This window comes from Myotis daubentonii, chromosome 18 (assembly GCF_963259705.1).
Source record: "Myotis daubentonii chromosome 18, mMyoDau2.1, whole genome shotgun sequence".
Lineage (NCBI taxonomy): Eukaryota > Metazoa > Chordata > Mammalia > Chiroptera > Vespertilionidae > Myotis > Myotis daubentonii.
The window spans coordinates 4,549,041-4,620,442 of NC_081857.1; the positions used below are offsets into that span (position 1 = coordinate 4,549,041).

Genomic DNA, 71,402 nt, shown 5'->3' on the forward strand with positions numbered 1-71,402 from the left:
ATGCTCAATACGTACATTAATTCTCTTGGCAAGAATCTTGCCCTTAACTTGCTTGTCCACAACAATGCCCACTGCATGCTGGGTGACATTGTAGACTCTTCTAGTGTTGCCATGGTAACATTTGTGGGCATTCCTTTATGAACAGTGCCCATTCCCTTGATGTCCACAATATCACCTTTCTTGTAGATTGGCATGCATGTGGCCAAAGGAACAACTCCCTGTTTTCTAAAAGGCCTAGCGAACATATAGCGGGTGCCTCTCCTCTTTCCCTTTGCGTTAGTCATTTTGGCGAATCAGCCTGTGGAACCACGGTCGCCGGGAACCTCGCACAGGGCCTACTTGGAAGATGGTGGTTCCGGCCAAAAGGCTCCTGCCCGCCATTTTAAAGGGCTGGCTGCAAATTTACTATCGGGAATGGAATGCGAATGTGTGCATGTACAGTACTTGGCTTAGTCCTCAGGGTGGAAAAGTCAACAGAGTAAACAGCAGAGGACAAAACACAGTGAAAACCACCCAGAGCCCATAAACAGGAGATTCTCACTGACAGGTGCTGCTATTGGTGGGAGTGATACTCGGGGCAACAGAGCTTCCTCTGTTTTTGACAATTACTCGAACAGAGTGATGTTTCAGGGAAAATCACTTCTATTTACGTTAGCTCTCACAGATGCAGGCACACGTGCCTCTTGGCACTGGCTCTGCTATATGCTGGGACGTGGCCCACCCCTTACCGCACCTGCTCCATAAGCCCCTGTTTAGCCTCTTATTAATCCCACAACCTGCACCGCCCCGGTACAGCCCTCACCTGCCCTGGTGTTTTTCTCACGTGCAGTAGAATATGTACTCTGGGGGGATTTGCTGAGATGGATTATGTGTGTGGTGTCTTGTCTGGCTGCCCCTGCTAGGATGGTGACGCTTTTACAGAACCTCGCCTGCCTGAGTTCCTCTCACTATTCTTCTCTCAGCCAATAAATATTCTAAAAAATTCTTTTTATTTTTCAATTACAATTGGCATTCGAAATTATATTAGCTTCAGGTATACAACATAGTGATTCGACATTTATATAACGTACAAGGGCATCACCTCGATAAGTCTACCCCCCACCTGACACTTACGTAGCTTTCACAACATTACTCTGCTCCCTATGCTGTACTTCACATCCCGGGAATGTTCATCACCGGCGTTTTGTACTCCTTAACCTCTTCCCCCTTTTCACCCATCTGGCAATCATCAAAATAGTCTCTGTCTCTATGAGTTTATTTCTGTTTTGTTTATTTTATTTTTTAGATTCCACATGTAAGTGAAATCGTATGGTATTTGTCTTTCTCTGACTGACACTTTGTTTAGTATACTAACCTCTAGGTCCATCCGTGCTGTCAGCAATGGCAAGATTTCATTCTTCTTTATGGCTGAGTAATATTCCACAGTGTATATGCCCCACTTTTCCTTTATCCAGTGGTCTATCCATGGACACTCAGGCAGCTTCCATATCTTGGCTGTTGTAATAATGCCGCAATGACCATAGGGGCACGTATGTCTTTTCAAATTAGCATTCTGGAGTTCTTCGCATAAACAGCCAGGGTGGGATTGCTGTGTCACGTGGCCTGTTTTAAGTGCTTCCTTCACAGAGAACTTTATAAACAGGACCTGTGTTCAGCATCACTGTGTACGTGAGTCTCCTGAGACCATAACTATCACTTCATCACCCGGCAGCTGGGCACCCGGCAGCGAAGGGGCCCGTTGTGCAGTCTCAGTCATGCCCCCCGTGAGGCCCTGTATGCCCACCTGTTTCCGTGCTTCATGGACGCAGGACGGAGGGTGTGTTTTGTCTGTTCCCTTCGTTCAAGCAGCCGGACACGGTTAAGGGATGGCCCTGTCATCATAGTGATGAGATAAGCAGTCTGAAGTGTGACACCTGAGCTCCCTGGGGACACCTGTGCTGGTGTGGCAGGTGAGGGGGGAGGGTGGGATCAGGACAGAACCAAAGAGGAGTGTGTGTGTGTGCATGTATGTGTATGTGTGTGCGCGTGTGTGTGTGTGTGTGTGTGTGTGTGTGTGTGTGTGTGATATCAGGAAGGAAAGAAGTGCATTTACTGGCTTGGAGCCTGAGGTGTCTTTTTCTGGGCATAACAAAGAAACAAAGCACATTAGTCAGTGAACTTGTCCTAACATATTCAAGATCCATGGAGGTGTTCCTGCTAATAGGCATTCTCTGTGACCTTGAGATCAGGGAGAAGGAGGGAGTGACGGCTTATTTACTTCAGAATGGGAATCCTAAGAAAGCCAGCCTATGCATGCATAACAAATGAGGTTAAGAGCCTACACGGGGGTGGGGGTGGAGGTGGGGGGGAGGTTGGGGGGAGTGGGGCGGGTGGGGGGTGGGGGCGTTTTTTGGGCAGAAGAGAGAGAGCACCTGAATCTTTCCACCTCCTCTGTTGCCATGCCAGCAGGTCAGGGGCAGAGCCAGAGGCTGGCAGCTCAGACAAGGAGCCTTTTTCTTCAGTGACCCAGGGGGAGAGTCCACAGGGCACAGCTCTGCAGGGCGCTCCCTGGGGACCCAGTCCCGGCCTCCTGTGTCCTAAGCAGAGCTCACCAGCTCCCTGCTGGGCTGCTCTCCCTGAGGCGTTCCCTTGCACTCACTGCTGTGCTGTGTTCCTTTGCTGCGGCTGGTTCCCTTGCACTCACTGCTGTATTTGTTTGCTGGGGCTGCCGCCACAAAGTGCCACAAACAGGCCCTTAAACAACAGGAAGTTCATGTCTCGTGGTCCTGGAGTTGGCTGCTAGAAGAGGACCCTCATTTAACCATGCTGGCCCCTCCTCTTAGACACCCAGTCTCCAGAACTATGAGCCACATTCCTGTTGAGTGTAAGCTCCCCAGTCAGTGTGACTCTGTTACAGCAGCCAGAATGGACTAAGGCAGTGGTCGGCAAACTGTGGTTCGGCAAACCACCACTCGTGAGCCACATGCGGCTCTTTGGCCCCTTGAGTGTGGCTCTTCCACAAAATATCAGCTCTTCCACAAAATACCAACTTCTGCGCCTGGGCCACGAAGTTTCAATTGCCCTGTATGTGCGCGCCTGCATGTGGTATTTTGTGGAAGAGCCACACTCGAGGGGCCAAAGAGCCACATGTGGCTCACGAGCCGCGGTTTGCCGATCACGAGACTAAGGCATATGCTACCTGCCTACCTGAACTTCCGGTCCACCTCCAGCTGGCACACCTCCCCTGGTGTCACCCATGGTCATGCCGAGCCGTGGAAGTTCACATCAGAGTCCGAACCTGGGAATGTGTGTGAGCTTCTGTCCCGAGAATCCCAGAGGCAGAAATGCTTATCCATGGATGTGGGGAATTGCCATGAATGTGGTCAGTTTCACGGAGCCTGGATCTGGGTTGACTGCAGCCCCTTCAGGTCAGTTCCTTCTGAGTAGCAATGGCTGCCTCACCCCCCAGGAGCTGCTCAGAGGCCCTGATGGACAAGATTCTGACCCTCTGACTCCACAGCAAGCAGAGTCGGGGAGATGCAGGGACGCGACGGAGCCCAGCCATGGACAGTATCTGCTGACCTGCCACGCGGTCGGCGTGCCCACCTTAAGGGTTGCTTTGAGTTGAAGACTGAAGCTACAGCAACTATGCAAACATATTATTTGGGAGGAGTTCACATTATCAATCATTATCTATCACTGATTCCTTAGAACAAAATAGGTTATTATGCTTGTTGATCAGTCAGCCGTTAAAGATAGAATAAATAAAAAACATGAGGGTCCTGAGGGTGTGAGGTGCATAATGGTCCTGCTAATTCTGTAAGGAAATCGGAACAATGGCCTTTATGCCCGGATAGCAGGGGCCTGGGAGTTAGGTGTCATGGTCCATGGAATGGATGTATTGGGTGCAAGCAAGAAGCCCATGAAACAGCTCTCAAAGGGCTGGGTTTAGGAAGGCCGTGGGCAGCCGAAGGCGAGGGAACCAGCTCCCTTATGGGAAATGTCATCACAGAGGGGGCTCCGCGTGCTGGCTGCTGGAGGGGTGGCCACCACCAGCACCCCGGCTGTGGAGCTGCCAGCAGAGCTTTCGGAGTGACTGTTCCCCTGGAAGCCGTTCCGTGGCTCCCCTACCTGGTGCCACTGGAGCTCCTCGGCCGGACCTGTGGCTTTCGTGATGGGCACTGGGTGACGCGTGTGGCCTCCGTGCCCAGGGCGTGGCTTTGTGCCTGAGCAGCACTCGTCTGGAAGCTGCTGTGCTACCAGGGCTCTTCCCCCTTCTGCTTGTCTAGCCCATTCGTCCTTTCAGACCTAATTTGGACAAAACATGTGTCAGTGAAAGCTTTCCTGACCCTCCCTGGGATCCCAGGGGCCCCTGCCTCCTCCTGCCAATCCCAGCGTCGACCCTTATTACTTCACCTTCGGCGTAAGTTAGGCGTCTCTCCATTATTCCGTGACGTCTTTGCAGGAAAGGACTGTGCATTAGTCATCTCTGTGCCTAGAGCCCAGGACAATGAATAAATGATTAGATGGAGTGGTGGGAAGATTTGCCAGCGGAATTCCAAAATGTTTTGCAGAATCTCACGTTATCATCCATGACTTGGCTGGACTGAGACATGGGCAGTGGGTGCAGAGTGGATGTGAGGAGCTTGTGTCAACATTGTCATTGTCCCTGAAATGACGACAGTTGAGTTGAAGACCTCTTGACTTGCTCTAAATGCATTTTATGAAGTCGTCGGGCACAGAGCCCTCCTTGTATCAGAAAAGTGGCCGCTCAGGTATCAGTCATACTTTCCAACCCCTGCCCCTGTGGCCTCGGGTCTCCCACTGACTGGTTCACGCCGCTGGAAGGTGAGGGGAAGTGAGGTGTGTCTCTCGGCAGAAGAGGGTAGGAGACAGGTTGGCCTTCTCCATCCTCCCTGTTGGAGGTTGACAAGGAGCTGCAAGGTGGATGGAGGCGAACCTCTGTTGGGATGAAACCACTGGCGATTTTTGGCTTGTGGTCCAGCAGCCAGGGTTCGCTGAGCTGCCACTGTGTGTGTGTTCAGCAAAGCCCAGCCATGCCCAGCCTGGCCCAGGGCAACGTCTGTTCAGAGGAGGGAGTGCCTTTTGCTTCTCACAAAGCCACCGCGCTGGATAGCTTTGGGCGGCATCACCTCCAAGAGGGGATGTCTGGCCAAGTTGCACAAAGCTGCTGTGGAGGTGAGTGGCGCCCCTGCGGGGTGGACCCTGGGTGAGGAGGCTCAGCAGCACGGACAATCAGGCTCTGCTCTTTGGATGTAGCGCCCATAGGTGCAAGCGACTGGGCAGATTGGGGCTCAAGAAGGGAATTGGATCATCAGATAAGTCGCTGATTGCAAAACAGCACAGATGTCGCTGTCAGTGTGAGAAAGAGAGGTCCCCCACCTTGTTTAAGCGCCAAATCTCTGGATAAGACACATGACAGGCAGGAAACGAGTCTGGTCACAGTCCAAAAGCTAGCTTTTCCAGTCCGATGTCATTCCTCCAGAAAAAGTGAAATTCCCTAGGGATTTAAGGAATACTAGACAGAGAATTCAACTGGCCTTTTGCAAACTTATTTTGCTTGCACCTTTTAAGCCCCGCCCCCCCCCCCCCCCCCACACACACACACAAATCTTTAACTGGTGCTTTCCCCCTTTACCCATGAGTATGGCCCGCTGGCGAGGTGGCCAAACACTTTTTCTATGGTCCTTCGTTTAAGTGTGAGCCAATACATTGAATGAAATGGATGCTTTAGAAAACCCTGTAACTTAGAGGAAGACTGTGAAGAGAATGAGGAGAGAAGGAAGAACAGAGAAGGAGGCTGAGGCTATGATTCCATGATCTGCTCCCCCAAGGTTACCTCGAATGCCCTGCTTGTAGATGAGTGGAGTCCTCACTTGACTGACCCAGGGGCTGAGCTCCCCATCACTGGAAGCATCCAAGCAGGCTGGGGCCCCTTTCCCCGAGTTCCCGCTACTTCGAGTGGGGAGTTGGAGGAGATGATTGGTGAGGCCTCTCCAGACCTAGGACTCAGGGACACCATGCCGTGGCCCACAGTGCGCCTGTGATGTCCGGATGGTTTGCTGAACTCTGGGAAGAAGCCCTGCAGGGGCTGGTGGGTGCGATGTGGCACGGCGGGTGGAGGAGGAGGCCTGTTTCATATGGAATCTGCTGCTCCAGAGGCACAAACCGTTCTTTGGATCGAAGCAGGCATTATACCTCCTGGGCGTCCCGCCCCAGGCTGTCGGCTCCTGAGCGCTGTTGCTGCTGTGCCACTGTCAGACTCCCGTTACCAAAAAGCTCCGCGTCATTCATGTGTGGTTTGCGGGGAGAGAGAACACCAGGCAGGAAATCGGTGAGCATCTGGGGCCTTCGCTGCGGTTTGCGTTACTATTGTTATTATTTGCAGGTGCAGAGATCAAGCTCAGAAACTCCTGTAGAAACTTACAAATCACATGGTCCATCTACGCCCTGGCTCCCCTGAGGATTCTGCAGGTGGAAACTGCTTGTCATAGGCACCTGCTTCTTTGTATCACAGGTGACAGTTACCTGGGGACACATGTGAGCGCCTGAGCGAGGATTAATGTACTAGTTTCAAACGCACATGCAGGGGATAGTGTTTGAAGCAAGTGCCCCCTAAAGAAGTCCTGGGGCTCAGGATGAAGACTTCAAGGACGGGCCAGTCATCTGAGTCCCCATTCGAGCCAAGATATTAATACTTTGTATGACCCGAGCTGGGTCACACTGCCACTGGTTTTTCTATTTTGCAGAATGGACATTGCTTTCTCTTTGATGTAACCTGAGAGAAAATTATACTGTATAATCGGTTCACAATTAATATCCAAGGCTGTTTTTCATGTAATGAAACCCATTAAGTATCAGTTTGACTTCAGTTCTTAATTAGAGATTAAGCTATTTTTAGAACCAGAGCTAAGTGATGGTTTTTAAATCGCTAAGAACTCTGGCTGATGCCTGCAGAGACCTGCACTTGGTCCGTGTAGCTTGGTGCTGGGAGCTTGCCTCTGGCTTAGTGAGGGCCTTGGGTAAGTTAGGTTTGTTTTGCCTAGTTGCTTGCTTCATGCTTGTTTTTACCTCCTCCGGCCTCCAAGACCTTATTTTATAGTGAGCGTGTCAGGCTCGGTGACGTCCAAGGTCCTTTTCAGCTTTAACAGACTCTAAATCCAGAGGAGACGGTGCAAACAGCAGATGCAGTAGAACGGACTGCAGTTGCCAGCTTGTCCGTCACTATGTGACTCTCTATGGCCATGAGTTTCGGGTTGGTCCCGGGCTGCCATCTTTTGATATGAATATCAGAGAAAAGCAACTCATTACAATATAATTTTTTGGCCATTTGTTTATCGAGCAGATTAGCTATGGATTAGCAGGCAGGGTGCTTCAAGGGTCGAGATCCAGGATCAGCATCTACTAAAGCAAGTGTTGTCTCCCAGGTTATACTAGTAAGTGCTTCCTGGGAACAGCAAGCCAGTGTCACTGTCCTTGCTTCACAGCTCTGTCCGGAGTAGCCTCAGTTGTCAACTTACTTTTGAAAAATGTTAAAAACAAACAAACATGAGTTACCCTGAAAATTATTTCTTTGCAACAGAGAAGACAGCAACGAGTAGCGTGTTCGCCAGTAATCATTACTACGCGTCACAATCACATATAATTACTGTTTGGCAATACAGCAGAGAAGGAGGGAATAAATCCATGAAAAGTTGCCCTAAAGGCAGCGAAGTCTGTCGCTCGCCTTCAGTGCATTTGCTAAAATGTCGGACTCCTTCCCAGAGATAGTGCATTAGTCTGTTTCTCAAGATCCACATGAAATGACACTTCCCAACAAGACAGGCTCTCTTTTCTGTCTTCAATGAAACAGGCTCTCATTGAGGGCTGACTCTGAGCCACGCTCTGCGCTCGCATCTGCAAGTACCAAACACATCCCTGGTCCTCCCGCTTCTGAAGCCTGCCCAGGTGTTGTTGACACCGATACTTGGCATTGTTTATGCTCGAGGCATGCAAAATGCTCTCCCTTCATCAGGATGCACTTGTTTGCCTACTTTATTGCAAGCCCAACACTATCCTTTGTGCTCAATAAACACTTGGAGGATGAACGTATAGGCAGTAATCACTCCCAGTTGTACATCACTAATCAATGAGAAGAAATAGTTACCTCTAAAATCATAATGTAATTGAATGAGGAAGATACAATTTGAATGATCAAAATCCAGTTACGTAAAGCCTTTAGGAATGGTATTGGTGCATTTGCCTTTATTACTAATGCAAGTAAGTCATTTTTATCTTTTTAAAAACATGCTTAGGTTAATTCAGGCAAAATCGCAACGTGGGCTCACAAACCGACCCTCCAGCCTAGGGCGCCCTGGCCCCGTGAATCAGACATTCCCCGGACAGCTGAGGATCAGAGAGACACCAAAAACAACCTTGTAAATTCTCAGCCTTGTCTGCGCACAGGGACAACTCTATAAATAACCCTCACACACAGAATAAAATGCCGCGAGGCCTGGGCAAAAGTCAGGGGATTACCTCAACTGACTTTCTGTGCGGAACTGGGCAGCTGGGAGGTTGAGAGGGGCCCCACCAGGTGGAAATGCCCCTAAGCTTTGACATAGGAGGAGTCCTGGCTAGGACTTGCGACGTCTCCCAATGGCAGGTTCCCGTCCATCGTGCACTGGACACGGACAAGTGCGTAACAGAGAAACGGGGTCTGCATAGTGTGTGCGGGAGGGTCGGAGAGGACTCGTCATCAAGGTAGAAGCAAATAGCTGCGTCAGCTCTGGAGAGAGTTTGCCTAAGGAAAGCACGTTGTCCGACTTGCAAGCTGGAGGTACCTGCCACGATGGTATGGCTGCGGGAGTGCCGACATTGTCTTGCTCTGATGTCACCTGCTGGAGACTTGGGGGCCAGGCGACAGTTCCAGAGGCAGGGGCTGCATGTTGGAAGGGAAGCCTGGAGCGTAGGGAGCACGAATCTTTTGTAACGTGCAGGAGGCTGTCCTGATCCTTGTTCTACAAATGAACATACTGGAAACGAGAGTCGGGACTTGTAGAAACATGAGCATCTCATGGAGAAATGTCTCCCAACACGTGGTTTTTATAGTCTGGTGACAAAGACAAGCATGAATGAGTGGACGGATGGATGGATGGATGGATGGAGGTAGCAGTGGGTGACGTGGGAGAATAAACTCAAAGCCTGGCCATGAAGGGGAGCCATGTTCAGCAGGTGTGTGAGGGCAGGCTTTCCGGAGGCCACCTCTGCGCCTGAACCCACTGAAGGACAGAGTCACGTTACCATCCACCCCAAAGGCACCCTGGGATGAAAGAACCACGAGGTTAAGGCCAAGTGCAGGCTGAGATGTGTGGTCAGCTCAGAAACAGCCAGTGCCCGGGGAGTCAGCAGAGGCTGGTGGCGGGAGTAGAGGCAGAGCCAGGGCCATGGCGGGCCTGGTGTGCCTGGGAAGGGTTTCTCATGTTAAATTTGACCGGCTGCACCCGCAAATGAAAACATGAATAGGCAAACGAATGAGTGGTTTCCCCCCATTTCCCTGGATTGAATGATGAAAAGACTCTGTGGGGAGTGGCTGAGAAATCCCGATCCTAAACCACAGCCTGTCCCGGAGGGACCAGAGCCCCAGGAAGACAGAGCGGCAGCCGCGAAGGTGAGAGACAGAGACCAGGCGCCGGGGCCCAGGCAGGCAGAGAGCTGGCCGAGGCCCTGGCGCTGGTTACAGGCTCAGCAGGAGGCCGTGTCCCCAGGAGTGTCCCACAGCGGATGCCGTGAAGCGCTGCTCCCCGCTCTTCCCATCACACAGGCCGCTCTTCCAGCCCTCCCTGCGCCTCCCAGGATCCTCCATCCTCTTCCCTTCCATCTTCTTCCATTTCATTTCTTTCCCATATTTCTTGTCTCCATCGCTCCTTTTCCTGATTCCCATTTCTCACATCTCTCATCTTGCTGCCCCTCCACCCCGCCTTCCGCACGTGAAAGCCCCTTCTCTGCTCACCTTTGGGGCTCCCCACCCATGGTGAGGCCTAGTCAGGCACTGGGAGGGGCAAGAGTCCCCTCTCCCCCCGACCCCTCCGTGCAGGTGGAATAAATGCCCTCCCCTCTGGGGGGATAGGGGGAGGCAGAGCCTGGTGCCCCAGGGATGATGGAGAAGGGAGGAGCCGTGCTGTCCCCCGTCCCCACGCGAGAGCCCACCAGCATTTGCACGTGGTGTTGGCACAGGGCCGGTGCTTTGCAAATGTTTGTGAGGTTAACGAGCACACCCACCATCACGGTTGCCTTGGAGTGTGTGGCGTGAACTTTTCATCTCAGCGAGGCAGCATCTCAAAGCTGGTTCTTTTATGGGCTCAAGGACAAAAGTTGTTTTGTTTTGCTTTGTTTTTCTCATAGGCAGTGGTTGCCATGGCAGCATAGAAATGAGTTTCTGTGTTTTTACCACCAAACCACAGACTCTGAGATAGACAAGATACAAGCAGCGTTATGTCAGATGACATTCTAGATAAAAACAGCAAAGTGAAACCCTGGGAGATCCTGGGCGAGAGGCCGGACACCGGCCAAGCTGCTGCAGGAGTGCCGTTGTCCTCTGCCCTCCGGGCTGGGCTCACACACCTTCCACGTGCCCTCTCCTCCACGGGTGTCCCCGCCTGTCCTTCACCTGTCCCTGGGACTGGCACATCCCAGTCAGATGGTTCCTTCCAGGTGCCGGGGGCCGTCTGGGTGCCGGTGCTCAGGCCTGCTGCACGCCCCCTGGGGCCAGCGTCTGGTGGTGTGCCAGGATCGGCAGGTCCGGCTGCAGGCCTGCGCTGGGCCCTTGTGGGCTAGGATGGCCCGGCTGCCCATAAAGGTGGGCGTGGGAGGGTGTCCGAGGGCTGTGTTCTAGGGGGACACTGCGTCTTGAATGAGGTTGTTTGCCGGGAGGACGTGCAACGGCACGAAGACCAGTAAGACCCCACCTTGTTCGGGAGTGTCAAGTGGTTCAGTATGGGGGACAGGGAGGGTGCGGGGGCAGGTGACAGGGGAGGAGGGAGAGGGGTGGGGAAGGGTGAACCCAGCGGGAGACGAGGCTGTCGGATTAATCAGCTGGGAAATCATTCTGCAAGTGTCCACAGAGGGTTATGTAACGGATTGTTCTGGAAGGGTTTGCCTTTCTTATTTGGTTACAGCGAGTTTTTGAAGAATGAGTCATCATCTCTCTTGGCGCATGCCCACATATATGTGTGTGTGCATATATAACTGTGTATACACACATACACATGTGGACACATGTGTCTCTAAACCTGCCCACAGTTCTACCCCCTGAGCATAGTAAGAAGTCAGTAGATAGTTGTTATTATTTCAGAAAAATAGGTGGATTCCAACAAAAAGACTTTACATTGTTAAAGTTCGTTAGGGTTTTTTTTTTTTTTTTTCATTTAAAAAGTGAGCGTATTTTTTTGTCTATAGAAAGTTAGAAAAAGCAGAAAGTTAAAAGCAGAACAGAAATACACACATTCGCATCTTCCTCGTAGTTACTGTCCATGTTTGATTCCTCTCCAGCCTTTTCTCCGCACGCCAGCCCACCTGTCTGTCCGTGAGCCCCGTGCGACTCTGAGTCATGATCACGGAGAGCAGGACACGGCGCTCGGCCCCCTCACGCAGAGGTCGGGACGGTCGCTCACCATGTCTATTGATTCTGTTTGGTGTCTGGCCGGTGCTGAGTGCTGGGCAGAGCAGTGAGCACAGGCACGCCAAGGGGTGTCACCTGGAAACAAGGGGTGTTATGGCGCCAGGACAGACCCACCGAACCTTCTGGGCAAACACTGCCCTCCTCTGCGTGGCCTCCGGGCTCTCTGTGCTCTGCTGCCCCAATAACAGCGCTCGTGGTTAAGACAATCTGGACATCTTCAGGGCTGGCTTCCTTCTCCTCATTTCTGGCTCCTCACTGACTTCTTTAGCTCCCCCTCCTCTGGCAGCCCCGCTCCCCGCTGCACCTGCCCCTGCCCGGTGGCCAGGTCCTTCCTGCAGCCGCAGGGATGGGCAGACAAGGCCCAGGGACAGGCCTTCTGGGCTGCACGCACTATGCGCCCTCCTGGTCTCAGAAAAGCAGTCAGCACCTGCCTTCCCCACCTGAGCCGCCTAGTCCCTCACCTGCCATGGGAAGCACGAGGCGAGCCGAGCGCAGTGGAGTTACCTCCGCGGCTGGAGACCCAGCGCTCACCGGGATGGCCCTACCCTCCCTCGGTCAGGCCAAGTGGGACTCCCATCTCCCTCGGCCACACAGCACCTCAACTGCACCTTTGGAAAGACATCGGTTTGAATGAAGGAACTCTCATTCCTGTAAAGCCCGAGCTAAAGTGGATGAAACATTAGCTGAGCTAAATCCCCTCAGACAGTTATTGGTTATCAATCACAGGATTAATCACGTCTCAGTAGCACACGCAGATTCCACGCATCACGAGCCACTGCTGGTCTGTGCTGGTGGGAAAGCCCAGTGCATCCGGCAGCCGGGTGTCCCCACGGGGGCTCTGCGCAGCCTGAGTGGGTTGAGGGAAAATAGGACACAAGCACACTTCACTCGCCTCCCTCTTTGCACCTGACACACCCCGAGAAGTCAAGGCTATTCTCACAGTCACGGCGCGCGGTGAACTCTGAACCCACTCACGCAGGCACATCTCTGTCGCCTGTCCCGGTCTCTGAAGCTAGGAAATGTCTTGACTCTGGTTAAACATTACAGAACACACGTTCCTTTGAAAGGGCAACCCGTGCTGCAGCGCGGAGTATGGGAGAGAGGACCTTGGACGTGGAGCCCAGAATATGAGTGTGAGTCATTTTTAGTGGTTTGACCTTGAGTAAGTTCTGCTTCTCTGGTTTTTAATTGCATTCAAAACTGTGCTTCATGGTAGCCGCCATAGACAACATTCTCTAGCTGCCTTTCCTACCGGCCCAGGCAACACGAGCTCACTCTCCTCCCGGGGTCTCTCTGTGCTTTGTACAGACGTGCCTTATGGAGATGGGGGGTGCCATTTTCCTCTCCCTCACGGGCAGTGAGCCATCCGTTCAGTGATTTCTGCGGGACTTGGGCCCAGACTCCTGTGGTGGCCCAGGGTCTGGCTCGCAGCCTCTTGTCTAGCCCCTCAGGGGCTGCTGGAGGCTCCGTCCGTTTGTCAGTTTCCTGGACTCACAGCGCCTGCGACTCTCAGGTGTGGCCTCCATTTGCCTGGCGCTGTGTTACTGCTCAGGGGTGCGCAATCCATGAACCTCAGGAAGAAGCCCTCAGCAGCTTAGCTCTGGGGCTAGGAGGGAAGGTGGGGGGGGGCTTTAGCTTCTCACTCCATATCGATTTTCAACATTAGGAATATGAGTGGTTTTCAGGTTGACGTGTCCTAGTGTTTTCACATTAGAAAAGTACTGCAGGTAATACCCTCCATCTCCTTCGGCATTTCCCTGGGCCCCGGCCGCGTCAGGTGCAGCTGAAGCCACAGCTGGTCCTGCTGCTTATGCCCTTGCAGATAACAGAGGTGAGGCTCTGCTCACTTCCATGTTGCACGTTCGTCTTTCTGTCCATTATTCACCGTATTCTCACAACAATCCTGACATATTAATTATTGTTAACCCTTTTTAACGAATAGAGAAACTGAGACCAGGGAGATTCAATAAACTGCCCAAGATGTGGACGCAGCGGACAAGTCAAGGCTAAACCTCAAGAGGTGTGGCTGGAGCCCTTTGCAGAGGGTGAAATCATGGAGCGGCCCCCAAGCAGAGTTGTCTGTACCCCGTCCTCGGCAGAGAGCTGGGCTTCCGGAAAAGCTGTGCCCTGCAGACAGGGGCTTCCGATGCCTCGTCGCTGCCCCTGCTGTGTCCTTCATGAGTCCCTGGGCGTGGGAGAGGGAAACTGGATTTGGACTCACAGCTCCTGGCTCGAATCTGGCCATGCACTGAACGAGCTGCATGACCTCAAGGAAAGTCACTTAACTTCCCAAAGGTCGGGACCCTGCCCAGGTGGGGATGAGGCACCGAAGCGTGTGAGCCTCTGGGGAGAGTGGGCTGTAAATAAGCACGCTCCGTGAATGCTGCGTATGTCATCGGCTCACAGGCTTCTGAAGGCTACGGGGCAGGGGCCCAAGAAGGAAGAAACTCCTGGAGGGAAGGGTAAAATCAGTCGCAGGAAGGTAAAGAGACGGTGCACTCTGAGACGCCTCCGTCTGGTCATGGTCCCGGTGTCTTTAATATCTATGTATTGTTCCCGCTTGGCCAATGTGTCTGTCCCGGCATGTCACCCGGCTGTGGCAATAATTCAGTCTGTGCTGCTACCGAGAAAAGAGATTGCACTCGCTGGGGGCTTTGCCCGAGGCTTCCCAGTGGGATAAAGTGGGTTATAAATGCCTCGGTCCTTAGACGCTGAAAGAGAACCCTAAAAATAGCGAGCTATCAGTTCAGTGAAATTGTTTTCATTAAAGAATGTTGTTGCCAATGGATTAGGGACCCAAAATTCTTCCGCATGTTGACGGCAAGTATGGATTAGCTGGAATGTGAACTTCAGCGATGCGTTTGGTAGTGTCTCCAAAGACCTCCGCTAGCCCATGCCACAACGACACTGTAGACATGTCTGCACGTGAAAGACTATGGACCATAATCCCCTTCCCCCTTCCCCCACCCCTGCCCCTCTGGCAACCGTCAGTTTACTCTCTGATTCTATGAGTCTGTGTTTGTTTTGTTTGTACATTTGTTTGTTTGGGTTTTGTTTTGTTTGTTTTTTAGATTCTACATATAAGTGAGATCATATGGTATTTGTCTTTGTCTGTCTTATTTCATTTGGCATAATACCCTCTAGGTCCACCTATGTTGCAAATGGCAAGATTTCATTCCTTTTCTTACGAGTAATATTCCAGTGTGTGTGTGTGTGTGTGTGTGTGTGTGTGTGTGTGACATCTTGTTTATCTATTCATCTATCAGTGAATACCTAGGTTACTTCTATATCTTGGCTGTTGTAAATAGTGCTGCAATAAACATGGGGGTGCATATGTCTTTTCACATTAGTGATTTTGTTTGCTTTGGGTAAGTGCTCAGAAGTGGAATTGCTGGGCCGTATCGAAGCTCTATCTTTAACTTTTTAAGGACCCTCCATACTGTGTTCCACCGCGCTGACCAGTCTGCATGCCCACCAGCAGTGCACGAGGGGCCTGCTCACACCCTCGCAGCACTGTTTGTGGGTTAGTTGATGGTAGCCATTCTGGCAGGTGTGAGGTGATACCTCATTGTGGTTTTGTTTTTTAAAATGTGTTTTTATTGATTTCAGAGAGGAAGAGAGAGATAGAAACATCACGATGAGAGAGACTCATCTATTGACTGCCTCCTGCACACACTGGGGACTGAGCCCACAACCCAGGCATGTGTCCTTGACTGGAATTGAACCTGGGACCTTTCAGTCCATAGGCCGACGCTCTATCCACAGAGCCAAACCAGCTAGGGCTCATTGTAGTTATAATTTTAACTGATAGTTAGTGACAGTGAGTACTTTTCATATGTCTATTGGCCATCTGCGTGTCCTCCTGGGAGAAGGAACGCTGACTGAGCCCTCAGCGCACGCTCAGCTGGGAATATTCACAGAAGGACGTTTCTTGTCTGTGATTGCTGGGGGCTCGGTGGTTACAGGCTCTAAGTCACAGCTGGCCAACTTGCTCACTGACTGGAGAGCCCTAGAAAAATCATCTTCTCTTCTGGGGGTCTGTTCCCCATCGAACACCCCTGGGAACCGTCCCCGCCCATGCCAGGGACCACTGTGCTGTGAGAGGGGGCAGCACGGGGAGTCACTGGGCGGTCCTCCAGGGCCACCCTGAAACGACTGGTTTCCGAAACGCAGCGCGCAGAGCTGGGCCTGGTGCCCCGAGAAGCTGAACAGAAGTGTGCTCCCGTGAGGCCCTGAGGGGTCCTTCTCGGCCTGGCAAAGGGGCAGTTTGTCAGGCTGTTCACTGAGGTCTCTGCCCAGCCAGCCCTGCTCTCCTTCCCCCATGAGGGCTGTGCCCAGGGGAGCCCTTCCTCTCCTTCTCTTGTGCCTGTACCGTGTCTCTAGGAAGTGCCCCTTCCTTCTAGCCCAAGGCCAGAAACAAGGAAAATACACGTTTCCCTATAGATGTTGCCATTTCTAGTGGATGCACCACCCAGGTCCCTGTGGACTTGGTACCCGTTACCAGAAGCAGATTAAACCTCGAGATAGAGGGAAATGAGAGAAAACCACTTACTCCTTGCATTTCTTCTATTTTCTTACTGTCTATTACTAGAGGGTATCAGTGCTGACCTTGATGTTTAAATGGAATGCAACTCTGGTGAGATGCTGAGGTCCCCAGAGAAAAGCAATAGAGCCGGATAAGGGGAACAAGAAAGAAGGACAAATGTTTCCTCTGAAATTCTGTTTTGTAGGGACCAGAGTGGATTTGCATGCCTTGCTTCACGGAGCAGTTTGTCCTTGGAAGCTGTGGATGATGAAACGCTTGGGAAACGGACTGGCAGCTCACTGGCCAGAAACGTGGCGGGCCCTTCATGCGGCCTGCATTTGTCCTGGCTCCGGCACTTTGAACAAATCTACGTGGTATTTGTTGGGAATCTCAATAATATCAAGATTCCTTTAACAGTGAGACTCACCGTGTCAGCACCCCTGCATTTTTCACCCCCAGAAGCAGTCGTGCACAGTGGGAGAAGGGAACCTGGAACAGAGTAAGGTAGGACCCCGTGTGTGGGAGGATCAGGGTACTTCCCTGGAGATGGGGGCCCCATGTGTGGGAAGATCAGGGTACTTCCCTGGAGGTGGGGGCCCCGTGTGTGGGAAGATCAGGGTACTTCCCTGGAGATGGGGGCCCCGTGTGTGGGAAGATCAGGGTACTTCCCTGGAGGTGGGGGCCCCGTGTGTGGGAAGATCAGGGTACTTCCCTGGAGATGGGGCCCCGTGTGCGGGAAGATCAGGGTACTTGTGTGGAGATTGGGTTCTGCCATCACATCCTCCACGCATGCCCCGCTTTCCCTTTCCTCACACGCATCGCTCCTGTACTGGTAGATTAGAACCGACATCCCCATGAACGATAAAGTCCTTGAGGGAAGGGACCCGGTCTGAATCTGTCTTTCTCATCCCTGCATCCCCACGCCTAGCACGGTCCTCACACAGCGGACACAGCGATTAACTGGGTGACGAGCCCAGGGTCGAACACAGTGGATGCTCCTTAGCCAGCGCCGTTGTGCTCTCTAACTGCCCACAGTCCCTGCAGGCCTGGACCTGACCGTGGCTCTGGGAAATATGGGTTCCTGCGAGCCTTTGACACAGCACTGTTGCCCACCGATCCACCCCTAACCTTGTTTTCTGCTGGCTCCCGTTTCAAGACACCTGACTTAATCCTACTATTGACTCATTAACACTGACCTGATGACATGTGTGCATGAACTTACCGCACACACGCATGTAGTCTGCGCGGTACATCAGTATTCTCATGCTTAGGGATATGAGGTAGCTCATCTGCTGTTTAAGATGCTGGGGCCTCTTTCAACAGTGAAATCACCAACAAAAATTCTCAGAAATACAAAAATCTCAGCACTAAAGAGGCTGTAAAAGGGGCACATTACAGTATGAAATCTGAAACAAGGGTGTTGCCTTATTTGACCGTAGCTGGAATGTGTGTGTTGGTGACTCCGTTTCTTTTTTTGCTCCAAATGTGTGCATGAGTGACTATAGAAGCAGTAGGAGTGTGGACGTTTGGGTTACAAATAAATTTTGACAAATAGGTGAACTGGAAAATATAGACTTCGGCAATAATAAAGATTTACTGTACTTGGCAAACCTTCAGACCCATGCCTCCTGGCCATGGTGCTCGATGAGTCAAACATCTCATCATTCATTCACCCATTCCTGCTGGACGGTGCGCTGAGCCTAGGTCTGCAGCTCACAGGCTCTGAGGTCAGCCTGCCTGCCTTCCATCCCATGCCAGCCATTTACCACGTTGGGCTATTTACTTGACTTCTCTGAGCCTCCGTTTTCTTATCTGATAAATGGGGCCATTAATAGAACCTCCTCAAAGAATTGCTGAGAAGACTAAGAAACTCTTAGAGGATTTAACGTACAATATGGTGACGACAGTTGAGAACACTATTGTATCATCGTATTGTATCATTGAAATTTGCTAAGAGTGGAACTTAAATGTTCTTACTAAAAAAAACAAGGGGGGTGATGGATGTAATGAACTCAATGGGGGAATCCTTTCATGGTGCATATGCGCACCAAATTGTTCCACTGTGTACTTAGCATGTCGCAGGATGGCAGTTATACCTCAGTAAAGCCGGAAAAATAAAAGAACAAAGGAAAGGGAGATGCTTAGCAGAGCACCTGGGACACAATGAGCCCAGCGTGTGTATCTGCGACTTCAAGGGCATCTCTGCGTTGGAGGCCATGCCACAGAGCTCGACTTCTCATAGACTTTGTGTTCTTTCTGGTTCTCCTGGCCTCTGAATTTTGTGTTCTTCTTGGGCTCAAAACATAGATAAGAGGCGTTTTGTTTATTTTGTGTGCAAGATTTCTGTATCCGCCTTTGCCAAGAGTTGAAATGTCTCTGTTCCCAGGGTCTGCCCCCAGCAGAAGCTGCTGGAGTCATAGCTTCTCCTGTCATCCTACTCCCGTCTGAGCTGGGCCTTGGGCCAATGTCTTGGGGCTGAAATGGCAGAGCTAATCCTCCTAAGAGACCTAGAACCTGGAGGACCTCACGCCCTCCTGCCCTGGGCGATCCCTACCTTCCACAGGGGGGGGGGGGGTGGGGACGTGCGGCTGGGCCCGGGGCCGAGAGCATGGACCTAAGCAAGTGGTGGTCCACCAGAGATCCTCAGACACAATCTGGCTAAGGTCTCCGCGTGCTGGACAGGTCACCGCTAAGGCCCTGCCTCTGTTTTTCAAACAGGTTTTCCGGCTCGATCCCATGAGACCGACGTCTGGAATTAAATGGCCACAGCGACAGGTCAGACCAGCTTTTGCCTCATAGTACTTTATAGGATAAAGAAGCACAAAACGAAACAGCAAACAGTGGATGCTATGGAGGGAAAGGGAAGTGAGTGGGGGAACCGGACCCTTCAGTCTGCAGGCCGACGCTCTATCCATTGAGCCAAACCGACTAGGGCCCATCTAATGCATTTTTAATTAGAAACCACCTTTCCAGGTTGTGCGAAAAGTGGACAAGAAAAGTAAAAGCTCTTTGCTGTGAGACACATTACATTGGAACGTGCCTTGAGTCTGAGTTTTCCTATTTGTAAAATAAGGCCGACGAGCTTACCTCTGGGGCCGCGTCTGCTCTAGGATTTCACAAACAAGTCGATGACTCTGCGGTTGATTGGATGTCAGGAACTCCACTAGACAGGCTGGCGGCTGGCAGCCATCCTCTGGGCTGCGCGCCGTCTCCTGTGGCTCTCAGACCTCCCCCCTCGTCCATTCATAACACCCAGCCCATATCACCACTTAGTGATTAAATGCCTCCATTTCCTTCGGGTCCCCTCAAACCTCGTTTCTTTCAATCTTCTCCTCTTTACGGAGAAAGAAAGAATTCTTCTCTCTCCCTTGAAGGGTATTTGGAAACGCGATTTAGCACTCAACACAGGGTTGCATCAAAGTAACTTAGGTATGTTATTCATTTCCAGCAGATTATGAAATCTCAAAGCCAGCAACCGTGGACTTTTCATCCTCGAACCCCAAGGGCTCCAGAATTGAGCTTTATACCAAGAGTCGCTTTTAAAGGTGAATTCCATTGATTTTCTCTTGGTCACTGCAGGGCCCAGGCGAGGCAGGTGAAGCAGAGATCCCCAACCTGTGCGCCACTCTGCCATCAGCCAGCTTACCTCCCCTCAAAGGGGCCAGAGATGCTGGGGGGGGCCCTCCCCCCCACTCTGCCCACCTCTGCCCAGAGGCCTCCCGCTCTGCACTCTGGGCAGAAACAGAGTGGCTGACCCGGTGGGAACCACGCCTGCCTGCCTGCCACTGTCCAGCATGAAATCAGATAGTGGTGCATTCCTTACTGAGCGTTCCTGCTAAACCTGTTCTCTCACTGCAGGAACCCTCTCACCTGGGGAGGAAGAAGCTCAGAGAATGGATGTTGGCTGCTCAAAACCGCCTCCCTCAGGCCTGGCCTTCCCTTGGTGGCAGCAGGGCTCCGCCTCTGGAGAGAGGGCTCGCCCTGAGCGCGCAGCCCTGGCCTCGGTGCGCTTGCCTGTAGGGGAAGGGGGCTTCTCTAGGCTTCAGCCAGAGACCCCGCAAAGCAGCCACAAAATGCCTCTCGCCCAGCCCAGGCTGCTCTGAGCTCTCTCGGGGCCCGGAGGCCTCTGTATTTTCCGTCTGTGTTGTCCACCCGCGGCAAGACTATGGGGGATGGAGCAAGTGGGGGAGGTGGCGAAGGTGAAGGTGAACAGGATCAGTGGGGGATTCTGCGAGGTGGATGGTTATCTCACAGAGATGCCTCTGGGTTAATGATAAATTATCTCCCCAATACTCCCGTGTGAGCGCACAGAAGTGATGCCCTTCCCGGTAAAGCAATCAAGCCACGAGGTGTGGCTGTGGAGTTGGCGTCACTGTTTCCAGCTGGCAGGTCACCGAAGCTGCAGAGAAAATGCCCGCCGTAATGGCAGGTGGGTTTTCCAGGTGTACAAGGTGGCGTCCTCTCCATAGAGCACAAGCAAACCTTAAGAATCCTTCGTGCTGGCCGGCGTGGCTCAGTGGTTGAGCATCACGCTATGAACCAGGAGGTCGTCATTCCATTCCTGGTCAGGGCACAACCCCTAGTAGAGGGTAGCAGGTAGGGATCGTGCAGGAGGCAGCTGATCAATGATTCTCTCATCATTGATCTATCTCTCTCTCCTTCCCTCTCTGAAGTCTATCTATCTATCTATCTATCTATCTATCTATCTATCTATCTATCTATCATGTCTGTCTTCATGGCAAGAGATGAATTCCAAGGAGCTGCACTCCCAGAACCACTGGGATTCAGGACTTAATATGAACGTGGTTCGGTTTAAAAAATACACCTGTGTAAAAGCTAAGTCCCCAGGAGGACGGTGTGAGTTCCCAAAGGCACGGCCCAGGCTAGAGCTCGGATGTCCCAGCAACCTGACCTGCATCTCCGCCACAGGACCACCACCAGACTCCGGTGCTGGGCTCTGTCCGCGGCTCCGCCCTGCTCCTCCCCTGCCCTCCTCCCACCCCTCCGCTGCCTCTGTTTTCCAGAAGCTGGAAGCCTGAAGGCTGTGCTTCTCAGAATCCCTGCCAGGGTGGTTGTGGGTAAGGCTGCAACCAGGAGAGGCGAGTGCAGAACCTGGAGAGCAGAGGAGAGGGGAGCCCAGCGCTTGCAGCAGCAGGAGGAGGTTGTGTGGACTCGGGAGAAGGGAGATGCCACGCTGTGGACAGCCCCCAGGTGACCTTGGAATCGTGCCCCTCCGGATGCAGCAGCCACGAATGTCGGTGATGTTGCTGCAGCGCCCTAGCTTTCCCTGAGCTTTGCTCCCCCAGACCAGCCTCTAATTTCCTGCATCGAGTCCCTTCCCACTAGATGTACACGGGCTGGTGTCTGACCCCTGACCGCCCTGATGGGCCTCACCCTGCAGGTTGCTCCTAAGTTACCAATCACACACGTCGCTTGCAGGGCGGGGAGTGAGTGCGCGAGGCAGGGGGCCTACCTGGAGCTTCTTCAGAAGACCACCTGCTCCCCAAAGAGCAGGGCTTCTCCCACCAGGTCCGACTCCTCCGCCGAGACACGCGGCTCCGTGCTTGAGTGATCTTAACACAGAAAGTGAAGGAAGTGGGTCAGCGTGCTAGTCATCCATGCAGGCACGGGAACACTAGAGCACATACATGTGCCTTTGCAGTGGTCAGAGTCTCGGGCGCCATGGCCCTTTGGCAATCCGGGAAACCTTCAGACTCCTCCTTAGAAAGATGTCTTTAAATGCACAAACCAAAATATAATTTACCGCAAAGGAAAGCAATTTAAACACCGTTCTCAAAATAACAAAATTCTAATTGTGATCTGAGTGAATATGTATGTATATATAGTCTATTAACTTAAAAGTAACAAGATCGGGCTGTACAATACCTCTAAAAAATACCATAATTTCAAAGTAGCGATGAGCCTGCACACGATTTTGATAAAACTCCAGCAACTGCAAAGCAGTGGGGGTCCTAGGGTGACCTGTGGCTTGTTTCCTATGATTGTAACAGAACAAAATGGTCATCTCAGTTAGGAGGTAGCAAAAGTAATGATGTCATCTTCTTCCACCCAAGGTCATGGAGCCAAGGTTAAGACTCCTCCTGCAGATGTGTGGGACCCATCTCACACTTGTGCCCTTGAGAGGAATCTGGAGGCTGAGATAAGCTTCAGAACCCAGGACACTAACAGAGAGACACGTTTGCAATCCGCTATCTACACGGATGTGCCATTTCCCGAGAGAGAAAAGCACCCCAGCAGAGTAAATGCAATTTCTACTGTTTCTCTAAGGCCAGGAAAGGTCAAAAGATTGAACAGAAGCCATGTTTCCGCTCACACTGCCGGTGAGCAGACATGGGCGGGACCGCCCCCTTCACGGGAGGGGAGGAGAGTGGCTCTGGGCGCGCTCCCTGCCAGGGCGGGAGGAGGTGAGCCCCACCCTGTCAGGGCCCCCATGGGGAAGGTCTTCTAGAACGTGGAGGGAGGAGTAAAACATAATAAAACGGTCCTTGGTCCTTTCTGAAAGCGATGCCACATCTGATGCAAACCAAGCTTGACCTTCCACCCCCGGGAAGTGCGCGCACCGTGGGACCCTTCAAATAAACGAGCGAAAATCCACTTTCTCTCATGGGGTCTGAATAATATGCGGTGAAATCGCAGTTCCTTTGAACAACGGGAAATTGCTTGACTATTTAAACATGCATTTGTTCTTGGGAAACAAAATGTTCAGCTCTAGTGGTTGCCACAGCAACTGCCTGGGCTAAAAATACAAAACCCGCCATCAGAAGAAAGTGTGTACCAGGCGGGAAGGGAGAGGGCAAAGGGGGCGCTCATGAAGGAGGGTCATTGGCGGAAACCAGCCTGCAAAGGCCAGCAGCGAGGAGGCTGGTCCGGTGGCCATGCTCCCAGGTGGACAGCTACTCCCCTCCCAAAGCCCGCTTCTCTCTCCTCGCCCCCTCCACCGCCCCCTTAAGACATCACAACCGCCCTGCCTGTGGACCTGTGGGCTGAGGATCAACTTCAGAGGTGGAGCTTGGAGGGTAGAGTCCTGCTGAGCCACCACCAGAGCCAGCCCTCCCCTCATGGCTGTGCCTGCGGTCTGGCCTGGCCCCCAGGGGTTTTCCTCCTAAACAGACTGAAGGAGGGGGTCGCCCTCCTGCCTCGCTGGGCCGACTTCTTCACTGTCTCACACAGGTACCCACCCCTCCTCCCTCCAGGGTGCCTCACGCTGCCCCTCCATGTGGAAACATGCGCCTCCCGCAGTGTCTCCTTCCTCCCCTGGGGCCGGATGGCTGGAAGGGACCTCCCTCCGGCCGCTCCTGCTGCCACCCTCGCTCACACGGTCTCCTTCCTCCGAATGCTGTTTCCGGGAGAGCTGGCACCGCTCGCTATGTTGTGTGCATTCATTTCGTCTGGATCGCGGCTCTGGGAGCCAGGATCCCATAGAGCAGTGGTTCTCAACCTGTGGGTTGCTACCCCTTTGGCGGTCGAACAACCCTTTTACAGGGGTCGCCTAAGACCATCTTACATATCAGATATTTACATTACGATTCATCACAGTAGCAACATTACAGTTATGAAGTAGCAACGAAAATAATTTTATGGTTGGGGGTCACAACATGAGCAACTGTATTTAAAGGGCCAGGAGGTTGAGAACCACTGCCATAGAGCTATCTGTTCCCAGTGGCACCCAGCACGATGCCCAGGCACGGTTGTTGGTAAAATCTGCTCTGCGTGTGGGCCAGGCTGACTGAGGGCAATGTGGGCCTCATACCATCGCACGTTCCTGGTTCATACCATCCCAGGAATGACTCTAAGGGACTTGGCACAAGAACTCCAAGCCAATCGCAAATGCCCATCAGGTGTACACCCATCACTGACCGCACACCACTCCCGTCTTTGTCTAGGGCGCAACATAGTGGAAAGAATGGGAATTTAATCATAAAATCACGTTCCAGGTAGAGGAGGTTTCGGCATCATTCTCGGTGGCGGCAGAAAGACTGAGGATCAGGAAACAGAAGAGCGAGCCCCAGGCCCCAGCCTCCCCGGACTCGCCCGCCGTGAATGTGAGTGCTTTATCCGGGGAGAGAGGCTGTGCAGAGAGGGAGCATGGCTATACTGAGAGTTATCACTTCAGGGGTAAGTGCTAGATTGCAAAGGAGGGACCCACGGCTGCCCAGGACGGTGCCTGTGACAAAGTGACCTCCCCAGGGACAGGGGACACACTCCTGGACATCTATTTCCTCGTTTGGGTAAAGGGGCTCTATTGTGTCCTCTTCATATGGATCGGATCAGGTGACGGAAATGTCACGGTGCTTTAAGAAAGGAGCCTGCTGAGCAAACTGCAGGTGAGACCAGGCCTTAACTCCCTCCAGCAACCAAGCACCGAAATGCATTCCTCCTAACTTCAGGCTCATTTTCTATGTTTTCTTAACCCTGTGAAATTAATGGGCTCATTTGCGTGGTTCATTTTGCCACAGGCGTCATTCAGGACAGCCATGGGTCATTTCTTTGCAATTTAACCCTCACCCCTCAAATGACAACGCAGGCCACAGTGCTGCTGTGCGCCTGGCCTCTGTGTGTGTACACAAAGGCGGCCTCCCTGCGGGCCCCGCCTACCTTCAGCCCCGCCCACCTTTGCCGCTGCATGTTTCCCACTGAGGGACGAGACCCCTTCATCAAGGCTGCCCAGGGGCAGAGCCAGGTCCCTGCTGAGCCACAAAAGCATATCACACACATCAGGCATGTGCTTCCCATGAGGGCACCCCCACGCGGCACCGAGGCCTCCGCGGGACACCCCACCCCCGTGCCCATCTATGCCCAGGATGCTGCCCTAGGGTCCACCACTTCTTGGTTGCAAATCAGGTCTCTCTGGAAGATTCTTTAACTCCTTCCGCCCCGGTGGGCTTGTGTGTAAAGCTCCTGTCCCTGTGGCCCTTTCGGGAAAGGGAGCCACGGTGCTTAGCGCCGGCTCTTTCTGTCACTCCAGCAGGTGAGGGATTCGCTTCCCACTTCCTGACACCGTGGCCTAAAATAGCCAGGCTCCGTCTCCAGGAGCCTAAGTCACACCAAGATCGTGAGGTAGAATTTGCATGAACATTTCTCGATGTTAATTCCCACAAGGCCCCAGGGTTAGGGGGCGACTCGAGCCTGCTACATTCAGACCTGGTGGAAATTTCATTGTCTCCTTTACCTTTTAATGTTTGATAAGCATTTATTGAGGGTCACCATGATCTGGAACCAGCCTCGTATTAGTGACAACGTAGTGATTAGTATTCAAATCTGGGGAATTGTTGGGGAGGCTGGCGGTGGGGAGAGTGCTGCTGTCAGAAATGAGTAATGAGAGGGTCGGCCGACGCGCGTTTTTGTGAAGAAGACTTTGTGTTCTGCACTTACACAGGCTTGGATCGGAAACTTGGCTTTGTCGTGTGCTGTCTGTTAATTTCGAGTAGGTGTGTAGCCCCGCTGAAGCTCAGTTTCTTCATCTGTGAAATGGGATAATCATAGTCCCTACTTTACAGGGTTGCAGTTAAAGGACACAATGTGTACAGAGCACTTAGCTTGGTGTCTGGTGCACAGGGAGGACCCAGTAAATTCTGAGAATAAATTGTTATTCATTGGAGCTTAGTTATTTTGATTATATCTGACTCATTCCACAAATATTCATTTTCAATGTGACAGGCACTGGGCTGAGCACTGGGTGTTAAAAGATGAGTAATCTAGCCTTAACTAGTACTGCTCGGTTGTTAGAGTGTCAGCCTGCACACCTAAGGATCCCAGGTTTGATTCCTGATTAAGGGCACTACCTGCGTTGCAGGTTCAAGCCCGGGCCCTGGTTGGGGTGCATACAAGAGGTAACCAATTGATATGTCTCTCTCACATTGATGTTTCTCTCTCTCTCTCTCTCTCTCTCTCTCTCTCTCTCTCTCTCTCTCTCTGTCATCTCTCTTTCTCCCCTGCCCTCTCCCTCCCTCCCTTCCACTCTCTCTAAAAAGCAATGAAAAAAATATCCTTAGATGAGGACTAACAAAAGAAAAAAAAAAAAGATGAGTATCTAGGCCTTGGCTCAGTTGGTTGAAGTGTTGTCCCACACACCAAAAAGAAAGAAAGGTTGCTGGTTCACTCCTGGTCAGGGCACAAATGGGAGGCAATCGATCGATGTTTCTCTCAGATCAGTGTTTCTCTCTCTCTCCCTTTCTCTCTCTAAAAGCAATAAGAACATATTCTCGGGTGCGGATTAAAAAACAGAGACGAGTCATCTCTGGCTCTCACTTCTGAACAGCTTAGTCTCTGGTGCCGTCATTCAGGAGGCTGTTACTCAGAAAGGCCCCTGCACCATCCAGCAGGAAGCTACGGCGGAGGTCAGCGCAGGGGTGACGGGCCAGTCCAGTCTGGGGCCACAGAGGACTTACCTGGAAGATCCGGTGTCTGAGATAAATTGTGAAGGATGGTTAGCGGTCACCTGGACGGAGATAAGTGTGTGGGTAGAGATAAGGGAAGGCAATCCCAGACAGAAAGAATAGCAAAAGCAAAGACATTGAGGCATGCAGGTTTGTGGAGGGGTTAATATATTCCCCTCATTGTTGCTGGGGGGTGGGGGTGGGTGGAGGTGGGGGGCGGTGCGTAGGCTGGACCCCGGAGAAGAAAACGAGGATGCAAATGTAGTCACAGAGGCCATGCACCTGGAGAGGAGCCTGGCTTTATCTCAGGCATTTGAAAGACTGAAAAGTAACTATGTGGTTAAGTTTGCATTTTAGCACGGTTGTCTGTTCACAAACTAGAGAATCTACTGAAGGGAGGAGAGTGGAAAGCCACTGTAGCCATAGTCAAAGCACCTTCAAGAGCCACTTCAGAACCAAACATGACGCACACACCCAGGCAGACACAGAGCCGCATCGTGACAACTGCCAGGCACTAGAGATGAGAGAAAACCTTCAAAGCAGCCGGAGGATACAGACAACACTTTTTTAATATATATTTTTATTGATTTTTTTTTTTTTACAGAGAGGAAGGGAGAGGGAGAGGGATAGAGAGTTAAACACATCGATGAGAGAGAAACACTGATCAGCTGCCTCCTGCACCCTCCCCACTGGGGATGTGCCCACAACCCAGGTAACATGCCCTTGACCAGAACTGAACCTGGGAGCGTTCAGTCCCCAGGCCGACGCTCTATCCACTGAGCAAAACGGGTCAGGGCCGGACAACACTTTTTAAAAAAATATGTTTTCATTGATTTGAGAGAGGAAGGGAGAGGGAGAGATAGAAATATCAATGATGAGAGGGAATCATTGATCGGCTGCCTCTGCACACCTCACACTGGGTTTCAAGCCCGCAACCTGAGCATGTGCCCTGACCGGGAATTGAGAGGCTCAGTGGTTGAGCGTTGACCTATGAACCAGGAGGTCATGGGTATTCCTGGTTAGGGCACAGGCCCAGGTTGCGGACTTGATCCCCAGTGTGAGGTGTGCAGAGGCTGCTGATGGTTCATAGGTCGATGCTTAACCACTGAGCCATGCCAGCTGGGCAAGATAACACTTTTTAAGAAGCAATAATTAAACCGACAATTGAGTTTTCAACAAAAATAATGGCTGCAGTATTTAAAGCAGTGAAAGATTATAACAGTTTATCTGGAATTCTATGCCCAGTGAATACATCCTCCCAAAATGAGGATGAAGGAAAAAAAACATCTGCATTCAACTCCTGCCTCCCCTCCAAGTCTCAGATGATTTGTTGCCAGGACATATGTGTGAAAATATATACTAAATAAGGTCTTTGGGATAAAGAAACATGGTCCCAGGCCCGGCCTGTGTGGCTCAGTGGTTGAGCATCAACCCAGGAACCAAGAGATCAGGGTTTTATTCTTGGCTAGGGCATATGTCCAGGTTGTGGGCTCCATCTCCAGTAGGGGGCGTGCAGGAGGCAGCCAATCAATGATTCTCATCATTGATGTTTCTATCTCTCTCTCCCTCTCCCTTCCTCTCTCTGAGATCAATAAAAACATTTTTTAAAGAAATATGGCCCCAGGTAAAGTGTGGAAATGCATAAAGGGATAAAGAGAAATACATTGGCATTATAAAGTCAAAATACCCCTTGGTTTGAGGTTTATTTTTATTCAGAAAATAATATGCCTATCTCCAGCTTTTCTTTTTTTAATACATTTTATTGTTTTCGATGACCATTTATCCCCTCTATGCCCTCTCCCACCTCCACCCATTCACCCCCGCAATTACCGCATTGTTGTCCATGTCCATGAGCTCTCTCTTTTCTTTTCCCTCACCCCCGCCCCCCAGCCATTCAAACAGGTAAAAACTGTACCAGACAGGCAGCAGGCCGATTCGCCCCACAGGCTGCTTACTGCCTAAGGCGGAGCGTGGAGGCCGGAGGTGGGCAGAGCCCGGCTGTCTGAGTGACCTCGTGGAGCAGAGTGATTGGCTGTAAGGTGATCATGAGACCCACAACAGCGGGGCCTGGGTGTCTGGGTGACTTTGTGGAATTTTGTTTATATAAAATAAAATGTATTTTTTTAAAAAAAGAAAAGCTGGAGATAAGCATATTATTTTCTGAATAAAAATAAACCTCAAAACAAGGGGTACTTTGACTTTATAATGCCAATGTATTTCTCTGTATGCCTTTATGCATTTGGATGGGTGAGAAATAAACTCCTGTCATTGGTGCCCCTGGAATGTAACTGTCCATTGGAGCAGTTCGCCAGTCCCGGCTGAAAGAGAAGAGAGGGATATGGAAGGCAAGAGGAAGATGTGCACTGGAATCAGGCTTCGCGTGTGCTGTGCGCTGAGCACCACACCGAGCGCGTCACATGCATCACCACGTCCAATTTTCACAAAAATAAGAGGTAGGACCACCATACGCATTTTACAGAGGAGGGAGGAAAAGGCTAAGCGAATGGCTCAAGTCGCAGCTAAAACGTGGTGAACTTGGACTCAAACCCAAGTTGCTCTGGGCTCCGAAGCCTGTGCTCTTTAACATTCATGCTACGCTGTCTCCCAGCATGCAGTGGGTTGTGTGAGAATGGGCCCTGTCGGGCTGAAATCTGATTCCTTCACTATTTACCCACCCATTGACAGTTCATACCTTGTCTAGGTCCATGCATGACGTAAGCTTTTGTTGCTGAGAAGAATCTAAGCAAACTGACCCCAAATTCCGATTAGGAAACTAACATAGGGTTATAAGCCCTGGGAACATGCTTCCCAGAATCTCATTATTGCTAAAGTATGAAGGGGCCTTTGGGCAGGAAAATTCCGTGCACTGAAGGCCCAAACACCGCTCTCAGCTTCTCCCAGTCTCATTCTCTGCACAGTTGTAACAAATACGGTCATCAGGTTTCAAACCCAAAGCATTATGTCCTCAGGTGAGTGAGGGGCTACTAAAAATTGTCATGTTCTCCATGGGGGGGCCTTGTAGGCGATGGACCATTAGTACAAGGGCCACAGAAGTACAAGTGGGCACCTGACTGTGTCAAAACACAGGGATCAAGGCCCATGAGCTCCACTAGCTTGCGAGGCGACCACTGTGTGATCAAGACAGTGTAATCAGCCCTGATGTTGTGGCTCAGTGGTTGAGCATCGACCTATGAACCAGGTCACAGTTCGATTCCCGGTCAGGGCACATGCCCGGGTTGTGGGCTCCATCCCAGTGTCGGGTGTGCAGGAGACAGTCGATCAATGATTCTCTCTCATCATTGATGTTTCTATCTCTCTCTCCCTCTTTCTTCCTCTCTGAAATTAATTTAAAAAAATTTTTTAAAGTGTAATCATTGACATTCATAGTGAAGCTTGCTCATTTAGAACACATAAAAGCATCTATAACTCCTCTACGGTTGGAAAAATACATATTTTCTCAAATATCCCATTAAATAGTATCAGTGTAAAACTAGCACTAGTGCTTTTATAAAGACACTAATTGCTTGAAAAATTCATGTATGTGACAATTTTCACTCCTTCAAATATGGAGAAAATGAGATATGATCAGGAGAAGGAGGTATGTACTTGCTGACTGCTGCTAAAATTTGGTGGCTTGTCCATATTGCCTGAGGACTATTGTAGCAAAATATTGGAGGGGGAGGGATTTCTTAATGTCATATGTAAACCTCCCATAGCCAACAATTCTGAGTACTCCTTTTTCCAAAATAAGTTTGGGCTTCTGCTCCCTGGATACCTTAGGTAAATGTAGCCTCTGGAAAAGTGTCACAAGAGAGTCTTTCCCAGGCCTGCGTACCCGATAACCGGTGTATATGGAACCACAGAATGGATGAAGGACATGAATTCACGCATTCACACAAAGTGGTATTTTAAATTCCTCTGTTATGTGTTCAAATCCCTGGACATTTGAACCATGTGTCAGCTACCACCCTGTCCCTTGGTTTATGGTTATAATCCCAATGGGCAAGAGGAAGAATGGCCTAACAGGTTAGCTTTTAACAGAGTTCTTAAAAACTGAAATCATTTAAAACACAAAACTAACAACCTTTTTTTCTGAGGAATATCTAAACGGTAGTATGAAGAGTGAATCAAGGTAAACCCTAGCTCAGCTGGTTAGAGCATCGTCCTGATGCACCAAGGCTGTGGGTTCGATCCCCAGTCAGGGCACATACAAGAAGCAACCAGTGAATGCATAACTACGTGGAACAAGTTGGTGTTTCTCTCCCTTCCTTTCTCTCTCTCTCTCTCTCAAATCAATATTTTTTTAAAAAAAGAGTCAAGGCAGTGTAAAGTAGACAGTTCAGGGTGGCTTTTTTCAGCCAGTGGTAGGCAAGTCACTGCTCCTCTTCAGCCCTAAGTTTCCTCATCTACAAAGGAATAAACATGGCGTGGCAGCCAGCTCTGACAGGCTACGCATTCTCTATTGCTCTCTCATGTCACTCTAGTCTCGATTCCTCAAGAAAAACGATCCTTGCTCATTGGCCACATAGAAAAAGTTGTGAGTTCTAAAATAAATGCGATGTCTATCTGGTGATTTCTTTATGGCCCTGGGGCTGCGCTCAGTTCCACTAAATTTGCACTCAGCATCATTAAATCTTGGCGTCTGAGAAAGCTTCCATATGATTTCATCCCCTGTTTATGGAGATGAGGAGCCTGGGTCTCAGGAATTTGCCCAAGGTCACCCCTAATGGCACCAGCAGGACAGAAGCCCGGTTTCCTGATACCAATCCTCTGTTCCCTGCTCTCTCTCCTCCCCCTCCACCCCCCCCCCCCAAGCATGTGCATGACAAGGTCTCCGTTAAAATGATAGGAACGTCAACAGTCCACAAGCTTCAGGGGCCAGCCTTAGAAGCAGGGGGGCCAACTGATTTATGGCGAAGTACAAGTTCTTTGAAAAAAATTAATACAACATTGTTTAAGAGGTTAAGTGCCTCCAGAGATAGGGATCTGGCCTCCTTTGCCAACACAGAATTCAATGAAAACTAAGTCTTATGTGTAAATGTATTTTTGTTGAAGTTTTTCCATTGAGACTGAGGGAGGGCCAACTGATTTAGATGAAATGGGAACTGACCTCAGCTGACCCAAAACTTCTGCCTAAGGCACAAAACAAAGCCCCAATCAAACTGCGTCTCGGTTCAGAAAGAGGGCAGCAGGCGGGGTGGGGGGTGGTGGTAGCGGATGGTGCCTGAGAAAGAACAACATTGCTGTGCGCCTCCTGTCCTGACCCGAAGTCCAGCTGCCAGATTGTCAGGCCGGGCCGGCCGAGCGGCTCGGCTGGCTCCCATCATCCTGTGCACGCGAAGGCTGCCAGTTCAGTTCGTGGTCAGGGCACATACCTGGCTGAGTGTTCAGTCCCCAGCTGGGGCCGAACAAAGGGCAACCGATCAACTTTTCTCTCTCGTTATGATGTCTCTCTCTCTCTCTCTCTCTCTCTCTCTCTCTCTCTCTCTCTCTCCCTCCACCCATCCTTCCCTCCCTCTCTCTAAGCATGTCCTCAGGTAAGAATTTAAAAAAATCACATGGTCAGGCTGTTTATACAGAAGTCCCAGCCCAGCCCAGCTGAAAGAGAAGCAGGAGTCAGTACATCAGGTTTCTGACTTGGTTCCCAAAGAAAGAACAGGTCCGTGACCCCCCTGAATGGCCGGCTTCCTAGGTACATAGGTGTCTCGTATGTGAGGAAGGTGTGTCTTGAGTCAAAAAAGTGTGAGACTGTTTCCCAGGGAGGCAGGTTCTGCACACGCGATTGGCCGAGTGCACCGAGGCTAATGCAGAAGCCACACGAAGCCAAGGGCAGCCGCTGTGCGACCACTGTGAGGACAGAGGTGGAAGGGGTCAGCAGCTGGGAGACCACAGTGACAACACAAACTGGGTTCCAAGGCCAGGGACACCTCGGTGTTCCCGGACAGAAACTCAGCAAACATTAGCAGGAGTCCATGATGCCGGGTCCATAAAAGGTGATGAGGAATCGTTTTGCATTTTAACCAGTTCACTGCCATGCGTCCAAAATGGAAACCATCCCCACACACCACGATATTTTGAATTTAATTGCGTCTATAGACGTGCTTATGGCGTACAAAGGGTTAAATCTGTGCCGTGAAACCCTAGACTCCGGGGCCCAGACCCCCCCCTCCCCCCTGGAGACAGCAGCAAGGACCAAGGCTTCCAGGTATCAGAGACCATCTTTCACTTGAGGGCGAAAGTAAAGGATTTGAGCCAAGCACGTGGAGGGGCGCAGCCAGCTGTCCAACTGTGACTTCAGTGAATCCACTTAAAATGCAACGCGCACGGCCCCAGGGCCCCAGCAGGGAGCAGGGAGCAGGCTGGGCAGACAGTCAGGCCTCCTGCCCACCTGATGGCCGGAGAGGAAAGTCAGCAACGGGAGTTCTGCCCGGGAGAGAAGGGGCGCTGTAGGCGTCTGGACTTCCTCCCAACAGCCTCCCCCGTTGCCTGCACGAACAATGCAGTTGTCACATAATAACACTATGTTATCGGCTCTGGAGAGCTGATGGGACCGAGCGCCTTCTGTGAGCACAGAGAGCAGGTAGGCCAGGGGTCCATGTGTGTTGAGTATGGATTCTGTGCCAGGAACGGTGCCCGGCAGGTGCCAGGACGGCTCTGCCCTTGAGAAGCTCACGGTCTAGTGACCAGGGCTACCCCGGGGCGCGGCCTCACCCGACCTCAGCAGACCCGCTCTCTGCAGAAACACTTCCCGGGAGGCCGAGCTCCCTGCCCGGGCGCCACCCGTTGCGGTGTTTCACGCGGAAAAGAACATGCAGAGACCCATGGACAGGCCGCCTGCCAATCCCAGGCAAGTGGGGGAGGGAGGACAGCCTTTTACGAGTTCTCTGCATTCACGGCCTCGTTTAATCATGAAGACAAACCTCAGAGATGCTTGTCCCGGAGACAGGGCGATAGCGGAGCCCGTGGCTTCCGCAGCAGAGGTGGGGGAATGTGTTACCCAGCGAGAGGCCCCGCGGAGACACGCTCACACCCTTACAGCTTTCCGCAAGGAGATGGCGTTTAACTGTCTGGGTACCCGAACCATCAAAGGACCTAAACACACTCTCTCTCTCTCTCTCTCTCTCTCTCTCTCTCTCTCTCTCTCTCTCTCTCTCTCTCTTAGCGGCAATTAAGCATTGATTTTTCCTACTCTGAAAACTCAAAAATAGCTGAATAGCTTTTCTTTAGAACTTTCCAAAAATAACGCTTTTCTTCGGGGCTGCAGTCAGTCTAGGCAAGTTACTCTGGAAGGAAAAGAAGTTTAAGCCATGTAACCAGCTTGAAATTGGCTGCGTGGCTCTGAAGGGCGGGAGGGAACTGCTCCTTGTTTAAAACTGCAGGCATGGCGGAGGCTGTGGGGCAGGTGAGGGGGAGGTGGCAGGAGGAGCAGCGTCCCCGATGTCCTGGTCATTCCCAAGTGTAGACGGAGGGCCGAGGCTGCACGGAGACCAAGCAGTCACCCTTCACGCTCCCTAAACGCGGTCCCAAATGCACTCACTCGCCCAGTAGCATCTCGTCATGGTGCACGGCCCTCCATGGCTTTAAGCAGGGGCGTGATGAGTTACAGGGATCTTCCTCCTCTTTTTCCAACTCCTCAGAGTGTAAGTCCACGAACCAACCTGGGACCAGGTTCCCTCAGCCCTGAAAGGAGGTTCTTTTATTCCGTGACCCTGTCTGGGGAGCCTCCATGGTTTCCACCGAAGAGGAAACGCTTTGACAGCACTGGGCCGATGTGAATTCTCCGAGTAAAGTATTCAGTCCATGGTGGCTATTGTTGTACAAACTTCCTTGAAAACTGATTTTCCCAAACGCCTCATCACCTCGCCCGAGCATTCTACTTGACTTGTCTTTAATTATGGGGCAGTTTAAGGCAAAGCGAATCCTCTAAAAAGGATTCACTCTCATAGGAGAATTCCCCAAAGAGTCCTAACCTTGACCTCCACTGATATATCCTTCACGTTGCTTAGAAGTCTCAGCACTGTATCGATTCCCCGGCCGCCCGATATCGCTGCCTGGTCGCTTCGCTGCTTGTCAAGTCAGCCCATAGGTAGGGTTACTATTTCCCCACCCAGGCAGCCCTTCTCTGTGGATCTATTTCTGTGAAGCGTCTCAGTTACTCAATCTTCAGATATTAGAATCATTGTTCATTCCCCCCTCTCCCTCGTGTTTCTCTTCTATGTGTGCGACATCGCCCTACTTTGCTTTTTATTTAAGGTCAGTAACATTTTGTGTTTGTAAAAATGGGTTGAAACCATATTTTTCTGAGTCATTTGGGAAAGTGTTTCATACCTTTCCCCCCATTCTCACTGCTTCCCTCTGACTTACCCTGGGCTACTGCGCGGCCCTCTCAGACATGCTGAATGCAAAGGGCTGAAATAAATGAGTCATCCTTAACATAAAATAATAGCACATTTTAATAAAAATTAATATTTTTTTGAACATTAACTTACCAGACACTGAATAACTGCACAAATTAATAAGGGTAACGCCAATAAACCTATTTTTCTTATTCTCTGAAAGCGAAATATTTCCTGTTGCGCACACCAAACAAGTCAGTTCAAGACTAGTGGCAATTGGCTGCTAAAATATTTGCTGCTAGTATTAGTGGAGAGAAATGGTGTATTTGCGGAGAAAAAAAGGTGCTTAAGGTAAATGAACACGATTATAGTAATCAGTTATTAGCGAACGTTGTAGTTCGTTACTAATAATTATGTCTAACAGGATATTGTAAAAATTAAGTTATGAAAATTTTTATTAAAACGTTTCTTACATACCGTTATATTGGCGGGGCTGCAAAAATAGTGGTTGTGGGCCACATGCGGCCCTCGAGCCGCGAGTGTGACATGCTTGCTGTAGGGTGTTTGCTCAGGTCTGGCTGGCTGCTGGGGTTGTGCTCCCATTGCTTTCCTGTACCCGTTCCGCAACGTGCAGCTCTGCCGTGGAAGTCAGGAGTTCATCGTAAGCACCCTGCCCTCATGCTCGCTTCCTTCGGCCGCTGCACAGAGGGTGCTTCTTCCCGTTCTTCTTGGCGCAGGTACAAACCGGTTTCATCCCCGCTGTGCAGCGTCCCCTCCAGCCCTGACCTGTGATTGTCCCCTTGGGCTCTGTGACCTCCTGAACCCCCAAAGCTCTGCAGGCTCCCCCGGCACTCAGATTTTGACAACCTGGGCCACTTAATTTTTTAAAATATATTTTTATTGATTTCAGAAAGGAAGGGAGAGATAGAAACATCAATGATGAGAGAGAATCATTGACCGACTGCCTCCTGCACGCCCCACACTGGGGTTTGAGCCCGCAACTCGGGCGTGTGCCCTGACTGGGAATTGAACAGTGACCTCCTGGTTCACAGGTCGACGCTCAACCACGGAGCCGCGCTGGCCGGGTTGGACCACTTAATTTTATGTGCCCCTGCACTCCCCAGTGAACGTGGGGACCTCTGATAGCGGGGGGCTCCTTGCTGACCCGGTGCCGGCGCAGGCAGACATTCTGTAAACATCTGTTGCGTTTGATGACAATGACAATGGCATCTCGATTATGAAACATAATAATTACTAGGTATATTGGAGACCCTTGCTGTCAGTTTGTTGACGACGGTCTTGATGAATGCTTAATTAGCATGCTGGCAGTTACTCCTCGAAGCTGTACTGGCCAGGCAATCTGTATTTGCTCAGCAGTTTCTGCCAGGGTGTTCCTGGGAGGTGAGTGATGGAGGTGAGTGATGGAGGTGAGTGATGGGGGTGAGTGATGGAGGTGAGTGATGGGGGTGAGTGATGGAGGTGAGTGATGGGGGTGAGTGATGGGGGTGAGTGATGGGGGTGAGTGATGGGGGTGAGTGATGGAGGTGAGTGATGGGGTGAGTGATGGGGGTGAGTGATGGAGGTGAGTTATGGGGGTGAATGATGGGGGTGAGTGATGGGGGTGAGTGATGGGGGTGAGTGATGGGGTGAGTGATGGGGGTGAGTGATGGAGGTGAGTGATGGAGGTGAGTGATGGGGGTGAGTGATGGGGGTGAGTGATGGGGATGAGTGATGGGGGTGAGTGATGGAGGTGAGTGATGGGGGTGAGTGATGGAGGTGAGTGATGGGGGTGAGTGATGGAGGTGAGTGATGGGGGTGAGTGATGGGGGTGAGTGATGGGGGTGAGTGATGGAGGTGAGTGATGGGGGTGAGTGATGGGGGTGAGTGATGGGGGTGAGTGATGGGGGTGAGTGATGGGGTGAGTGATGGGGGTGAGTGATGGGAGGTGAGTGATGGGGGTGAGTGATGGGAGGTGAGTGATGGAGGTGAGTGATGGAGGTGAGTGATGGAGGTGAGTGATGGGGGTGAGTGATGGAGGTGAGTGATGGAGGTGAGTGATGGGGGTGAGTGATGGGGGTGAGTGATGGGGGTGAGTGATGGAGGTGAGTGATGGGGGTGAGTGATGGGGGTGAGTGATGGGGGTGAGTGATGGAGGTGAGTGATGGGGGTGAGTGATGGGGGTGAGTGATGGGGGTGAGTGATGGGGGTGAGTGATGGAGGTGAGTGATGGGGGTGAGTGATGGGGGTGAGTGATGGAGGTGAGTGATGGGGGTGAGTGATGGGGGTGAGTGATGGGGGTGAGTGATGGGGTGAGTGATGGGGGTGAGTGATGGGAGGTGAGTGATGGGGGTGAGTGATGGGGGTGAGTGATGGGAGGTGAGTGATGGAGGTGAGTGATGGAGGTGAGTGATGGGGGTGAGTGATGGGAGGTGAGTGATGGGGGTGAGTGATGGGGGTGAGTGATGGGGGTGAGTGATGGGGGTGAGTGATGGGGGTGAGTGATGGAGGTGAGTGATGGGGGTGAGTGATGGAGGTGAGTGATGGGGGTGAGTGATGGGGGTGAGTGATGGGGGTGAGTGATGGGGGTGAGTGATGGAGGTGAGTGATGGGGGTGAGTGATGGGGGTGAGTGATGGGGGTGAGTGATGGAGGTGAGTGATGGAGGTGAGTGATGGGGGTGAGTGATGGAGGTGAGTGATGGAGACCACCCCTGCCACTCCTTGTCGCCACACCGAGCAACGCAGAACACTCACCGAGCACGTGCTGCCTGCGAGCTGACAGGAGAAACGAAAGGACATTCTTTCCTTGGCCCCTGGGCCTAGGGCAGTGCTGCCCTAGCATTTTAAAGAAATGCCATTGTCTGTTAGCGAGAGGAAGGGAGAGGAGAGAGAGAAACACCCATGTGAGCTGCTCCGCCGACCAGATCACACCCACAAGCCGGGCATGTGCCCTGACCAGGATCGAACCAGAGACCTTTGGTGCCCAGGACGAGACCCAGCCAACAGAGCCGCACGGACCAGGGCCTCTCCAGCATTTTCTCTATAGAGAAACAGGCAGTGACTCACCTGCCTGACTTGGACTGCTCGTCGTCCCTGAAAACTGGGAGTCTCTAGCCTCTGTTCACTGAAACTTTGTCCTTCAACGCCCGAGAGAGAGAGAGGTTAGTGTGTCTTGGATGTTGCATTTGTTTTCTGTTTATTGATTTTTCTGGTTAAAATAATGCAAAATAAACCCGAAGTAAGTAGAAGGAATGAAATAATAACAAAGAGAAAATAATAAAAAATAGGAAAATAGATAAAACAACAAAACGGGTAAACCCCTCGCCACACTGATTAGGAAACAGACCCCGCCTGACAATGTCAGCATCGGGAGAGAAACATCACTACAGTCCCACAGACACCACAATGACAAGGAAATACAAACAGCGCTATGCCAAGAAAGTCAATTACTTAGGTAAAATGGAAAAAAAAAAAAAAAAAACTCTTGGGAAAAAGCACTCCCTGGCATACTGAAGGGAAAAATACAAATAGCTTTTTACCTGGGAAGGAAATGAATTTATAATTTAAAATCCTTCCCCGAAGAAAACTCCAGGCTCAGATGATTTCACGGTATAATTCCACCAACGTTTATTGAAGAAGTAATGTCAATTTTACACAAACTGTTACAGAAAATAAGAGGGTCCTGTGGGGGTTTCCCCAGAGACCATCCCCCTGATCCCCACAGCCTGAGTTTGTCTCCATTCCCCTGCTGGCTGGTGTGTGTGTGTGTGTGTGTATGTGTGTGTGTGTGTGTGTGTGTGTATGTGAGAGAGAGAGAGAGAGAGAGAGAGAGAGAGAGAGGAGAGCTCTCAGTCCCCCATCCCCTGCTGGCTGGTCCGTGTGTGAGTGTGTGTGTGTGTGTGTGTGTGTGTGTGTGTGTGTGTGTGTGACCTCAGTCCCCCATCCCCTGCTGACTGGTCTGTGTGTGTGTGCATTGATCTTACCACAGTCCCTCCCCTGTGGGCTCGGGCCCCTTCCTCCTCCTGGGACAGGCTCTCCTGTCCTGGTCCCAGGTCAGTGCTCTCCACTGCTGGCTCGGCCAGTCAGGCTCCCTGGCTCTGATGTCGGTGTGGGGTGGGGTCATCTTTTATTTCTGTCTCCACCTGTGAGACTCCGCTTGGCCTCCCCTCCCCGGGATTAGCGCTCCCCGGGTAGCTCGATACCCTTCCGTCCTGCTATTCCGGAGGCACCTTGCTTGCCCTTGTCATTCTCCAGGTCCGTGTCCCACTTAGTGGCAGTTGCCTGGTCACCAGCCGGCCACCACTCAGTGTGTGAGCGCAAGGCCCAGGGACCAGCTCTTGCTTCTATATGTTCCTGGCCATTTGCACAGTCCCTGGATTTCCGTGCAAATTTCCCCATTTCTACTCTTGTCCTCTCCAGCCTTCTCTTCACGCGGTATCCGTGCCGGTCTTTTCCAAGCATAATCAGTCTTTCTCTTTCATTCGCTAATTTTCACAGTCAGGGCTGGCGTCCTGCTTCCTGCGGCCAGCGCATGTGCTTTTGCTTCAGAGGGAGGCCCTGTGCTCCGCCTCCTCCTGGTTTTCATCCGTGTCGTTATGAACTCATGGGCTTTGCAGGTGCGTTCACCGCGGGCCCATCTGCTGCAGTTGCTCTGGGCTCCGATGCTCAGATGGCCCATCTTGCACCCGGGAGACCTCAGCACCAACTGGCTCCTGGGGCTCTTATGACACAGCTCCATTTTTATGTATTAATTTTTTTGAGAGATTCTTTGCTTACTGGCACTACAAGGTTCATCATCATCTTGCTTATTTCTAGCCTCAGACTTGGAATCAGCCCTTTTAAATTTTTTATTTTATTTTTTCCATCACCTTTTATCCCCTCTATGACCTCTACCACCTCCACCCATCCCCCTCCATCCCCACGATCAGCACACTGTTGTCCATGTCCATGAGTGTCCTCTCTCTCTCTCTCTCTCTCTCTCTCTCTCTCTCTCTCTCTCTCCAATCCCTCCACCCCCTTTCTCCATGAAGCCCTGGTTCCTGTCAGTGTGTCATGTGACTTAGAGACCACCATGTGAGCATGGTGCTGTGTCATTGCTTTTGACCTTAGGGTGGACAAGACTAGGGACGGGCATTGATCTTACCTGTCATCCTGTGTGACCACATTTCAGAAAAATCAAAAAAGCTGTCGCCAACGAGGATGATGTTTTCTGTAGAGAACTGTAGTTATTAAATGTAGAAGGATTGATAAAATGGGAACATCACCATTTCCAACCACTAATGGAATAATTGATTGAGGCAGTGAACATAGCAGGTGCTAAAGCCATTAGCAGAAGGGTGGCAGGGACTTTGGCAATGGGAGGATTCCCCCCCTCCAGAACCCGCTGGTCCACTGGGCATGTCTCAGAATGAGACACCCAGACACGATGTACTTTCTGAATGATGTAATGCAGTGAGACACACATGTTAAACCTGAATTTAATCAAGATTTAGGTCTAACCTTTAGCTTGCAGGGCAGTGGGAGAACAAACAGACAAATTCAGAATTTGGTACAATTTATAGGACAACTAACCCAGTTTATTCAACATTCAGGGACCAGAAAAAAGGGGAAGGAGGAGCAGGGTCTGTTGCAAATTAAGAGTTTTAACAGGCATGACAATCAAATGCAATGGTTGGATCTTGTTTGGATGGAAGGGAAGGAGGAAGGGAGGGAGGAAGGAAGGAAGAAAAAGAATGGAGGGAAGGATGCAGGGAAAATATTAACTATTGAATCTAGGGATGGACTCTAAGGAGGGCATTCCCAGGAGGAATACTCATTTGTCCTCTCTATGTATAGATTTAACATTTCATTTATAATTTTTAAACACACATTACATTGATCATTCCCCTTTTTATTTTCCCAGTTGGACACATGGCTGTGATGTGAGTGTGTCTGTGCGTAGGGGTGGGGCCAGACAGGAGGCGTTCGGACAGGTGTGAAAAACATTGCCCATCGAAACCAGCATTGCCACGTGGGTCCATCCTGCGCGTTCCCACCGCGATGATCACTCTGCTACACTGTCAGTGCCGCGTCAGTCCCTGTGGCCCCTCCTGCTGCTCTGAGTGGACACCTTGTCTTATGAGGCAGGACCTCCCCCACGGTGCACTGACCATTTATGTTTCTCCTGCGAATGACTTGTTCTGAGGGTCTTGCTGTCTGTTATGAACTGGTGCTTACACAGCTGTGCAGAGTTGCCTAGACCTTCGCACAGACCACATGTATAACCATTAGCAGGAAAAGATGAAGGAGACCCTGAGGCCTGGCCATCCTGAGGGTTTCAGTGTCCAGACCTTAAAGACCAACCTCGCCTTCCTGATTCTCGGGGCAGCTGTGCCGCCCAGCCCCAGAGCGCACTGCTCACTGGACGCCGTCTGCCACCTTCCTCCAGCAGCGTGAGTGTGGAACTAGCCAGAGATGCAATATCAAAGGAGTCGGGCATGTGGGGGAAATTCAAGCCACAGATCACACTTTGATAAAGATCATGTGGCAAACCATCAGAGAGATTGCGTTATTAAAAGATTTGATTTTGCTCCTCCCCCTCAAAGAACATTTAGAAAGGTAGTAAGAGTCCAAAGAAGCTGTAAGCAGATGTCACTCGGCTTGGCAGAGCGTGGCCGGCAGAGCGTGGCCAGCAGAGTGTGACGGAACTTGCCTGCTCTTGTTGACGGTCACTGTGTCCTCCCCATCCTGGTCCTGTTTGTTCTCTTGGTTTCCTGCTCTCTGATCATTCTCTGCCCTGTCTTCAGCTGCCATTCCTAAAACCATCCAGTTTACAAGAGTGTCCCTACCCACTCCCTTATCTCTGGGATCTTTCTCATTGATGTGGAAGTCAGGATTAGTGGAAGTCAGGAGTGTGGCGAGGCTGTGGCAGGTAGGAGATGGGCAAGTGGACTGAGAGAAATACAAAAGGTCAGCGCCACGTGCCTGGAAGAAATCGGCACAGGAAGGCCGAGTCGGGGGAAGCCAGGCCACGCGGAGAGAGCCAGACAGAGGAAAGCTCCCGAGCGTCTGTTCTGTGTCGTATCCCTTATCCACGCGACTTCATCTCCTCCTCGGGCTCTGGGAGATAGGCCTTATCCCTAGTTCACATGCAGGCAATGGCAACTCAGAAAGGTTAAGTAACTGCTAAATGCCACACAGCTGCCCTAGCCAGTTTGGCTCAATGGATAGAGCATCGGCCCGCAGACTGAAGGGTCCTGAGTTTGATTCTGGTCAAGGGCACGAGTACAGGTTGCAGGTTCCCCGGGGCCCTAGTCAGGGTGTGTGCAGGAGGCAACCAATCGGTGTGTCTCTCTCACATTGATGTTCCCCTCTGTCTCTCCCTCTCCCTTCCACTCTCTCTAAAAATCAACGGAAATATCCTCAGCTGAGGATTAACAAAATAAATAAATAAATAAATAAAGTCAATAACAGCTAGTATATGTTGTTGGCAAGACTCATCGCCAGTTTTGACCTTGCCCATGATCTTCCTAAAGTCACACTAGCACCCAAAGGAGAATAGAAGAGGGATATGCATCATGGAGAATAAGGCATCCTGAGATATTAATATTTGTGAGGTCGTGAAAGTGGCACCTCTTTGAAAATATTTAAGAGCTTTATAAAATCATGTCTTTGACTCTTACCATTTTCCCTTGAAAATAATGGTAGTGGGTTATCCAGACTGGACCACTGGCGAACTCTGGCGAGATTTAGATCCTGAAGATCAGGTCCCTGAGGCCGGTGCAAGCTGCAAGACTTGTTATGACTTGGCGATGCTGTAACCTCATTTCCACCTCATTCTATTGGTCAAGTAAGAACCTGAGGCCAGCCGGGTTTAGCGGGGAGGGAATCTGACTTGATCCCCAGGGGAAATGGCATGTAGGGTCAGAGAGGGAAGGAGCGCATGGCGGCCGTCTTTAGAAACAACTGACCATACTTTAAAATTGCAAACAGCTTTTAATGCTGCATTAGGATGCGTTCTTTCTAAGACCTTTAGTTGTCTTCAGTTTGGCCCTTTTGTTCTTTTTTTTATAATCCACACCCAAGGATATTTTTTCCATTGATTTTTAAAGAGAGTGGAAGGGAGAGGGAGAGCAAGAGGGAGAGGGAGAGGGAGAGGGAGAGGGAGAGGGAGAGGGAGAGGGAGAGGGAGAGGGAGAGGGAGAGGGAGAGGGAGAGGGAGAGAGAAACATAGATGTGAGAGAGACACATTGATTGGTCGCCTCCCACATGCCCCTGACCAGGGCTGGGAGCCCGTAACCGAGGTATGTGCCCTTGACCAGAATCGAGCCGAGGACCCTTCAGACCAAAGGTCGACGCTCTACCCACTGAGCCAAACCGGCTAGGGCGGGCCCTTTTATTCTTGATCTTCCTCAACCCACAGGACCCCGCGTATGGAAAGCCATCCCCACAGTTATCGCCCCCGATGCGATGGGAGTCCTCCTTTCAGCTCGCTCAGCAAGGGCGCTTCCCAAAGGCCAGCCTCTTCTCCCCGGAGACTCCGACTCCCACAGTTTCCTCCGTGTCTCATGCTGTCATTGAGGCATTGCTTTGCTGAACAACAAAAGTAACTTGGCTTAGGCTGGGCCTTTGTGCAGATTCCAATAGGAATCCTCGTTGTTTTGTCTTATCATTGGCCCTATGTTCTACGCAGGATCCTACACCCTTGCAGGTCATGAAAATATCCATGCGATTAAATATTACAAACTGAAGCGATGACACAGCTTTATTTACTTTTTCATTCTGCAAATAATTATCAAACATTTAAAATGAGCCGGGCACTTGCAGAGCAAAGGGAATATATGAGGAACATGCAGTGGTGGATGGTCCTTCTCTAGACTTACAACCTGGTGGTGGAGACAGACGGACGGATGAATGACAATTGTTAGCAATATCAGTCGCTCTGGAGCAGGCGACAGTGACATGGAATGATGGGCAGAGAGAGACTGTTCAAGACGTGGAACTGGCATGTGCAACGGCCCTGCGGAGTGCGCATACAAACACTAAAAGGAAAGAATGTCATAGAACTAAAAAGAAAACCACCCCGTGATTAAGACCTGGGGTGTGGTAGGAGATGAAACTGGCTGAGAATGGGAGGTTTGACAGGCTGCAGGCCTCCCTTTTCTCATGTTCAACGTAGGAGAGGTCTAATGTAGACGGACGATCTTCCCAGCTTCAGCGATGGACACTTAGCTTCACTCATAGTCACAAGCAAGTACCCCGAGGGCCCGCACCCTCACCCAGCCCCCTCCTCCCGGCATGTTCGAGGGCAGCTGTTTTCATGAACGAACCTGCAGGAGGAAAGCCATCTCATTCAGTGTTTTCTTTGTAAGACTTCCTTTGCAAATGGATTGTGTTTCCAACAAGGTCTGTAAACTTCCATGTAAGAAATGGATTTCGGTTCCTTAAGGAGAGAGATTCCTTCCCTGAAAAAAAGACCAAGATGTCCTAAGGGAGGGATGAGGCTTTCCTCAATCCGAGTGGTTCTGTGGTCCGGGGCCAGCGAAGTGACGTCAGTGCCATCACTAGACACGCCCACTTCACCCGGTGTCCTGGGTCCAACTGTGATCCCAGTATGGGTCTAGAACAAGGAGCGCGGGTCCACACTGGCCTTCAGAACCTCTCCTTGGGCCGCGTTCAAGGCATTCAGTATCTCCTTTGTCCTTGGACTCATCAGCCGTAGAAAATAACAACAACAATTCCGGCTCCTCTCCTGAAGCACTCTGTGGGTGAGGACCTGGTCCCCGAGGCACTGTCCAGCGCGGGCCTCTTATCCCTGTTTTCAGTGGGAAACTGGTTCAGAGCCAGCGAGTGACTGACCACGGGCCCCAGGTCAGTCAGATATCCGCTGGGAGCCAAGGCATCTTCAAATCTGTTCTGATGCCAAAGAAAACCGTGACACTGCTTGCAGCGGTGGCTCTTGCCAAAAAGTTTTAAAATATGAAAATTGAATGTCCCAGCTCTTCTTTTCCATCCCTGCCTCATTAACTATGCTGTGTGACCGGGGGTTCGGTCCGCTCCCCACGCAGAGCGTTAACCTTTATACGGGACTATTTGACATTTCATGAATCCAGTGCAGCATCAAAAGGTCAATTTATACAGCCTTTCATCCCCACATCTCACTTTCCCTTCCACAGGATAGGAATGAACATATTTGGCATTGTTTACATTTACTTGTATGTTTATTATTTACTAGAAGCCTGGTGCACGAAATTTGTGCACGGGTGGGGTCCCTAGGCCTGGCTGGAAATCAGGGCCATCAGGGCCATCTCACTCAGTTCTGATCAGGGCCTGCCTGAACAGGGCCTGCCAGCAGCGGGGAGGGACAGAGGGAGGGACAAAGGGAGGTTGGCCAGTCAGGGGGAGGGACCATGGGAGGTTTTCAGGCTGACCAGGGGGGAGGGGCCGTGGGAGGTTGGCTGGCTGGAGGGAGGTTGGCCAGCCGCAGGAGGTTGGCTGTGGGAGTGCACTGACCACCAGGGGGCAGCTCCTGCATTGAGCATCTGCCCCCTGGTGGTCAGTGGTGTCATAGCGACTGGTCAACCGGTCATTCCAGTCGTTCGGTTGTAACGGTTGCTTAGGCTTTTATATTTATAGATAAGGCACTGTGCTGAGTGCTTTGACACAGATTATCTTGTTTTGTCTTTGAAACAGGCTTATGGGCAGGACTGAGTACATGGCTCATTCTCTAGGTCATGAAGATGAGGCCTTAAGAGGCTTATGGGACTTGCCCAAGGTTTCATAGCTAAGGAAGAGGTGGGGCCAAAATTCATCCCAAGGCCCTTCCGTGGCCAAGCAGTGCCTGGTTCTTACAGCCAAAGTCCCTCCCCACACAGGGTTTCATGAATAATAAAGGCAACCATGCGGTCAGTGCAGCGAATGTCAAGGTCACAAGTACAATTACTAATGCGGGTTGTGGGCATCGGACATCACGGACATTATATGTCAGGTGATGGCACTCCAGCGCCCCTCCCAGAGACCTGGGGTGGCAACAAGTTGCTTCTGAAGACACGTGCTCTTCCTGCTCAGAGAGAGGCCGCCACCGGGAGACAGAGAAATTGTGCTGCTCCCAGTGAGAGAGGGCACGGCAGGGCCCACCAGGAGGCTCTAGGCACCCAACGATCAAGGCCCCGCATTTGCGAGGTCAGAAATGCAGTGAACCCCACAAAGTAACACAGTACAAGAAGGGCAAGGATTCTCTGTATGCACAGGGGAAGCGGCGTTATGACAGGAAGCAAAGTGGCTACGGTGGGCAGACGAAGCCAATTTTCTGTAAAAAGGCTAAAACTACAAAGAAGATTGTGCTGAGGCTTGACTGCGTTGAGCCTAACTGCAGATCTAAGAGAATGCCGGCTATTAAGAGATGCAAGCATTTTGAACTGGGAGGAGATAAGAAGAGAAAAGGTCAAGTGATCCAGTTCTAATCTTCATATTTTGTTTGATTAGTTGACAATAAAATCATGGAAGGAGCTCTGTGATATGACAAGCACGATTACTGGCCACTCCTTGACCCAGGGAAGCAAGACTGATGGTGTAAGAACGAGGTCCACCCATCTCCTGCAGGTTTACCACAGCCACCGCCCAGGCTAACTCTGAGAGAGGGCATTCCCATACCTCAACGTTGTCTTCCTGAAAATCAAGCCAAGAAAATAGGTGTGATAGCTTGGTAACTAGCAGTAAGCTGCCTTGTAGCATTCAGTCTTATTGTCCGAACTACCAAACACTTCTAGGAAAAATTAAAGTTATCTTGTAGCATGAAAAAAAAAAGAAAAAGAAAAAAAGAAATGCAGTGAGCACAGGAAAGAGCAAGCTGCGTGGCCCGCGGAGGAATCCAATTCACAAACCTGGCTGCGGCCACATGCGCCATTCATTCGTCAAGCACACTCGCTAAGCCTGCACGGACATCAAGTTTCTGTGCAAAAGGGAAAGCAGTTGCCCAGCAACTCTTATGAAAGAGGAGAAAGTGCTGTTCATTTGCACATTCTATTGTATCGTTTGCCAAATAGCATCTGAAATGGCCCCGGGATTCAAAGAAGGTCCCCAGCACTGCTGGGCGCCTCCCTGCAGGGCCTGCCTGACGCCGGCCTGGGGCCCTCTGGCACCCTCTGCGGGGGCAGCGCCAACAGCACTCTGCACGCTGAAAAGGAGAGAGAAAGGGCAGGACTTCGAAATGATTTCACTGTTTCTGGTTGGGTACATTTTCCGTTCAGTTGAACGTGGGCTCCAGTTCTTTCCAAACAATAAAAGTTCCTTCCAAACAATAAAAGTTAAAAATAAACCTTTTTAGAAACACCACCATCATTTGCACAAATAGCTTATTTCAACTTGGCTATTGTTTTTCTCCACCAAAGGGCGCGGAGCAATTACTCAGAGGGATAATGACGGGGCTCGGTGGGACCAGGGACCTGGGCCTGGGTGAAGCCTTCCACCCCCAGATTCCTTCCCCGGAGGAACCCCAGCCTCTGCTCACAGCTACCAAACCCCACCATTGAGCCTGACGGGCCCTGTCCCGCTGGAGACAAATGCTGTAAATATTAATCAGGCAAAATTGGATTCGTACGCATGGAATCGTTGTTTCAATATACCATAAGCCAGTCACTGACTTGTTTAGAGATGAGAAGAGACGATTCTATTGGGAAACTGGGAGAGGCTCTGATGTGATAAGAAGCGCCCGTCCTGGCGCAGGTGATGAGATCTGCGGTGGATCCCAGCGGCCAAGGTCACCTGTGCAGGTCACCGCCCTCTCCCAGCCTCAGTTCCCACCTGTCAAACCCCTATTGTAAAACAGGGATTTTGTGAGGATGAGGAAGGTGACATAAAGAGAAGCTCATAGTAGGGCTCCATCACCATCTTTTGAACCTGAATCTGAATATGTAAGTGGCCCAGTGACAGAGGTGAGATCCAGGCACCTGACCCCTAGAATGACAGTGTCAGTGACAGAAAATAAAGTCCTTAAGGGGGTAAAACTGAGGCCCCAGTCTGATAAGCATCACAAGGCACATCTTTGTTTAAAGAAGAGAAGAAACATACTGCAATTGTTATAAGATACAGATAAATATCCCAGCCAGTCCAAACGATAGCAACATGCAAAGAAACCCTAGAAGAACGCCAGGGTGATTTAGCTGAATGATCGCAGTAACCCAAACATTTCCTATAAATGCAGCAGCAATTTCGAGATGGCTTCAGAAGGCAAATCCCACGGAACTGCGTCTTAGGCCAACACCCATCCAGGCATGTTTTCCTTCGTGTGCTTAAAAAAAGTGTGATGTGAATCTTTACAACTGATATTTTGTCTTACCAGGGAGCTTCCTGCTTTTTTGCTAATCCTCCCTCAGGATATTTTTTCCATTGATTTTTAGAGAGAGTGGAAGGGAGGGAGGGAGGGAGGGGCGGAAGGGGAGAGTGTGAGAAAGAGAGAAATATCGATGTGAGAGACACATTGATTGATTGCCTCCTGCATGTGCCCAACTAGGGCAGGGGATCAAACCTGCCACCCAGGTGCATGCCCTTGACCGGGAATTGAACCCGGGACCCTTCAGTGCATAGACTGACGCTCTAACCACTGAGCACTCCAGCCAGGACAGGGAGCTTCCTCCTTAAAGTAACAGTGTTACATCTTTTTTTGTGCAAATGATTGTTCTTATTGTATGTTTTGTGTAAATATGGATCTCCTAGCCTCTCCTCTGCTCCTGAGGACTCGATGCCACCCCTCAGTTGCTCCAGACCCTGGTCCCAGAGAATAGCCTTGTGAGGAGCCGGGGTGCTGGACTCAGGCAGATGGGTTTGAATCCCGGCTTTGACCTGCGTCAGCTGTATGAGCTCAGACAAGCACTTAACCGATATGAGTCTCAGCCTCTCCATCTGTACAGTGGGGATCATGACTTTCCAGATCAATACCAGTTCACAGCCCAGGCGAGAGAATGCCTGCAAACACGAGGACAGTAAGTGTCAATCAAGTTAGCTGTGGTCACTGTCCTCCTTCTGGCCGTCCCTGGGGCCGTGAGGAAGCTGCTCCCCACCAGCTCCTGCTGTACGGCCCTCGCATGTCGCTCTGCACACAGCAGCCAATGCTTCGCGTCCACGCAGAGGCCCCGGGCTGCAGCATCCTGTGCGGTAACGAACCCTCTGCACTTAGAGAGAAGCACGAAAAACAGAGACCCACACACCGTTCTCTTCCTTCCCTCGCGATGTCTGAAAGGGCCCATGAAGTCAGGGTAAGCAGAGAGTAACAAATACACGTCGACTGACGAGTTTACTGATAAGTTTTCTCTGTGTCCTCGAATCTCACATCACCGGCTGCTACAAACCCGGAACAGAGGCCACACATTAGCTGTAGCACTTCCATCCCACGGAGACTTCATGGGGAACAGGGAAAAGCAAAGAGCCGGCGAATGAATCAGCCTCCATTAGGCACCCGTCACAGAAGGCCATTAACTACTTGTCTAACCGGCTGGGCTCCTCACCATTACTGACCATCGATAGGACAATGGATTTGCATGTCACGGAGTGGACCTTTTATACGAATAAGTCAGGCATGGGTAAGCCTGTGGCTACGAACGACTTCAGGGAAAAGGATGTAAGAACTTACTGCCAGGAACGCCCACAAAATATGAACCCGACACAGAGAAGCTCGGAAGGGCTGAGGCGACGCCCGACCCTGGACTGAGCCGGCCCCAGGCAGCGCCTCCTCCGCTCCTGCCGAAGTCCTGGCAGTGCCTGGCTCCTGGAGGTTGGGGAGAGCGGGACGCTGGGAGGAGCCTCTGGTCTTTAGTTGGTCCCTGTGGATGGAGGGGAGGGGTTACCTGGGCCTCCTGCTTTCTGGACGGTTGGCTGCTTCCAGCTGGGATTTAGAAACCCGCTTTGAGTCTCAGGGCCGCACCAAGAAGAGAAAGCAGGAGGCTGGGCTCAGAGGGGAGAAGGGAAGGAGGCCTTCGGGGGACGTGTCCCCTGCGGGGCCCGGGACCAGGCGGGCATGTGGCGAGGAGGCCAGGACCTGCTCCTCCCGTGGGGCTCACAGGAGCTTTAATAACTGTCCTAACAACTGTTCTTGGAACCAGGGGAGCAAAGGTGACTAAGGCCCGGTCCCCCTCCTGCAGGTTGCTGTGATGCGTCAAATGTATAGGGAAGACGGATAAAATACATACACACATGCATGCACACGCACATGCACAGCACACGCACACCCACACCCCACTTTTATTCAATGGGTCCCATGAGGTGCGGACCGTGCCCAGCGGGGTTCCGAGGACGGGCGTAGGGACTGTCTGACTTGAGCGTCTCAAGGAAGATCATGTTTTCGTCGAGCGTCTCAAGGAGAGAGCAAGGGTTCCCCAAAAGTCCCGCTGGGGGTGAGGGTATGAGAAGAAGGGAACACACTCAGGTGGACGCATCAGCATAGCCAAGGGCCGACGTGGAGAACCTGCGGTTAGTGTCGCTGGGAAGTGAGGGGAGATGCGATGGGAGATGCTGGGCGTCGTCGGCAGAGGGCAGGGCCCAGGCACGGGGTGAGGGGCCTTCTCAAGGACAGAATGTCTCCACAAGAACGGGCAGCGTGCTTGGCCCGAATGTCCTACGCGCTCCACGTCCTCCGCGAACATGAGACTGGAGGGCCGGGGGCGGGAAGCCCAACAGTCATGATTTCAACAGAGCAGCACCTACCACAGAGAATGTGTGGTATTGTTCTCCGCCTGGTGTGGGCTGATTTGGTCTTGAGTCCTTAGTAGCACTGTCTTACATGAATACCGTGCCCTCTAATTTTCTAAAATTGCAAGGTTAATGTTTACAAGAGACAGATAAACACAGGGATTTAGTCCTTTTTGTTTTTTCTGAGCTTAACCTTAAGGGTGAAAGATCTCTCTCCACGCCTCCTGCCCCACACAGAACACAGCCCCGGCCGGGCATGCACCAGGCTGTGCTCGCCCGGGCCGTGCCCACCTGTGTCCTCGCTGGGGCCACGGGGCAGCGTCAGAGCCGGAGGACCTCACCCTCAGCAGCCACAGTGCAGACTCGGGCCGGCAGCCTTGGAGCAAAGCCACTCCGTCCCACGCAGGGCCTCGCTGTGGGGCTGAGCAGCCCTGGGGAGAGGGGGCGGGAGGAATGTGGGTGCCGTCGTATGCAGCTCCAGGTCATGGGGCTCCCGGCTCCTGCTGCTCCTCTTCCACCCACTTCTCCTCCTGCCCCTGCTTGTCCTCAGGGGTCCCAGCCCCCCCCCCACACACACACCACCTTTACTCAATGGATCCCATGAGGTGGGAACCATGCTGGGGGGGTCCCGCCCCTCAGTCCTCCGTGCGAGGTGATGCTGAGCACCTGGGCGCAGTCTGCAGGAGGGCGGGCTGTGGCGCTGGCTTTAGACTCTTCTGGTATTTATAACACTCACCTGGTCAAAGATGCAGCTACAGAATTGGAGCACATTCCCGGGGCATTAGCTTGGGGAATCCCATTTTGTCAGTTCTTGTGAGAATTTCTCAAGGACTCAGCAAGTCTGGCAAGCTCTCTGACAAACAGGTGGCAGCTCCACGTCTAACCCAGTGAGATCGCACCGGAGGCTCAGGGCACGGTTCCTTGTGCTTCATGTCGATGTCTTCGCTGAGCCATCTCTCCACGCCTGAACTGCGGCCTGACCATTGTACAGATGAGAAGACTGAGGCAGAACAGCAGGCGGCTTCCCAGGTCTCACAGCGAGTAAGGGGCAGAGCCAAGGTTTAACCCTGGCCGTCTGTCCCTGGACCCCGGACACTCACACTGTATGTAAAACACCTCCGTGAACGCTCCTCCACGTGGAAAGTGCACCAAATTTTACCAAAGGCAAATTACTCAGATGGGTGAACTGGGGTTCACCGTGCCTTCGAGGACTCGTAGTGAAACTCACCCTAGTATTTATAAAATGCCCAAAGCAGATGTGAGCGGTCAGCACACGTGGTCGTGGACGTGATGTGGCTGTGTTCCCTCACACCCTCGCTCCAGCCCTGACTGTCCCATCTCCTGGACCGTTGTCTACTTTGACCTTGACCTTCCAGCCACTGTTGTTCCCGAGCCCCCACCTCCTCAGCTGGCCTTGCACAGTGACCCTGCCCTGCTGGCCCCACGCCCCGCTGTGTGATGTCACAAAACTGCCCATTTCCCCAGCAAATGGGATGAGCCTCAGCCTGAGGCCCTGAGGGAGGGAGTTGTGAGGGAGGCCCCAGCCAACCCCACAGACCTCCATGCAGCCCGGGTCCGGCGCTCAGCGCGTCAGCAGGCCCTGGAGCGGGGAAGGCAGAAACGGGCCTCCAGTTGTAAGGAGGCCGAGTTAACGTTGCCAGGGAAACAAAACGGAACTTTCCTGTTAAACCCACTTCCAGCTTATGAGTCACGCCTCTCCGGGCCTGCATGAAACTCAGTAAAGGGAGAAGTCCACAGTCTCCTTATCAGGACGTCCGAGAGCAGGTATTTCCCAGGTGAAGAACCCACCAGAGGGTGGCTGTGGACAGACCGCATCCGGCCGGTATGTGGCAGGAAACCACGGTGAATGGCGGCGCGTGTCTGCTGCTCCCCGGAACCGCGGGGGCGCATGACCCGGGACCGGCTCTCGCCGCTTCTCCTGTGGCCTCAGTTGTGACCCAGGAGTCGCAGAAGATGTGTCGCCAACAACACAGGAGAGAGGGGAGATCGGGCCAATGTGGCGAAGGAGGAGGTTGGGACGTGAGCGTGAGAGGGGCGGGGGGGGAGGGGATGGCAGATTGTGGAACCAGCTCCGTCAGGAGGAGACACAGGCCCCGGGGAAAGCTGGCCGCATGGTGACACAGTAGGACAAACAGGACACACGGACAAACGGAGGAAAGAGATCACTGGCTGAATGAAGCCAAACCAGGGGCCACGGGGGGATCTGGAGAAAAGATGGAGACGTCGTGTGGCCGAGGCTGCGTCTGCACAGCCAGGGCCCCTCCTTTTCTTGCCGAAGTTTGCTGCCACCTTTAGAGCAAAATCCGAGCAAATTCTGTGCTGACTGCTCAGATGTCAGTGCGTGTCCAGTCCTGCTCGTAATTCATTCTCAGTCCAAGGGCCTGTGAAGTCGCTCATTTCCCCCAGATCTCAGTTCAACACCATTTCCCAGGAATGTCTACCCCACCTCTGCCGACGAGACCCGCTCCGTGCTCCGCACTCTCAGAGCCAGGCTGTGGTTTTCTCCAGCTCACCCGCTGCTGGACATCACAGCTCTGTGCTGCTTGCATCCCTTGTGCTGAACTGTGAGGTCCTGGCATGTAAGAAGCGTGTTTGTCTGCCTAGCATTGTGTCCTCTGTTCCCACCAGTGCCCAGCACGTAGTAGGTGCTCACCTTCTATTGTTCAATGAAGGAATGAATGAATGGGGCCTAACCAGATGGGCTCAGAAGGCAAGCAAGCCACTCCACGGGGAATACAGGCAGCAAGCCTGCAGGGCCAGCAGGACCCCCAGCACCCCGACACCTCTGGCTGGACTGCGTGCCAGGGCAGCCACCCTCCGCACAGCGCAGCTCAGAAGGGGGACCAGACAAAACATGGTCCGCAGTGAGGTTTATCGCGGCCTAATCTCCCACGTCCAATGTCAGCACTTGGCAGTTCCTGTCTGACCATGGAGACCTTCAAAGTGAGATGCCAAATGCCCTCTTAGGATTCTTTGGTACTGACTTCAGCCAAGTATCACTTGTACTTCCTGAGGCCGGAAAGACGGGGCCCCGTCAGTCAACAGCCTCCTGGACCGAGCACAGTCATCCCAGCAGCACTTGGCAATCTCCTGGCAGCTGACGAGAGCTGGGCTGCCAGGCGGGGAGCTGGGCGGCCGCTTCCTCGTCCCCGGAAAGGGTCTGTGAGTGCCCTTCCTGTGCAGGCAAGAGGCCAGCGGCCGAGCACAGAGACTGCCTGGTTCTCCTGCGACCACGGAGAACTGAGGATCGCACCCAGCTCGGGGCAGCAGGCATGTCGGCGGGACCACCACATGAGCGGCCGGGGTCACGTTGTTTTTCATCAAAACTGCTGTAGCCGGGCCGGTGTGGCTCAGTGGTTGAGTGGTGACCTATAAATCAGGAGGTCACAGTTCGATTCCCGATCAGGGCACGAACCTCAGTGTGGGGCATGCAGGAGGCAGCCGATCAATAGTTCTCTCTCATCATTGATGCTTCTATCTCTAACTCCCTTTCCCTTCCTCTCTGAAATCAACAACAATATATATATATATATATATATATATATATATATATATATATATATATATACATATATATATATATATATATATATATATATATTTAAAGTGCTTTATTCATGTGTGCTGTTCCGTTTGTGATGTTTAAGTCAGGGAGGAGGGGCTGTGGCAAGGAAGCCAGGTTGCAGAGGCTGCCAGGGAGTGCCCTCGAGTAAACGTATAGGCTGCCCTATAGCTGCGCCTTCATCAGCCTCAGGGAAAGAGACAGCAGCAAGGACCGGCTGCGATGGAGCCAGAAGCCACAGGAAGAAGTCGGAGGAGCCCACATTGAAACCTTGTTTGGCCCTGAGCTGTGTGACTGTGGGAAAATGCCTGCACCTGTTAGCCTCAGTTTCCTTATTTTAGAAATGGAGATAGTGGTGTCTGCCTTCCAGCGCCTTTTCAAGGTTAGAACTAATGTTCAGAGAGATGCCAGGCTGCCGTCTGGCTCTGGAGCCCAGTCCTTCACTCCGCGGGCAGCCTCTCGCCTCACCCTCCTTGCCTCCCCTCTCCCTCCTCACCTCCCCTCTGCCTCCTCGCCTCCCCTCTCCTTCCTCTCCGCTGTCATCCGATCAGGCCATTGTCTCATGTTCATGCTACTGTTCCCATGTAGCTGCTGCATCTCGCAGAGTCATTTTCTTGGCGCTAGGTATCCATGACAATAACGACTTGAATTGCATATTAGTTGTATTTTTGTCGTCGTCGTCTCAGAAAAGGAGAGAGCGGGAACTCAGCGGGAGCCGATGAGAGCAGGAGCCCAGAGAAGACAGAAACCACGTTTGAATCCGTGTTTGTCGGAGGCCCAGCTGGTGCCTCCGGGTGCGGGGAGCAGACAGGTGTGATGATCAGGAACAAATGCAGCGGGAAGGGCACGCGGATGTCCGCTCCCCCGGGCCCTCGCCATGGTCATCCTCTCTTCTCTTCCCCAGACCAGTCCTCCTCCCTGGGCCCTGCCTCTGGCCTGCCCCGAGCCCGCCGTCCTCAGCGGGAGCTGGAGCAACCCTGGCCTCCACGCTGGCCTCCCCTCGGGGTGGTCGGAATGACTCTCCTGACCTGGAGTGTCCTCTGCCGGCCTCTCTCAATGGGGCCTGTTTGGCTTCTCCCTGCCACCCCCCCCCCCCCCCGGAGCTTCCTGTAGTTCCTGGCCTCTGTGCCTGGCTCCAGCGCGGTCTCCTGACTAGTCCGTGCTTCCTGCGGTCTCTTTGATCCCAGGAGACCAGGAAAATCTCTTGTGAGTGATGTTTGCACGGCAAGGGCTAATCCACCGCCCAGCGACCACATGTGACCGTGACTAGACATGCGTGGCCCATCCAGGCACTAACCCTGGGCTCCTGCCGTCAAGGGGCTCACGCACAGTTGTCAGTAACACAGGCTTACTGGCGGCTTAAAGAAAACTGGCTGCACACAAGCCCCGAGTGAACAAACTACCATGTGGGATCGCGTGTACCTGGGAGTAAAAACACCTGCGCGTTCAACAACGAACTGGTTACCCAGGGGTCATTTTCAGGACCAGCCACTTTGAAAGTCACGCCTCTCTAACGCGTGAGGCTGGTTTACTCCAGGGGAGCGGGCAGGACAGACAGACTGCTCAGCCGAGTGACCGACCGCGGCGGTTCCCGCACTGCCACCGCGCACTGAGCGGTGCAGGGAATGTGGGGCGACACCACGGGCATCGCCAAGTCGCACCAGCACCCGATGAGCTGGTAGCTTATGTGCTTCACAGAGCAGCGGTTCTAAAGCGTTAGCTTGCAAGTAACACACGCGCGCGCACACACACACACACACACACACACACAACACACAACACACGGAAGCAGCTCTCTTAATCATCGCACCTTTTTTGAATTAAGTATTTAAAATTTTAGAATTATTAGAAACAAATCAATTTGTCAGCATTTTGGATAAAGGCATCATCTACAATGCAAACGAACAAGGGCTAGTGATGAAAGCCGAATTAGTCAAATAACTGAATTGGTGAATTAAGAAAACACCTGGAAGCCTAGCCAGTTTGGATCAGTGGATAGAGCGTCCGCCTGTGGACTGAAGGGTCCCGGGTTCAACTCTGGACAAGGGCCCATACCCAGGTTGCGGGCTCGATCCCCAGTAGGGGGCGTGCAGGAGGCAGCCGATCAATGATTCCCTCTCATCACTGGTGCTTCTCTCTCTCTCCCTCTCCCTTCCGCTCTGAAATCAATAAAAATATGTTAAAAAAAAAAAAAGGAAACACATGGACCTTGCATGTTGGGGGTCTGTAACGAAATCTGCCCATGGAGGGCTGGCGTCTGCTGAGGAGAGTTTCAAGGGGGGAATGACAGTGACCTCCAGGCTCCCAGCTTGAGCGGGTCAGGATGTAAAACCCCCGGGTTGGGGGCTGGGGCCGGAGAGTAGGGTTCCATGGCAGGATGCTACCAAAACAAACAGGAGGGAGAGAGCCGGAGGATGGCCTTGAACTGGAGTCTCTGAAAGGTACGAGGTGAGGAAGCTGGTCCCGGCGCAGGAGCAAGAAGGTCAACAGTGAAGTCAGGTAGAACTTGGAGGACTGCCAAGAACGGGGCAGCAACCCCAGGGTGACCTTGGTCCAAGTGGGTGAGGCTCACTTCCTCCTGCCCGGCCCCTCCTGAGAACACAGCCCCCAGTCACCTGCCACGTCGGGAGCCGCTGAAAGAGTTGTACCTGTTCAGCCTGAAAACGCACACTGAAGAGTTGGGACCACCCTCACACGAGGGCTGCGGCCGCGCAGAGGAGGGAGCAAGTGTATCCCACGTTGTTCCACGACATGTGGGATCTACCAGGAGACAAATGGCGAGCGCGGGAAGCACGGCTGCTGGGACTACCTGCCTCGGTTGAGGTAGAGAGCAGGTCGCCACCGCCTCTGTGTCTAGTGGAACCTCCGCGTCAGCATTGCAGAGGTCACCCAGGAAGCCCGGTGCTTGTAAGGGATCCCAGCACAGGACGCTAGGTACAGGGAAACAGGAAACCCTTTGCAACCATAAAATATTAAATAAAAACTAAAAAAAAAAGTTGGTCTTCTTTCAATTTTCAACATTATCAAAAAGTGCATTTGCTTGCTTTCTTCGTGAACAGAAATCGGAGGGTGCAGCTCCCAATCCCTCCCCCCTGCCCTGCTACCCCTGCCTGCCACATTAGAAATCTCACTCAGCCAGATGCCGACCAACCTTCCGTTCACTCCACTGTAGTTCATTCAAAGTCACGGGAGTGCCTGGGTGATTAAAGGCAGGAGCTGGCGACGTGCGCAGTGGGGCAGGCAGACCCAGGATGCGCCCCAAGAAGGAACATGCCTCCGAGGGGCCGGGCCAGTCATGACACTGGCAGGGAAACGCACACAGGCAGGCGTCCTGGACAACTGCAGGTCTCTTAGCCAGGAAATCGTATTTCAAATGAAGACTCGAAAGCATGTTGCTTTGAGGTTTCCAAAGGGCCTCAGGAAACGGTCCCCAGGAAAGGGAATGAGGGTGATAACGTAGACTGTACCAGACACGTTACCATCGCGTCTAATTTAATCCCCCCGAAGCCAGAGGTGACTATAGAGTGAGTGGCGGCCCTAGCCAGTTTGGCTCAGCGGATAGAGCGTTGGCCTGTGGACTGAAAGATCTTGGGTTTGATTCCGGTCAAGGGTATGTACTTCGGTTGCAGGCTCAATCCCGGGTCCTGATGGGGGATTGTGTGGGAGGCAGCCAATCGATGTGTCTCTCTCACATCGATTTCTCTCTCTCTCTATCTCTCCCCTCCCTTCCACTCTTTCTAAATATCAGTGGGAAAAATATCCTCGGGTGAGGATTAACAACAATAACAAGAGTGAGTGGCAGAGTCACGATGTGAACTCAGTTCGTTCTGATTCCAAAGCCATGGTCCTGCTACTCTGTTACGCAGCTTAATGCATTGAGCATGTTCTGCACTTTATTGACAACTTTGCCTTTAATAAGGCATCTGAATCTTCTTCCTAGAGTCTAACGCTACAGCAGGTACCTGATGCCATTGTTGTACAGGGTCACACAGCCGGGAGCAAGCATTTGATGGACGGCCAGCGTTTGCCCGGTGCTGCCCGGGCTGCAGGTGCCCATGGGCTCAACAGGGAGAAAGCTGAGGGCAGCGTAGACCTCATCAACTCGCACAGCGCAGGCCTTGCAGACTGAGAGTCGGCCTTGCCTACGTGACCCACAGGCTGAGCCTGCCTGTGTGCAGATGTTTACATTCCCATCATGTGATCAGAGAGCCAACCAGGAAGTGCAACCCCAGCAAACACCCGGGCAGACACACCCAGGAAGACAGAGCTGAGGGGACAAAGGGCCTCTGTGGAAGCCCAGCTGTCGGTGATGACGCTTCAGGTGAAAGGATTTGGATATCAGACTGTTAAGGGGAAACAGCAGTTACAAAGGAACAAGCGAGATCCCACAGGTGCACGCATGCCGGCGTCTTCAAAGTCAGAGACTCAGAGTCTGAGCCTCCGAGCCCTGGAAACACAAGAACCAATGATTCCAGGCCATTGAGATCCACAGTGCGGCTCATGGAAGGAACAACTCAAAATGGAATGAGTTGTGTGGGGAGGTGAGAAGATCCTTTGTAATGGAGATGTCATGCCCCTCATGAAAACACACATGCACACTCACACACACTCTCTCTCTCTCTCTCTCACACACACACACACACACACACACACTTAGCCAAATTGCCATTGCCATGGTTACGGTGAGGGTACCATGTAATCCATGTGTCCCTGGTGCCTCCCAGCTTTCTCTATAGGAAGAGAGCCCCAGCATTTGCTCCGTGTCCTGAAAATCCTTTCCTGACCTTGCTCTGATGAGTTAGTAGATGCCCCCTCACTGTCCACGGTGACTACCTCCATTGAGTCAAATCGGGCTTCTTTTCAGTCTCCCTACTGGGATGCGTCCTTGCTCCCACATTCCTCACTCTGTGGTCCTTGACCTTTGTTAGCCTGTCAATGGCTCACCTTCAAATGCAGCCCGTGAGGCTGGCTGGGCTCTGGAACAGGGTGGGAGAGTCAAGTGCAGAGAGCAAAACCCAGAGGGGAGGTTATTACAAGCATCCTCCTTACCAGCCACACCCTGCTCTGTTAGAATAGTGTCTCCTCCATCCCTTCACTTAGCCATCGTCAGGTTCCAGGGGACACTTCCTTTGCTGTTAGATCCACTCTAAGTCCACTGTGCTCACAGTCTCATGCTACGTCCTGAAGCTGATTTTTGGTGCGTTACCACCATTGTATTCAAGGAAGTATGGACTCTCAGAGCGCGAAGAGCTCCTCGATTCCTCACACCCTTCATAGGGGAGGTGTCCGTCCTCAGGTAGTGCTGGCTGGCGACAGCTGGCCTCCCGACACCTGCCACTTGGACCATTCTGCACGCGCCAGGCTCTGGCTAGTTCATCTCTTAAAGTGCAGTAGGAAAAAGTATACAGGCCTTTCCTCATCAAAGATCATCACTCCTTCTGGTTGGGTGATCATTGTGTGGAGGCACCGTCCAATCAGAAAACCAGCTAGTTTTGCTTTTGACAATATACTAAGGTGTGTGTGTATGCTTGTGTGTGTGATAAAGAAGGGAGGGATTGCCCAGCTGGCGTGGCTCAGTGGTTGAGCATCCACCTAGAACCAGAAGCTCACGGTTCGATCCCGGTCAGAGCACATGCCCAGGGTTGCCAGGCTCAATCCCCAGTGTGGGGGGTGCAGGAGGCAGCCAATCAGTGATACTCTCCCATCATTGATGCTTCTATCTCTCTCTCCCTCTCCCTTCCTCTCTGAAATCAATAACAAAAATACATTTTTTTAAAAAAGGGATAGATTTAAACAAAAGATTCATATGAACCAAAACTGAAGCAAAATAAGGCAATATTAATTCCAAAAAGAAGGCATTTAGTTTTGTTTTGTTTTTGTGTTTGTGTCCTGTGCCACAACCTAAAGTAGAGATTTACGTTATATTTATTTAAAACATAGTATAGATTTGAACAAAACCTATTTGTTTTTTAAATCTGTAACATAACAAAGCTGGGAGATCAAAAATCTCAAACCAAATCTGTGCCATGCATTTGTCTCTCATTTTGTTGGAGTTCCCAATCAGCCCTAAATTACTACAGATGGCACATTGTCATCCCATAAACATCAAGTCATCGAGAGACCAGCCAGCCCACAGCCCATCTGGTGGAAGAATGGAAACCAGCGCCTACCGAGCACCCACTATGTGCGAGACTGTCCTGTGCATCCGCCGCGTTGGTGCCCACGGCAGCCCTGAGTGGACGTTGCCATTGCGTCGGGCTCTCACAGAGGAGGGAACTGAGTCACAGGCCTTAGAAGTCGCAGAACCAGGATCTAGCTGCTCTCCTTTTTCTCCGGAGCCCACTGCCTGTCCCCAGACTCTCAGAGACCAGCCATGTACCACGGACCATTCACTGAGCAGGCCTGTGTCGGCCACTAGGGAATGGGATGAAAGAAAGGACTCCGGACTCGGAGAAGAACGTCCACATGGTTCAGTGGTCTCAGCAGAAGACGCATTCCCACGGCATGGAGAGCGGCCAGGTGGCCGGCTCCGGTCCAGTAATGAAGCAGAGGCTGAGCCAGGGTCCCCTTGTCTGTCCTCACCTGGAGCCTGGGCAGAAGGCCACGGTCATCACACACACTCTTACATCGTGCACTTGAAAGGGGTTCACGGGAGCGGAAAACGGTAGTCTAAGGGGAGTCAGGAGCCCTGGATTTGGGTTTCCGGCTGTCACTAACCGCTCCTCTCTGCTGACAAATTGTCACCTCAATCTTGTTAAAGGGGACGGGATTAGTTGACCTCTAACTGTGGTTAGTCTATGGATTGTTTAATGCAGGTAAAGATGGTAGGTGTGAGTGTGTGTGTGTGTGTGTTTGTGTGTGTGTGTGTGTGAAAGAGGAGAGAAGAATGAGAATATAAAAGGATTAAAGAGAAAGAGACAGTACAAGGAGAAAGTACTTAACATCCTTCAGATCTGAACTTTTGCGGCTCCGGTTCTTACATAATAGTTTTGATGCTCAGAGAAAATGGGTCTGTGGATAGCTATTCATACTTCAATTCAAGTCAGCAAATATCATCCATGTTTTCTGAAATGCTGGCCGGACTGCTGAGAGGCAGGTAACTGAGCACCTGATTGTGGGTATCGTCGGACTGGGAGATATTTTCTCAGCTTTATGGGAGCTGAGAGGATTTAAGAATTAGCAATGAGGAATCTGCTTTTAACATCATGTTCAAAGCTTCTGATAGAAGAATAAGGTTAATGGAGAGCCTAAGTGAAAAGGAGATTATCCTTGATCCTTCAGAGAATATGTCCTGAATAAAGTTTCACTGGTGGGAAAAGTGGAGACGTCAGAAAATAACTCATTTGCTGTTCACACCCACTGCCCGCAGAGCCAGGCTCTTAAGCTTCCCCCTTTGACCTCATACTCGAGGATCATGTTTCCACTTGGTTAACTTTCTTCTTTGCAATAACATAAGAGAAATAATGAGTTGAGAAACTTAGAGCCAGTGATGATATTGGTGAGAAACTTACAAGGATTTTACTGTTTATTGGGTTTCCTGAATAGGTTTTAGAGCAGTATTCCAGAACCTTCCATCTCACTGTTTGCCCATCTTATTCCCCTCTTAAGGTACCCCTCATTCCCCCCCCCACACACACAAACCTCCTTTCTTTTCTGTCTTCCTTCTTTTCTGTAGCCATTCTCACCTTCCTTCCTTCATCACTTCCTCCATCCATTCATTCATTCTGTTGAGTCAACAACTTTTGAAGGGAGAGCCTGCTGCATCCCAGGCTTAAACTGTGGGTGTCCCTGTGATGAACGTGACCCTGTTTCTGGGTGTTCCTGTCTTCATCCTTGACCTTCACTCGATCCCTATTTGGGGGTGGGGTCTTGGCTTTTCTTTTCCTTTCTCTCCACCATTGTCTGAGTGCAGTGGACTCCTGCTCTCTTCTTCAAACCTGTTCTCAAATTCTCCATAAGTTTGTAGCAGGCAACAGACACCAATTTATTGTTGCCTCATATATAACGAACGCCCCTACTCTGCTTGTCTCATAGGTGCTCAGTGAATTCCTTTCTCTAATTCATCAGACCCCACATCACCTGGATAGATAGCCTTAGCTGGCAATCACTTGCATGAATACCTAATCGGTCGACTAACCAACATGCATTGAGGGCCTACTCTATGCTGGCACAATAGGGCACCGTAGGGTGGCTTCACCACATACCTTCTTCAGGGAGATGCCAACGTGGCTAGGGAATGTGTGTGTGAACACATAGGAGATTAAATAACAATAGAAGATGTTGGTTCATCATGCTGAACTCATAAAACCCACCCTAATTAAAGGCCCTATGACTGGCACTCCCATGCAGGAGGTGGAGTTCTGAAGACTGGAGAGAAATGGGGTGCTTTCACAGAAGGGAAAGGACTTGAGCAGGGCTTTGGAGAAGAAGGGTTGGATTTTGGCACCCTGGGAGGACAGAGGGTGGTAGTTTATTCCAGGCAAATCCTTTGACTTCTTCTCCAGTGACCTTCAGAGTTCTTGATTTCCCTTAGGACAGCATTCAGCTCAAGACAGGGGTAAGGCAGCCACAAGAACAGCACCAGTAAACACTGCTGTCCCCCACCTCCTCCCCTTGGACAGCCTCCCTCCTTGCCAGGTTCCTGTCTCCTCCTTCCCAGAGCTCAGGGTGATACAAAGCAGCCTTTCTTTTGTCTGAGGTTACTTAGAAGCAGTCCCCCATAATTACAGTAATCTTATCTCCTTTGAATCCACCAAAATTACCCCTTTTCCTTATACTGGCACTGTTGCTACATGACAAGCATCATTGGTAAGCTTTGTGTAATGCTGCAATGTTGTTTTTTTACAGTGACATCTGCTCAAAGAGACGAATGTTCTATGTGACTGACTCATTTGGTGGGAACTCATCCACATGCCCATGTGAATGGGTGGGGGTGGAGGATGCAGGAAGAGGGAAGCATTTAGATGGATATTTTTCAGATTTTAAATTAAGAATATGACTTATTTCCTGCAGAAGAGCAGAGAACATTGGTCGTAGTGGAAGTCATGCCTAAATGTCTCCTAATGTCTGAACTGTACCATGTTTCAGGATGGGTAAAGATGGTCATGTTTCTCCAAAACATATTGGTTACCTTGGTGATTCTCATCCACATTACCTTGTCCCCCTCAACTGGGAGCTTCCTCAGGTCCTCTCTCCAACTGTGGTCTTCTTGAGTGAGCTCTCTGAGACAGCTCTGAGACTCCATGGTGAGCTCTCTGTGACTCCATGGTGAGCTCTCTGTGACTCCATGGTGAGCTCTCTATGACTCCATGGTGAGCTCTCTGTGACTTCATGGTGAGCTCTCAGAGACTCCATGGTGAGCTCTCTGTGACTCCATGGTGAGCTCTCAGAGACTCCATGGTGAGCTCTCAGAGACTCGATGGTGAGCTCTCTCAGATTTGATGGTGAGCTCTCTAAGTATTGATGGTGAGCTCTCAGAGACTCCATGGTGAACTCTCAGACTCCATGGTGAGCTCTCTAAGATTTCATGGTGAGCTCTCAGAGACTCCATGGTGAGCTCTCTGAGACTCCATGGTGAGCTCTCAGAGATTCCAGGTGAGCTCTCAGAGACTCCATGGTGAGCTCTCAGAGACTCCAGGTGAGCTCTCTGAGACTCCATGGTGAGCTCTCTGAGACTCCATGGTGAGCTCTCTGAGACTCCATGTGAGCTCTCTGAGACTCCATGGTGAGCTCTCTCAGATTTGATGGTGAGCTTTCTCAGATTTGATGGTGAGCTCTCTGTGAGTCCCTGGTGAGCTCTCTGAGGTTCCATGGTGAGCTCTCTGAGACTCCACGGTGAGCTCTCTGACTCCATGGTGAGCTCTCTAAGGTTCCATGGTGAGCTCTCTGAGGTTCCATGGTGAGATCTCAGAGACTCCCTGGTGAGCTCTCTGACTCCATGGTGAGCTCTCTGAGGTTCCATGGTGAGCTCTCAGCGACTCCATGGTGAGCTCTCTGACTCCATGGTGAGCTCTCTGAGGTTCCATGGTGAGCTCTCTGAGACTCCATGGTGAACTCTTTGAGATAGCCCTGGGATTTTGGCTGTGCACTTTCCTGCCATCAACTCTGGGACCCCCTAGGCCAGCAGCCTTCCTCTCCTTCACCCACCTGGGAACAGCACTGAGGAGTTGGAAGAGCACGTGGTTCTCTGTTGCAGTGTGTTTACTCATTGCTCCGTTCATTCACTGAGCACTTCCTATGCACCGGGTCTTGGAGACTCATGGAAAAGTAAGTCAGAATAACTCTTTCCTCAGAGAGCTCACAGCCTGTAGGGCCATGGTCAGGGACACCATGAAAGTGACACACAAAGCTCAGCATCATGGTGGGGGGGTGGGGGGGGGGACTGCCAGATAAGGCTTTTCTGAGGTGACACTGAGTAGGACACAAAATCATCACCTTTCTTACGCATGTCCAAATCTCTCAATGGCTATTTCATGATATCCTAGGCCCACTGCCTGGATCACTCAGGCCTGCATAATCTAACCCCTCTTGCCATACCCACCCCGTCCTCCTTCCTACCATCGTGAATCAACCAATCCTGTTGGTTTGCCTTTCCCTTGTTTCCCCTGCATAGCCCCTTATTCTTCACTCGGTCTTTGTTCATGCTTTCTGTTTAAAGTGAGCCTTCCTCTATCACCTCCCCCAATGACACCAGCAACAACTCTCAGACCCATGTCACCTTCAGGGGCCAGATCATCTGAATGCTTTATGAGACTTTCTCTAGCCACACTAAACATTTTATAGTTTCTCTGAACTCTCCTAGCGCTTAAGCTACAGGTACAACTTGAATAATGTCTGTAATAAATGATACTTAAAATCTTGGAAAGCACAATGCAATCATAATTGCTATTATCTTTACCTGGTAGAAGAACTTTTGATGCCTTCACCAACACTAGCGGTATTTCTTTAGGCAAGTTCTTTAGCAGTTAAGTAGGGAAAACAACATTTCAGGGTTGTTTAAAAATTAGTCAAATATATTGACATGGATATAAATAAAACTTCTGACTTGTGGTAGGCAGATCTTGATGGATTGATGATAGTAGTAGGAGCGTTATTTTTTCCTTAGTGACAATTCATATTTTTCATATTATTTAATTCATGTTCCTTTAATGTCCAGTAGACCAAGATAGGTATGTGTTTTGGGGTGAGAAGAGCAGAAAAGTTATCTTACGAAGGTTGATCATGAAGGATAAAACTAAACATCCTTCAGAGCCCTGCATCTTTCATCTCAAAAATCAGAGAAGAATTGCAATACTGCAATGGATTGATGACATCCCATTCCTGTGTCATCACTTCTTGGCAAGAAGACAATTGCTTAGCCCTGACATTCCCTTAGAGACTAAGGGGTCATTGTTCTCTCATAGACAATGTTTATCAGAAATGCAGGCCTTCATTGGCAAGGGAAGTAGAGATGAAGGAGGCAGCTGTCCTTTCTGGGAGGTGGTCACTTTCTGACCTTTAGAGAGGTTCTCCATGTAGTGCTTGGATGCTGAATCACCAGCACAACAGGGTGGTGAACAGGAAGATGGGATCGGAGGGAGCCAGGGCTGTGGGTTTCACAACTTCAACATTATTGACATTTTGGGCCAAATAATTCTCAGTTAGGGTGCTGTCCTGTGCACTGTAGGAGGTTTATCTGCATCCTTGGCCTCTACCCACCAGATGCCATGGAACCCCCATCCTGCCCAAGTTGACAATCAAAAATGTCTCCAAGCATTATTGTTTAATGCCCCCTGGTGGGGTGGAGTGAGGGATTGTGGGTAAATCACTCCAGTCAGTAATACACAGCAGAGAAAGGGGGGGGGGGGGGATACCAAGTGACAAATGGAGCTCCATAGAATAGTATTTCTCAAACTTTAGGATGGCAACCATATGACCTAGAAAACTTGTTAAAACCAGGTGCCTGGGCCCCAGGCTTAGATTCTGATTCTGTATGTTTGGGGTGAGGCCTGAGATTTCGCATTTCTAACAAGCACCCAAGTGATGCTGCTGCTGCTTGGTCCGGTGACTGCACCTCTGGAGCACTGCCCTAGAAAATGATGCCAGGAGGATGGAGGCAAGTCGATGAGAGCTGTCCATTGCCTTCAACACAGCCTAGATGTGGGTGGGGCCCTTTAAAATCATATAAGTGATCCGTGTGCAAAACTCAAGTTATCCACATTTCTATGCTGGAAAGATCACTAAAGAACCAGGAAGAAAGAAATTGGCTGCTTGAATAGTGGACCCAAGTGACTCGATGAAAGGGGATTCTGAGCCTACAAAGATCCTGGGAGTGCCCAGGGAAAGGTTACCAGCTTATCCCTCGGTCCTGTCGGCCAGCTTGGCCAAGGCCGCGGAGAGGTGCTCCCAGAGCCTGGCCATTGCAGTGGTTCAGAAAGCTGCCACGACAGGGAGATGCAGGAAACTTTAGACCCTGTGCCAAGCCAGCACAATTAAGCATATAATACGAGTTTTTACAAAATGCTTTTGCAGTCAAGCACAATTTCAGTGCACACTTCTAGCCTACCACCCTTTCCCAACTAAATGACCACTCTCCGGAGAACTGCGCACCCAGAAACACTGACCCGCCATTGCCCGGGAGCGTGGGTTCAGCTCTGCCCTGCCTGCAGTCATCCGACCCACTTCTGTGCCGTGTGTGAGATTTCACAGGCAGCAGGGCAGAACCAGGGAGTTTACCTGCCTGGGAACAGATCACTGGCTGTCTACACATAGACACTGAATTTAGATATTGACAGGACTTAACATAAAACTTGCTCCTTCCTCCTCCATTTTCCTTCTCCTTTTTCCTTTTTATTTCTCTTTCTTCATGTGTCCAATGCCCATGCTTGCCCCCACCCTGGGAACAAGCAGTGATCTCTGTAGCAGTGGGCTCGGTGGCAGTGGGCTCTGTGGCAGTGGGCGCCATGGCAGTGGGCTCTGGGGCAGTGGGTGCCATGGTAGTGGGCTCGGGGGCAGTGGGCTCTGGGGCAGTGGGCGCCATGGTAGTGGGCTCTGGGGCAGTGGGGTCCATGGCAGTGGGCTCTGGGGCAGTGGGCTCGGTGGCAGTGGGCTCGGTGGCAGCACCCCACTTCACCTAGCAGTTCCTCGTTCTTCACTGAACTGGCAGAACTCTGAGGCATGTACAGTACCCTCCTTTCATAATTGAATGTCTGCTAGGCCTTTCTCCTAATTAACCAGATGGGCCTGTAAGGATGGGGTCACCTGGGCCCACGGCCCCTGTCACACCGTCTCTGGATCTGAATGATCCGGCCAGAGGGCTAGGACCAGGGACTGGCCTCCCTGCCTGCGTTATCCAGGGGGGCTGGGGGCTGGGAACCTTCCCCTCACTTCAGAGATTGAGGCTGCACAGCCACAGACTTGCATGTCACATGTGAAGATTAATCTGGTCCCAGAGCTGCCCCAGAAGAAGGCTGTGGGAGTTGTTTATCTCGAGTCTTCATACCTTATCTCCACTTCCCTCAAAAACAAAGTCTGTCATGGAAAATCTTATCCCTTACTTGGAATTTTGGAATTCTGAGGTCAGTTTCTGAAATTTCTCTCTCTCTGCCTTTTTTTCTTTTTCCATAAAATCTATCTGCCAAACATGGTGTCATGCTTCTGTCCCAGAGCCCTGTGGCAATTGTGCCTTTGGCCTCCTCCCTGTCAGCGCCATGGCCGTGGGAGTGACCTGGCTCCAGGCACACGGGGTGTCACATTAGGAGAGATTTAGTCCTTCCCTGAAAGGGGTGTTTGAAATTGTTGGGGGGAAAAGTAAACAAAATAAAAATAAAATAATACTGTCGGGCATTTAATCAAATACCATCTTCAAAAGATACTTCAATTAGACCGCTTGCTCCATCCTGCTCCCTTGCTGTGTGGCTTTACAATCTATGTGAGATACCTCAAGGTTCATATATTTCCATTCGCTTTTGTTTGTGCTCCCCCCTCCCCATCCTTGTTGGTGGAATTATATATTATACATATCTTTTAACTATGCAGGGTAAACATGCTTCCCAAAGGCAAAGATACACAAAACATACTCTTCTTGTGTAAGAACAATCCTGTCACTCCCTCCCATGGCCCTTCCACCTCCCTTCTCCAACACCCATGTCGATAGCCAATGTCATTGTTTTCCGGTTTATTCTTTCTGTTTCTTTTTATAAAGATAAATATGTGCGCTTTTTCATTCTCTTCTCTCTTACACAAAGGATACTCTGTGTACTTTGCTTCTTTTCACTTAACAACGTCTCTTGCTAATCACTGAATGTTGGTTCATAGAGATCTACTTTATACATTCCTTACACTAGGCAACATTCCATGATAGTGAACATATCATAGTTTACTCAGCTAATCTCCTATACTTGGACCTTTAGGTAGTTCTAAATTTTTGAAATAGCCTTCTGCATATATATATATACTGTATGTATATGTATAATCTCCCTCCATACATTTAAAATACCATTCAGTTTACCAGAAATCAAATCACACATGATTCTTTAAGCTTTCACAAGCCTCATGAATAACGCACTGGATTTCAGCACCAGCCTCTTGTCTCTGAGATACGAGCCCAAACAGTGTGACTTTAGGGCCGTGGCAGCCAGCCTCCAGGATGTCCCTTATGACCCCGTGTCCTGGTACTTGCCCTCTGTAGAGTCCCTCCCACAATGCACCAGTGTCTAGTGCTCTGTGTCCAGCAGACGATGGCGGAAGTAATAGCATGACTCTGCTGAGAACAGGTTACACTAGACATCGCAGCTTCCATCTTGGTGGCTTTTCTTTCTTGGGAGAAACCAGCTTCCATGTTGAAAAACCCGACTGAGTGGGCCACAAGGTGAGGAACTGAGGCTGCCAGGGAAGCCAGCAGCCAGCGAGGAGCAGTCCTCCGGCCACTGGCATGAGCCAGGAGCGACATCCTGGCCACAGCCACAGGGCCACTTGAGCCGGACCACCCAGCTGGCCACTGCAGAGTCCTAGCCTGCTAAATGTTGGAGTTGTTTCCCAGAAATAGATAACATTGAACCTCTACCCCTGTGCTCAAAAGCTCCTCCCAAACCCACTGGCAATGTGCTAATTCATTCATGCCACAATTATTTATTGATGTATGTGGTTATTGTGTAGGTGCCAACCCAAGTTGGGTTGACAAGAACCTAAGACTGTAGCCATGAATGAGATTAGTCAAGTTCCTGCTTTTGTAGAGTTCACATTATAATGCAATTATTTATAGTTATTTGCCTATATATCATATCTTCCTGGCAAGATCACAAAATTCTTGAGCAAGGAACACTTGTTTTTATATTCCTACTAGAGGCCTGGTGCATGAAATTATGCAAGAGTAGGCCTTTCATCCCCTGGCTGCTGGCACCAGCTTCCTGCAGAGAGGGGCCCTACCACCCACCGCAGCCCACCAGTCAGTGGCCTGGGCCTCCCTCTGTGGGGTGATCTTGGGGGATGGCTGGGCCCTGACCAATCGCATCGCATCCACCTTGGGTGTCATAGCATGGTCTCGTATGGTTGTCTGGATGGTCATTTGGCTGTTTGGCTGTTCGGTCGATTTGCATATTATGCTTTATTATATAGGATTATATAGGATAGTATGGTAAGTCTAGTTATTGTGTTGTATTATCCTGGCCCCCTCCCCCCAAATATCTGTGATTTTTATCCATAAGAGATTTCAAGATTCTTGAATGCAGAGATGTGTGTGTGTGTGTGTGTGTGTTAAAATAGTGACAGGATCCCCAAAGACTAGCAGCGGCTGAACCAATAGGGTTATGGTGAGAATTCTGGGCCAGAATGTTCTTAAGATCACAGCTCCGTCTCCCTTCCCGTGGTTCCCAACAAGGTATGTAATCGAAGCCTTGGTGGGATCAAGTGCTCAGTGGATCTTTGCTGAGGACAGGACTCCTACAGATAAGGAGAAGTCAACTAAGTAATATTCAAAGCATTTAATCTTATCTGTAGGGTTACTTAATCTATGCTAATTACTTACCTGCACGTTATTTAATCTTATCTCTAAAGTTGGGGTAACTTACTCCAAAAGGTTGTTTTAGTGACTAAATATGTTATTAGGTATAAAATGCGTAACCAGTGCCTGGCCAGTGGAGCTCAGAATGTGCGAACAGTTACTGTTGTGTACACAGTGTGGCCACGTGCCCGAGCTTCACTGGGCTCTTGGGCACATGTCTCATTTACCCACAGTGGATCCCACGCTACTGATTCAGAAGCAGCTGCTGAAGCACGATTTCCCGAGAGAGGGAATCACCCCTGTGACCTCCATCCCCACCCCTGTGACCTCCATGCGGGGGAAGCACAGTCTCAGGCTGAATTTTGCTTTTCTGTGTGCAAAGCTTTGGAGGTTTTGACCAGCTGCTCGGTGTCGTGGGCAACGTTCAACAATCACCGCGGCGTTAGCGTCCCTCTAACCCCGCCGTTCTCAACCTGTGGGTCGCGACCCCTTTGGCGGTCGAACGACCCTTTCACAGGGGTCGCCTAAGACCATCCTGCATATCAGATATTTACATTATGATTCATAACATAGCTACATTACAGTTATGAAGTGGCAACGAAAATCATTTTATGGTTGGGGGTCACCACAACATGAGGAGCTGCATTTAAAGGGCCAGGAGGTGGAGAACCGCTGCCCTAACCACACCGGAGTCCTTCAGGCAAATTCCCCCCTCTCAGCTTGCAGAGTGGAAGGAAAACGCCAGCATGCAGGAGGGTGCTGGGTGGGGGTGAGCAGTGAGGTCGGGAGCCAGGCTTCAGGGCCGCTCCCCAGCGTGAAGAATTGGACAGGCATTGCCAAAACTTGGCTGCCTGTAAATGCCAAATAATAAGACTCCTTAGTCAGAACAGGGCGCCTTGCGGGAGAGGAGCGTTAAGAATTCCAGGAAGCACAGACTGGAAGCCCGTTTCCCAGGCAGCAAAGCCGCCCACCTTCCCTCGCGCGAATGGAGCCAAATCCATTCTCACATGTGCCTTTCCAAGCGGTCCTGAGGGGCCGGCAGCACCCACTCCTGTGCGTGGCCTGTGAGGGAGGCTTTGGTGCTGCCTGCAATCTGGCCATTGGCACTCCTTGTCCCAGCCCCACCCCGCCCAGCACCTGGCTGCGCTTCCATCACCTGCGTGGTGGCCTCAAGCGCGGTTGTCACTTCATGGCTGTGCACCTAGGCCTGACGGTGGGTCTCTCAGGGAAGGACGGGCACAAACCATGTATTGCTGGCTTCCGGG

At 51.3% G+C, this 71,402-nt stretch overlaps 1 long non-coding RNA gene and 1 pseudogene across 1 annotated transcript; one reads left to right on the forward strand and one right to left on the reverse strand.

The window, feature by feature from the left end:
• The window catches only part of LOC132221376 (large ribosomal subunit protein eL21-like), a 524-nt pseudogene extending 157 nt beyond the window's left edge, over window positions 1–367 (reverse strand).
• An 18,529-nt stretch (window positions 368–18,896) lies between these two features.
• Window positions 18,897–20,721, forward strand: LOC132220450 (uncharacterized). The gene is made up of 3 exons (XR_009449789.1): window positions 18,897–18,959; window positions 19,636–19,729; window positions 20,043–20,721. It is a non-coding gene; the product is annotated as an uncharacterized LOC132220450 (long non-coding RNA).
• Window positions 20,722–71,402: the final 50,681 nt, after the last annotated feature.